This window comes from Anomaloglossus baeobatrachus, chromosome 2 (assembly GCF_048569485.1).
Source record: "Anomaloglossus baeobatrachus isolate aAnoBae1 chromosome 2, aAnoBae1.hap1, whole genome shotgun sequence".
In the NCBI taxonomy this organism is placed as follows: domain Eukaryota; kingdom Metazoa; phylum Chordata; class Amphibia; order Anura; family Aromobatidae; genus Anomaloglossus; species Anomaloglossus baeobatrachus.
Window position 1 is genome coordinate 686,918,043 of NC_134354.1, and position 72,089 is coordinate 686,990,131.

Sequence of the window (72,089 nt, forward strand, 5' to 3'; positions counted from 1 at the left end):
TTTCCTTTCTTGGTCTGCATCTGATTCCTTTTCTGTATCTGTTTCTTTATCTCTGTCTTGTCTTTCTTGTCTTTCTTGTCTTTCTTGTCTTTCTTGTCTTTCTTGTCTTTCTTGTTGCAGGGGATGGCTGTAAGGTTTGTTGGGACATAGCGTTACGCCCAGAGCATACAATCCTCTTTCGCCTTGATGCAGGGTGAACTGAACGGAATCTCCCATCTTTAGATTTCTGCAAGGGTGTCCTCTTGGCAGATGAGCGTTCACATCTCTGCGGTTTACAAATATCCCTTCTTTTATTCCTGGTGCTACAATGAAGCCATAACCACTTTTCAAGTTGAAATCTTCCACTACGCCATAACACAGGGGTCCTCTAGCCTGGGCTTTGGACTCTCTCAACAAACGCTTCTCCTTCAGGTCTCTGGCGGTGACTGCTCTCTGTTCAGGAGACTGTGGTGCTGGAGCAAACTGTGTTCTTCTGCGCCGTGTCTTGCGGGCTGGATCCATGCCTGTGGGCTCCCAGGTGAAGCTCTTAGGCAGCTCTTCTTCTGCAGAGGGGGTCAGGTCCTCCTCGTCCCAGCGGGAGTATGGCAGCATTTCCGGCTCTGAATACACAACTGCTACTGGTGGCACTGGAGTCGGAGTCAACCCTTCTGCTTCCTGGCCTCCTCTCCCCCTTAGTTCTTCCTGGCACTCCAGCTGTGGCAGTGCCGGGGATGGCTGCTCTTCGGCCGGCCCAGGTGAGGGACTCCTTGGTGTAGCTGCTGCAGGAGTTAGCAGGAGACTCTTTGGGGTATGCGGAGGGGGTATGTACTGGCTCACCAACCATTGTGGAAATTTGGCCTCCAGGTCAGCCCTCATCTGCCAATATGCAGGGTCTTCACCCACCGTGGGCTGCCTATCAGGAACCTCTGTGGACCGGGGAGCGGTGTCTGCTCTGGCCTTACAGGCCGGGGTAAATGCTGAGGTAGTCTTTCCTTGGCGGGCCGCGCCTGGCATGGCGGCGGCCTGGTCTTGGCGGGCCGCGCCCTGTATGGCGGCGGCCTGGTCTTGGCGGGCCGCGCCCGGGATGGCGGCGGCCTGGTCTTGGCGGGCCGCGCCTGGCATGGCGGCGGCCTGGTCTTGGCGGGCCGGGCAGGGCATCGCTGCAGGGACTGGGTCTTGGTGGGCCGAGCAGGGCATCGCTGCAGCCGCTGGGGCTTGGAGGGCCGCACCTGGCGTGGCTGCGGCCTGCTTCAGCGTCGCCGCACCGGACGCCTCTTCAGGGACCGCGGACGTGGCAGCAGGGGTCGGGGCACTTGCGCGGGCCGGGGCATCATTCGACTCACCCGTTGTTGGTAGCACTGGGGTCTGCGTCGTCGCCGTCCCGCCTGACACCCGGCGCGCAGCTCTCCCTTCATAGGCCCGAACCGCCGCGGTCATCTCCTGCAGTTCCATCCGTTCCTCCCGAATCTGCTCCACGACCCGGGTCTCCAGCCGGTTGCAAAACTGGGCCAGCTCTCGGTACCACCAGGCAGCGGAGCCTGGTTCTGGGTTCCTGCGGTCAGACGCCATTTCTTCTGCGCCGTCTTCTGCACGGTCTCCCAGCAGTGGACTCTTCGCTGCCTCCTGTAACAAGCTGTCCAGTTTCTGCTCTGTCTCTTTCAGCAGCTCCTCTCCCAGCAGCAGGCTTGTGGCTTCCTTTCCTTCCCGCCGTCTCTCGACGCTTCCACTCTCATAGCTGGCAAGCTCCGAACTCTGCAGGGGATCTCTGGGTAGCCACACCTCTTCGTGGGCGGTAACTTCTTCCAGCGCGGGCTGCTGTTGTTTTTCAGCGCGCTTTTCATGGTGGCAATATGGCGGCGCTTCCAATTTTTCAAGCGGACCGCCCAGGCACATGGTCACCTGTCTGAACAGGTCTAGTCCTTATCCTGTTCGTGACGCCAGATGTGAAGCCCCGCAGGTGTTGTGTCGGTGTCGGTGCGTTACCTTCAGGGACTCCACGTTGCTGGATCTCCGTCACTGGTAGGAAATCTTCTGTTTTTGATCGTGACGCCACTCTCAGTATTGCGGTCAGTGGGGACCGCCACTGCAGGTTAGGGGACGCCTGGGGCTGATGGTATGTGCAGTTAGATGTAGGAGCCTCCTGAGAGTGAGGCAAGCCCCAGGGCCCTGTGTAGGTTTGTAGTACAACAAGTCGCAGAATGACCACACAGGCAGGATGTCTTTCAGGGTTTTTTACTCACTTCAGGTGGCAGGGTGAGTAACCCGGGCGTAGCTGAGATGAACCAGATGGGAACCAGGTATCCTTCAGGCTGACTTTATGAGGGTGACTACTGACTCGCCTTCCTTAGCCCTTGGTGGTTTGGGGTGACCCCGACTTTGAGTCCCTATGGGGGTCACCCAGGGAAGATGCTCCAAGCCTCTCTCCCCTTCTTGTTTGCCGTGTGCTTGTTCCCCGGACCAGGCCACTCCAGCCTCTTGCCTCCTGTGACCTATGGGCCCAATCTTGCGGTTACGTGGCTGCGGCTTTTGTAGTGTTGTGGTGTGGGCTTTAAGAGCCCCACACCGGCAGGTTTAGCAGGGAAAGGTGAATCTATCCTCGCTTCGGGATCTGCCGCCCGGTTGGGCCTGGTGCTCTCTAGAAGTCTCCTTACTTCCCACTCCGTGCACTCTCTAGCTGAAGCTGGCTTTCAGGCAGCACTCCTAGTTGACCGTTCTCCCCCGTCTGTAGTCACTGCGCGGGCGCTGTTAGACAGCATCAGCCCCACAGGTCTGCTCCTCACTGAGCCCTATGGAGTTCTGCTCTAACCGACTCACTGCTCCTCCTCTCCTGTTCTTGCCTACGCCACCTAGCAACCAGACTCTCCACCACACCCCTTGAGAGGAGATGGAGGCTCTACCCCCTCCACTATTCCAGTGAAGGTGAAGGCTTGCCCCCTCCTGGGATCCCCAGGGGTCCTCTCATGGGTACATGTGTGAGACCTGGTCACTATGCGCCTGTGTTCCACACCCCTGTCAGCCTTCTGGATTACCTGTATTGTACTGTCCCCAGCATGGGTGCAGTACTCAGTGGTGCCTGACCAGGTCAGGGGCGCCACACTGACACTCCCCTATAAACCCCGCACATAGTCTCTATACTGTAGACTGACAAGCAAAAAAGTAACCATACTGTATATAGGGGGCTATGTGGGGGCATATCCTGTATATAGGGGGCTGCATGCAGGCTCCTACTGTATAAAGGAGACTCTGCTGGGTCTCATATTCTATATAGGGGACTGTGTCGGGGCTCATAATGTACAGTAGCATGCAAAAGTTTGGGCACCATTGGTCAAAATTACTGTTATTATGAACAGTTAAGCAAGTTGAAGATGAAATGATCTCTAAAAGGCATACAGTTAAAGATAATACATTTCTTTTGTATTTTAGGCAAACGAAGGGAATTTTGTTACTTACCGTAAATTCCTTTTCTTCTAGCTCTTATTGGGAGACCCAGACGATTGGGGTATAGCTACTGCCCTCCGGAGGCCACACAAAGCACTACACTAAAAAGTGCAAGGCCCCTCCCCTTCTGGCTATACCCCCCCGTGGTATCACGGGTTCTCCAGTTTTAGTGCCAAAGCAAGAAGGAGGAAGCCAATAACTGGTTTAAACAAATTAACTCCGAATAACGTCGGAGAACTGAAAAACCGTTCAACATGAACAACATGTGTACCCGCAAACAACAAAAAAAATCCCGAAGGACAACAGGGCGGGTGCTGGGTCTCCCAATAAGAGCTAGAAGAAAAGGAATTTACGGTAAGTAACAAAATTCCCTTCTTCTTCAGCGCTCTATTGGGAGACCCAGACGATTGGGACGTCCAAAAGCTGTCCCTGGGTGGGTAAAGAGATACCTCATGTTAGAGCTGCAAAACAGCCCTCCCCTACGGGGATGTCACTGCCGCCTGCAGGACTCTTCTACCTAAGCTGGCATCCGCCGAAGCATAGGTATGCACCTGATAATGTTTGGTGAAAGTGTGCAGACTCGACCAGGTAGCTGCCTGGCACACCTGTTGAGCCGAAGCCTGGTGTCGTAATGCCCAGGACGCACCCACGGCTCTGGTTGAGTGGGCTTTTAGCCCTGAAGGAACCGGAAGCCCCGCAGAACGGTAGGCCTCTAGAATTGGTTCTTTGATCCATCGAGCCAGGGTGGCTTTAGAAGCCTGCAACCCCTTGCGCGGACCAGCGACAAGGACAAAAAGTGCATCGGAACGGCGCATGGGCGCCGTGCGGGAAATGTAGATTCTGAGTGCTCTCACCAGATCCAGCAAACGTAAGTCCTTTTCATACCGGTGAACCGGATGAGGACAAAAGGAAGGCAAGGATATATCCTGATTAAGATGAAACGAGGAGACGACCTTAGGGAGAAACTCCGGAATGGGGCGCAGCACTACCTTGTCCTGGTGGAACACCAGGAAGGGAGCCTTGGATGACAGAGCTGCCAGCTCCGACACTCGCCGAAGCGATGTGATCGCAACAAGAAACGCCACTTTCTGTGACAGGCGAGAAAAGGAAACTTCCTTCAGAGGCTCGAAAGGCGGCTTCTGGAGAGCAACTAGAACCCTGTTCAGATCCCATGGATCTAACGGCCGCTTGTACGGGGGCACAATATGACAGACCCCCTGCAGGAACGTGCGCACCTTAGGAAGACGTGCTAGACGCTTCTGAAAAAACACGGATAGTGCCGATACTTGCCCTTTAAGGGAGCTGAGCGACAAGCCCTTTTCTAACCCCGATTGCAGGAAAGAAAGAAAAGTGGGCAATGCAAATGGCCAGGGAGACACTCCCTGAGCGGAACACCAGGATAAGAAAATCTTCCACGTTCTGTGGTAGATCTTAGCAGAAGTCGACTTTCTAGCCTGTCTCATTGTGGCTACAACTCCTTGGGATAATCCTGCAGACGCTAGGATCCAGGACTCAATGGCCACACAGTCAGGTTCAGGGCCGCAGAATTCTGATGGAAAAACGGCCCTTGGGACAGTAAGTCTGGTCGGTCTGGCAGTGACCACGGTCGACCGACCGTGAGATGCCACAGATCCGGATACCACGATCTCCTCGGCCAGTCTGGGGCGACGAGTATGACGCGGCTGCAATCGGATCTGATCTTGCGTAACACTCTGGGCAAGAGTGCCAGAGGTGGGAAGACGTATGGGAGCCGGAACTGCGACCAATCTTGAACTAATGCGTCTGCCGCCAGAGCTCTTTGATCGCGCGACCTCGCCATGAATGCCGGGACCTTGTTGTTGTGCCGGGACGCCATTAGGTCGACGTCCGGCACTCCCCATCGGCGACAGATTTCCTGAAACACGTCCGGGTGAAGGGACCACTCCCCTGCGTCCATGCCCTGGCGACTGAGGAAGTCTGCTTCCCAATTTTCTACGCCTGGGATGTGAACCGCGGATATGGTGGATGCTGTGTCCTCCACCCACATTAGAATGCGCCGGACTTCTTGGAATGCTTGCCGACTGCGCGTCCCTCCTTGGTGGTTGATGTATGCCACCGCTGTGGAGTTGTCCGACTGGATTCGGATCTGCTTTCCTTCCAGCCACTGTTGGAAGGCCAGTAGGGCAAGATACACTGCCCTGATTTCCAGAACATTGATCTGAAGGGTGGACTCCTGTGGAGTCCACGTCCCCTGGGCCCTGTGGTGGAGAAACACTGCTCCCCACCCTGACAGACTCGCATCTGTCGTGACCACTGCCCAGGATGGGGGGCAGGAAGGATCTTCCCTGAGACAATGAGGTGGGAAGGAGCCACCATTGTAGAGAGTCCTTGGCCGTCTGGGAAAGAGAGACTTTCCTGTCCAGGGACGTTGACTTCCCGTCCCATTGGCGGAGAATGTCCCATTGAAGTGGGCGCAGATGAAACTGCGCAAAGGGAACTGCTTCCATGGCTGCCACCATCTTCCCGAGGAAGTGCATGAGGCGCCGTAAGGGGTGCGACTGGCCTTGAAGGAGGGATTGCACCCCTGTCTGTAGGGACCGCTGCTTGTTCAGCGGAAGCTTCACTCTCGCTGCTCGAGTATGAAACTCCATGCCAAGATACGTTAGCGACTGTGACGGTGACAGATTCGACTTTGGAAAGTTGATGATCCATCCGAACGTCTGTAGAGTCTCCAGCGTAGCATGTAGACTGAGTTGGCATGCCTCTTGAGAGGGTGCCTTGACAAGTAGATCGTCTAGGTAAGGGATCACCGAGTGTCCCTGAGAGTGCAAGACTGCTACCACCGCCGCCATGACCTTGGTGAAGACCCGGGGGGCTGTCGCCAGACCGAATGGCAGAGCTACGAACTGAAGATGGTCGTTTCCTATCACAAAACGTAGAAAACGTTGATGTTCTGTAGCAATTGGCACGTGGAGATAAGCATCTTTGATGTCTATTGAGGCAAGGAAGTCTCCTTGAGACATTGAGGCAACGACAGAGCGGAGGGTTTCCATCCGGAACCGTCTGGCGTGCACATGTTTGTTGAGCAGCTTTAGATCCAGAACAGGACGGAACGAGCCGTCCTTTTTTGGAACCACAAAGAGATTGGAGTAAAACCCTCGTCCTTGTTCCTGAGGCGGTACAGGAACCACTACTCCTTCCGCTCTTAGGGAGTCCACCGCCTGCAGCAGGGCATCTGCTCGGTCTGGATGTGGGGAGGTTCTGAAGAACCGAGCTGGAGGACGAGAACTGAACTCGATTCTGTACCCGCGAGACAAAATGTTTGTCACCCACCGGTCTTTGACCTGTGACATCCAAATGTCGGAAAAGCGGGAGAGCCTGCCCCCGACCGGAGATGCGGAGGGGGGGGGGCTGGAAGTCATGAGGTAGCCGCTTTGGAAGCGGTTCCTCCATTTGCTTTCTTGGGGCGTGCGTGAGCCCGCCAGGAATCTGAGACTCTTTGCGTCCTCTGAGTCCCTTTGGACGAGGAGAATTGTGTCTTGCCCGAACCTCGAAAGGACTGAAACCTCTGCTGCCATTTTTTCTGCTGAGGTTTGCTTGATCTGGGCGGGGGTAAGGAAGAGTCTTTACCCTTGGACTGTTTAATGATGTCAGCCAATGGCTCGCCAAACAGTCTATCTCTAGATAAAGGCAAGCTGGTTAAACATTTTTTGGAACCAGCATCTGCTTTCCAGTCCTTTAACCACAAGGCTCTGCGCAAAACTACCGAATTGGCGGACGCCATTGAGGTGCGGCTGGTAGATTCTAGGACCGCATTGATAGCGTAAGACGCAAACGCAGACATCTGCGAGGTAAGGTACGCCACTTGCGGCACCGCTGGATGTATGATAGCATCCACTTTTGCCAAACCAGCTGAAATAGCTTGGAGTGCCCATACGGCTGCGAATGCTGGAGCAAACGACGCGCCGATAGCTTCATAGACAGATTTTAACCAAAGGTCCATCTGTCTGTCATTGGCATCCTTAAGTGAAGCGCCATCCTCCACTGCAACTATGGATCTAGCTGCAAGTTTGGAAATCGGGGGGTCTACTTTTGGACACTGGGTCCAGCGCTTGACCACATCAGGGGGGAAAGGAAAACGTGTATCCTTAGAACGTTTAGAGAAACGCCTTTCTGGATGAGCGTCGTGTTTCTGGATTGACTCTCTGAAGTCAGAGTGATCCAAGAAAGCACTCAATTTACGCTTGGGATAGAGGAAACGAAACTTCTCCTGCTCTGCAGCTGCCTCCTCTGCAGAAGGAGCTGGGGGAGAAATATCCAACAGTCTATTGATGGCTGAGATAAGCTCGTTTACCATGGCGTCCCCATCCGGGGTATCCAGATTGAGAGGGGTTCCAGGATAAGACTCCTGATCACTCTCTTCAGACGCATCACAGGGCGACTGATTGCGCTGAGACCCTGAGCAGTGTGATGACGTTGAGGGTCTTTCCCAGCGAGCTCGCTTAGGGTGGCTGGGGCTATCATCTGAGTCATAATACTCAGCCTGGGAAGCCGGGGACCCCCTTGCAGTCTGGATTAATTCCAACTGAGGGGGATTAGAGGACAGAGACCTCGCCGTGTCCATAGACTGAGCCCCAGTCATGGATTGCAAAGTTTCAAGGATTTTTGCCATAGTCACAGACATTCCATCAGCAAAAACTGCAAAGTCTGTCCCTGACACCGGGGCAGGACTTACAAGCGTCTCAGCCTGGGTCACTACCCCTCCGGACTCCGGCTGGCGAAGCAGCACCGGATCTGAGCATTGCACACAATGGGGGTCTTTGGAACCTGCTGGTAGAGCAGCCCCACATGCAGCACACGCAGTGTACACAGCCCTAGCCTTGGCAGCCTTGCGTTTTGTGGATGACATGTTGCTGCCTCCTCAGAGCGATCTGGGTATCCAGCCAGGAAGCGACCTCACAGTGCAAGAAATAAATAAATATATATATCTGGTGACACAGTACACCAATACACATTGAGGCACTAGAGGGGCCAGCTGAAATGCCGCTTACCGCCCGCTTAAGAGCGGGTGTGTGGTCGCCAAACGCCCCCTAGTCCAGGTCTCCCAGAGCCTTGCGTCCTTCCTCCAGCCAGACTGCATGTAATGGCTGCCGGCGTCCTGGGAGAGGAGGGGGGGCGGGCCCTGGGCGTTCCTGGCTAAGAGCGGGAAGCCTGCTTCCCTCTGTGTCTAGTGAGAGGGCTGGAGCATGTAAATCAGGCTCCAGCCCTCGTCGCTGCTGCGAAACAGCGTCTCTCCCCTACCCTGATTGACAGGGTGGGGGCGGGAACGAAGCGGAGCTAGGCCGCAAAAGCCGGGGACTGGATTTATAAACGCCGCCGCCGTAAAAGCGCGGTCGGCGTGTCCCCGGCGCACTACAAGTCACAGCAGCGCCGCCGGTCCAGTGGGGGTCGGCGCTGCGTTCCCTCAACACAAAAGTCCCCCAGTAAACTGCAGGAACACCAACTCAATCGTTACGGTCCCCGGCGCACTACAACACCCAGCCAGCCCGGAGTGTGTCTGTGCCTGCCGAGGACACAGAGTACCTGTATGATGCAGGGCCTTGTCCCTGATTGTACTCCTGCTCCGTATCCATCAGGTGCTATGGGTCTGTGGATGGAGCCCGGCGTCAGAGCTTAGAGGCCGGCAGGATCCCACTTCCACAGAGCCCTACAAGGGGATGTGGAAGGAAAACAGCATGTGGGGCTCCAGCCCCTGTACCAGCAATAGGTACCTCAACCTTACAACACCATCCACGGGTGAGAAGGGAGCATGCTGGGGGCCCTATATGGGCCCTCTTTTCTTCCATCCGAAATAGTCAGCAGCTACTGCTGACTAAAATCTGTGGAGCCATGCGTGGATGTCTGACCTCCTTCGCACAAAGCTTGAAAACTGGAGAACCCGTGATACCACGGGGGGGTATAGCCAGAAGGGGAGGGGCCTTGCACTTTTTAGTGTAGTGCTTTGTGTGGCCTCCGGAGGGCAGTAGCTATACCCCAATCGTCTGGGTCTCCCAATAGAGCGCTGAAGAAAAAATGTTTTTCTTCTTTTCCATTTTTAAATTAACAAAAAACAAAAATGGGCAAATGCAAAAGTTTGGGCACCCTGCATTGTTAGTATCTAATAGCACCTGCTATGGCAAGTATTACAGCTTGTAAATGTAGCCAGCCAAGAGTCTTTCAATTATCGTTTGAGGGATTTTCTTCCATTCGTCCTTGGAAAAGTCTTCCAGTTCTATGAGATTCCTGGCTCGTCTTGCATGCGCAGCTCCTTTGAGGTCTACCCACAGATTTTCAATGATGTTCAGATCAGGGTACTGTGAGGGCCATTGTAAAACCTTCAGTTTGCACCTTCTGAGGTCATCTATTGTGGACTTTGACTTGTGTTTAGGATCACTATCCATTTGTAGAAGCCATTCACTTTTCAACTTCAGCTTTTTTACATCTGATGTTATTTTTGCATCAAGAATTTTTTGCAATTTCATTGAATCCATTCTTCCCTCAACCCGTGAAATGTTCCCCGTGCTATTGGCTGCAACACAACCCCAAAGCATGATTGATCCACCACTATGTTTAATGGTTGGTGAAATGTTCTTGTCCTGAAATTCTGTAACCTTTTTTCTCCACACATACCTTTGATCATTGTGGCCAAAGAGTTCTGTTTTAAACTCATTGATCCACAGGACTTAATTCCAAAATGCATCAGGCTTGTTTAGATGTTGTTTTCCATATTTCTGATGCTGAATTGTATGGTGAGGATTCAGGACAGGTTTTCTTCTGAGGACTCTTCCATGAAGGCCAGATTTGTGCAGGTGTCTCTGACCAGTAGAACAATGTATCACAATCTAGAGTTTGCTAAATCTTCCTGAAGGTCTTTTTCACTCAAGCAGGGGTTCTGATTTGCCTTTCTAGCAATCCTAAAGGCCCTGTCATACACAAAGATAAATCTTTGGCAGATCTGTGGTTGCAGTGAAATCATGGACATATTGTTCCATTTATACACAGTCACAAACCGGGCACTGATTGTCCAAAATTTCACTGCAACCACAGATCTACCACAGATCTACCACAGATCTACCACAGATCTACCACAGATCTACCACAGATCTACCACAGATCTACCACAGATCTACCACAGATCTACCACAGATCTGCCACAGATCTACCACAGATCTGCCACAGATCTACCACAGATCTGCCACAGATCTGCCACAGATCTGCCACAGATCTGCCACAGATCTGCCACAGATCTGCCACAGCTCTGCCACAGATCTGCCACAGATCTGCCACAGATTTATCTCTGTGTGTGACAGGGCCTTAAGAGCAGAGCTCACAGAAATTGTGCCTGGTCTTCCAGACATTATCTTAACCTCCACTGTTCCTCTTAGCTGCCATTTCTTAATTACAAAGGGCAACATGGAAATGCTTTGCTATTTTCTTATAGCCTTCTCCTTCTTTGTGGGCCACCACCATTTTCATTTTCAGAGTGCTAGGCAGCTGCTTAGAAGAACCCATGAATGCTGTTTTCTGGCACAAGGTTAGAGAGGGCTGAGTTTTTATAAAATTATGAAATTTAAAAAAAATGGCCTTTCCTAACAATGATAGTGAACAAGGCATAAACCTAACAGGCTAATTAAGGTTGCAAGTCAACACATCATGATTTGTCCTGATGAAGAAGCCATAAGGCTTTGAAATGCGTAGACAAAATCATTCCTTCTACATGGATCCTCCTTTCTACGGCAGCACGGTTTATTAACATTTGGACTGCATCTCCACGTGAGTTCTGCTGCAGCCGTATTTACGTCATTACAGTGGTTGTAACTGAATAGGATAACTGAAGTGAGCACTAATATATATATTACTAGAAGGTGGCCCGATTCTACGCATCGGGTATTCTAGAATTTACGTATTGTGTAGTTCATGTATGATTTTTGTTATGTATATATATAGATGTTGTTGTGTGTAGTTACCAAGTGTTTGTGTAGGGCACTGTACATGTTCTGGGTGTTGTCTGGGTGTGGCGGGGGGGGTGAGAGCGGTGTTGTATGTGTGTTGTGTGTGTTGCGTTGTTTGTGGAGCGCTGTATGTTTGTACCGTTGTGTGTGTGTGTGTTGTGCGGTTTGTGTGGGTGTGGTGTGTTTTGGGGGGAGGTATGTTTTGTGCAATGTGTGTGTTGTGCGGTATGTGCGTATATTTATGTATGCCGCGGTGTTTGTGTGTTGGGTGTTGTGTGTGTGCGGCGTTGTCTGTGTGTGTCTGTGTATGGCGGTGTTTGTGGTTCCTAGTGTGTGTGTGGTGTTTTGTGTGTGTGTGTTGGGGGGAGGTGTGCACCTCCCATCGTGCTCCATCCCCCATGCTGCGCACCCCCCATTGTGCCCCATCCCCCATGCTGCGCACCCCCCATCATGCTCCATCCCCCATGCTGCCCACCCCCCATCGTGCTCCATCCCCTATGCTGTGCATTCCCCATCGTGCTCCATCCCCGATGCTGCGCACCCCCCATCATGCTCCATCCCCCATGCTGCGCACTCCCTATCGTGCTCCATCCCCCATGCTGCGCACTCCCCATCGTGCTCCATCCTCCATGCTGCGCACTCCCCATCGTGCTCCATCCCCCATGCTGCACACTCCACATCGTGCTACATCCCCCATGCTATAATAGTTCTCCTATTATACTCAGAGAGGAGTATAATAGGAGGACTATAATAGGAGGAGTAGTCCTGGGGGGAGAGGAGTATAATGCCGGCTCCCTGCACATGTGTACCGGGAGCCGGTGTAAGCTGGTAACTATGATACACATCGGGTAACTAAGGGACCTTAGTTACCCGATGTGTATAATGGTTACCAGCGTTCACCGGCTCCGTCACGATCCCAGCATCGCAAGGGTATGTCTGGCGCTGCTGGGATCGTGATGGAGCCGGTGTACACTGGTAACTATGATACGCATCGGGTAACTAAGGGACCTTAGTTACCCAATGTGTATAATGGTTACCAGCGTTCACCGGCTCCGTCAAGATCCCAGCATCGCAAGGTTATGTCTGGCGCTGCTGGGATCCTGACAGAGCCGGTGTACACTGGTAACTATGATACACATCGGGTAACTAAGGGACCTTAGTTACCCGATGTGTATAATGGTTACCAGCGTTCACCGGCTCCGTCACGATCCCAGCAGCGCAAGGTTATGTCTGGCGATGCGTGCAGAGGGCCGGGGCGAGTGACCAATCCATGCGGAGGGCTGGGCCAGGCCGAGGCGAGCGACCAATCCGTGGGGGGGCCGGAGGCGAGGCGAGGCGAGCGGCCAATCCGTGCGGGGGGCGGAGCCATGGCGAGCCCAGCGGCCAATCAGCTTTGTGTCACCGTAAGGACACAATTTTGGAGCAAGACAGACAGACAGACAGACAGACAGATAGACAGACAGACAGACAGACAGACAGAATAAGGCAATTATATATATAGATGAGTGCAAGCCAAAAAATACATACTATATAAGGATAAGGCTGCACATCAAAGTTAGATAATGGTATAATGCCTCAAGCATATGGAAAAATATTGGAAAATACAATGAAAAATGCTACTTGCTAACTTGAACATGTGAATAATGAATTGCATACCTGCCATGAATATTAGGAAAAAGGAGATATTTAGCAATCGCATTGATCAATGTAACTGAGTCCCAAAACCTCATCAAGGTATATCTCTATATTGGGGTCCCTAGCTCTGTGACCCTAACTGTGTGTCATCTCATTGCAATTTCATTGCAATGCTAACTGTGTGTCATCTCATTCCTTTTTCCTAATATTCGTGGCAGGTATGCAATTCATTATTCACATGTTCAAGTTAGCAAGTAGCATTTTTCATTGTATTTTCCAATATTTTTCCATATGCTTGAGGCATTATACCATTATCTAACTTTGATGTGCAGCCTTATCCTTATATAGTATGTATTTTTTGGCTTGCACTCATAATATATATATTAGTGATCACTTCAGTTATCCTATTCAGTTAAATGTAGTTTTTTTCTGAATGTGAACACAGCTCCGCCCCTTTCGGCCATGTTTTTTCCATCTCCTATATAAGAAAGTCCTTGGTTACCCCTCTCCACCCACAGCAGTTTTTAATTGCAATGAGATGACACACAGATAGGGTCACAGAGCTAGGGACCCCAATATAGAGATATACCTTGACGAGGTTTTGGGGCTCAGTTACATTGATCAATGCGATTGCTAAATATCTCCTTTTTCCTAATATTCATGGCAGGTATGCTATTCATTATTCACATGTTCAAGTTAGCAAGTAGCATTTTTCATTGTATTTTCCAATATTTTTCCATATGCTTGAGACATTATACCATTATCTAACTTTGATGTGCAGCCTTATCCTTATTTGTTACAGTGGTTGTGACTCTCACAACCACACCAGGTGAGTCTACCCTTACAGCACCTTTGCTAACAGTGTTTTAGGATAAGACGCTCTTTGTGCTTACTGTCTCTTCCAGCACTTTTAACAATTTTATAGACAGACATCTTGGCTATCTCATACATAAATTTGACTTGCAACTATTTAGCATAACATTAATTATACAGATTCTTGTCATGCCACTGCATTGTTACTGTTTTGCTCCTAAAAAAATCTACATTTTATTATTGTGATAGTATTTTGTAAATCCACCATTAGCTCTTAACGCTGTCAGAATCCTTCTGGGCATGCTCACGATCAGATTCAAGCATGTCGTAACAGAAATCTGAACCCTGGTCTCTTCTACTTGTTCACAATGTTTACTACACATGCTTTAACCTAAAGTGATGTAGGGCCTTTCACCTTCATAAACTAGGCTGCAGACAAAATGATGAAGGATAACCAGACATACAATAACATATTCCAATATTTATTGTACCATTTAAAAGAATAAGATTAAAATAGTAGGCAGTGCACAAACAACAGGTAAATAATGAAATCTGGATAAGGGCATAATGGTGAAATTTACATCATGTAAATAAATAATGGTGTAATAACATTTTATAGAAATAAATGAATAAAATACATCTAAAATAGCAAAATGCAATAATAAATAAAGAACAATAGTAAAAATGTATCACATACCATGTATAATCAAGACTCACCAACTAAAGGCCCACAGACCCTAATGCATATTTTGCACAGAGCCTTTTCACATGAGTCTCACTAGTGTAAAGCCTGCTTTACACCTTACGATTTTGCATACGATATCGTATGCGATCGTACCCGCCCCCATCGTTAGTGCGGCACATTCAATTTGTTGAACGTGTTGCACAAACGATTATTTGCCGTCACTCGTACTTACCCTTTCATACGACCTCGATGTGGGCGGCGAACATCCACTTCCTGGAGTGGGAGGGACGTTCGGCGTCACAGCGACGTCACGTGGCAGTCGACCAATAGAAGCGGAGCGGCGGAGATGAGCGGGACGTAAACATCCCGCCCACCTCCTTCCTTCTGCATTGCTGGCGGGAGCCGCGGGACGCAGGTAAGCTGCTGTTCATCATTCCCGGGGTGTCACACACTGCGATGTGTGCTACCTTGGGAACATTGAACAACCTCACGTTCAATTTTTAGGAATTGAACGACGTGCGTGCGATGAACGTTTTAACGTTCAATCGCACGTAGCTGTCACACGTTACAATATAACTTACGATGCTGGATGTGCGTCACTTACGACGTGACCCCGCCGACACATCGTAAGATATATTGTAGCGTGTAAAGCTCGCTTATGGCATACGATGCAAGGGCATCTGATGCTATATGCTAATGAACCTTGGTTCAGACTCTTCTGTGAGCTTGAGCCAATTGTTATGCAACTGTGGTCTGATCGTAGGTGCAGAGGAGAGAGAGAGAGAGTACTTTTTGCTTCCCCTGCCTGTCTGTGCATATGTCACCATGCACTTGGATAACATCCCATTGCAGTGCGATGTTTCACACACACCCATAGACTTATATTGGTGCGTGTGATGCAAGACTCACTGTCTCATCGTTTAACCCTGTGCAAGTGCTATCCCATGTGGGAGCGAGGCCTTATCATCAAACTAATCTAAGTGTAGTATCCACCATATGCTTCTGTGCACTGTCTGCTCCTTTGCATTATCCTTACTAACCAATTTTATATTTATCAGCACACCTGCCTATGCAATTTTACTTAATTGTCAGCTAGTTTATAGAAAAGGTCAAGTATTCTGCATTTCTTCACAACAGACCTTATGATTTATATGTGTCGGGCGGGGGCACGCAGACCACGGCAGGTGAGGCTACCCGAGGCGCTCGGATCCGGGATCGTGGCTGTGGCTCGAGTGGCAGCCGGATCCGGGGCTTGCGCAGCACAACTGTATAAAAAAGGGGGGTATTTACAGGGGAGGAGTTTGTCAGTGACGCCACCCATCGCTTGCGGTGATTTGTTGGTGACACCGCCGCTGCCTTTGTATGGGACGCACGGGGCTGATGGAGCGGGGCAGCAGGATGGTATCCCCTCCACTGGTAGGGGAGGTGTAATCCCGGGACCCAGGTGTAGGTGGAGTGCAGTGCTGGGGCACAGTCTGCAGGCTGGATTGTATGACACCGGTGTACTCACGGTTTAGAAACAAGTCACACAAAGTCCAAGTGGTAAACTGAGTGCCGGATACCGGTAGCCTCCGGAGAGGTGTGCTCGGGTCCCGCACACCGGTTGACAGGACAGGGGCCCTTCCTCTTGCACTTCTGTGTTTTTGTCTTGTGTGTTGACTAGCCCGCATGAAACGGGAAAAGTGGCCTGCAAGATCTGACCCTTGGGATTTTTGCAGGTGTGCCTCCCCGTGACCCCGTTACCTTCAGGTCATCTCAGGGTCTTCGGGGACGGCGCGTCCTGGGTCCTTCTGGTCACAGGTAGGTTGACTTCTATAGGATTTGTGACACCACTCTCGGTGTTGCAGTCAGGGCGACCACCACTGCAGTTTACGGGGCACCTGGTGATATTGAATGTAGTTAGATATGGTGGCCTCCGAGAGTGAGGCTGGCCGCAGGGCCTGGTGTAGGTGTGTAGTACCACAGGTCGCAGAAGAACTCACACGCACAGCAGGAATGTCTTTCAGGATTTTTACTCACTTCGGATGGCAGGGGTGAGTGACCCGGGCGATGCTGTGATGTCCCAAGAGGGGAACCAGGCTCCTTCAGGCTGACTTAGGGGGTGGCTGCTGACTCACCTTCCTAGCCCTCTTGCTTTTGTGCTGACCCATACTTGTAGTCCTACGGGGTCACCAAGGGAAGTTGCTTCTGCTTGTTCTCCCCTTTTTCGGCCCGTTTGCTTGTAGCCTGGACCAGGTCACTCCGGCTGCTTGCCTCTTGTGATCTATGGGCCCTCTCGTTGCTATGTTGCTGTGGACTCTGTGGTGTTTTGGTGGAGGGTATGAAGTACCCCTCTGTGGTGTTTTGGTGGGTATGAAGTACCCCCCACCTGCAGGTTGAGCAGGCCAACTGAATGGGCCCCTGCTCTGGGGACTTGTAACCCCGTGCATCCTGGTCCTCGCCCGGCAGTCCCCGTACTCAGCCACCTCTCTGCACTCCGGCCTTAGGTGGATTTTGGGCGGCACTACCAGGTGACCGTTCTCCCCCGCCAGCAACCACTGCACCTGCGGTGTCTGACTAGGTTTCCTCCTTGTGACTGCTGTCCCTGAGCTTCACTGAGTGACTGGTGTGGCGCCCCTGACCTGGTCAGGCACCACTGAGTACTGCACCCATGCTGGGGACAGTACAATACAGGTAATCCAGATGGCTGACAGGGGTGTGGAACACAGGCGCATAGTGATCAGGTCTCACACATGTACCCATGAGAGGACCCCTGGGGATCCCAGGAGGGGGCAAGCCTTCTCCTTCACTGGAATAGTGGAGGGGGTAGAGTCTCCATCTCCTCTCAAGGGGTGTGGTAAGAGAATCTGGTTGCTAGGTGGCGTAGGCAAGAACAGGAGAGGAGGAGCAGTGAGTCAGTTAGAGCAGAGAACTCCATAGGGCTCAGTGAGGAGCAGACCTGTGGGGCTGTTGCTGTCTAACAGCGCCCGCGCAGTGGCTACAGACGGGGGAGAACGGTCAACTAGGAGTGCTGCCTGAAAGCCAGCTTCCGCTAGAGAGTGCACGGAGTGGGAAGTAAGGAGACTGCTAGAGAGCACCAGGCCCAACCGGGCGGCAGATCCCGAAGCGAAGATAGATCCAGCTTTCTTCTGCTAAACCTGCCGGTGTGGGGCTCTCAAAGCCCACACCACATCACCACAAAAGCCGCAGCCACGTAACCGCAGTTAGGGCCCATAGGTCATAGGAGGCAAGAGGCTGGAGTGGCCTGGTCCGGGGAACAAGCACACGGCAAACAACAAGGGGAGAGAGGCTGCAGCATCTTCCCTGGGTGACCCCCATAGGGACTCAAAGTCGGGGTCACCCCAAACCACCAAGGGCTAAGGAAGGCGAGTCAGTAGTCACCCTCATAAAGTCAGCCTGAAGGATACCTGGTTCCTACCTGGTTCATCTCAGCTACGCCCGGGTTACTCACCCTGCCATCAAATGTGAGTAAAAACCCTGAAAGACATCCTGCCTGTGTGGTCATTCTGCGACTTGTGGTACTACAAACCTACATCGGGCCCTGGGGCTTGCCTCACTCTCAGGAGGCTACTACATCTAACTGCACACACCATCAGCCCCAGGCGACCCTCAACCTGCAGTGGCGGTCCCTACTGGCCGCAATACTGAGAGTGGCGTCACGATCAAAAAACAAGAAGATTTCCTACCAGTGACGGAGATCCAGCTACGTGGAGTCCCTGAAGGTAATGCACCGACACCGACACAACACCTGTGGGGCTTCACACTGGCTCACTGCTCCCTCCCCTCTGTGCCTGCCTCCGCAACTTAGCAACCAGCCTCTCTACCACACCCCTTGAGTGGAGATGGAGGCCACGCCCCCTCCTGGATTCCCCAGGGGTCCCTTCAAAGGTCAATATGGGAGACCTAGTTACTATTCGCCTGTGTGTCTCACTCTGTCTGGGCTGCTGGTGGGAGAAGACGTGGAATCTTGTCCCCTGCTGGCTATTTGACAAGTTGCTTGAAGCTGTCCTCGCCCTAGGGTCCAGGCTCCCCGACTGTGCACAGCCTCCGGACCGATTCCCGCTGTCGGCATCAACGGGCTACAACCCTGCCCCGGTCCACTTAAGGTGCCCCGCGACCGGATCTCCGTCGCCTGTGGCCCTGCTCTGCCATCTGCCACCTAGTCAGCACAGGTAATCCGGTAGTCCGGGAGCTAAAACCCCCGACTATCACTTCACTCCTCTCAGTTCCAATCCTCAACTCTAGTTCTCTTGTTCCCTCCCCTGACACCTCAGAACCCCTAGGTAGGCGTCACCATCTGCCTGGCACCGCCCACTGGTGTGTCCCTATTGTCCTGGGGAGGTGACTAGGCTTTTGTGGCTGGTATTTGTACCTGTGTGTGGGTGTGTTCGTGGGCAAGGAGGAGAGAGTCCTGCATCTGTAGATGGATGCAGTTTCCTGTGACAACCTGGTTTTGCCAGGGCATCACATATAGGCAGTGCAGAATTAAGCTGTGATGGTTTCTTGTTGCTGAGAGATTAGATGCAACTGCTGCTCTGTTGATGCAAATAGTAGAGGCTTATCCTTTGCAATATGCATCAGAAGAGTAACATTTGCAGTTTCACGTCACTGATATGTCAGCAGAAGGCAACAAACACAGCTCAGCTTTCCACCACTTAGTAATTAATCGTATGTTGTGGAGGAGTGCAGAAGAGCTGAGCTCTGAGAGACAGCAGTTTACAATGATCTAAAAATACAGCGTAAGCTATACTAATTTAAATGATAGAAGATAATAGTCGGTCAGGCAGTGTACTGTTCAAGACCAGACTGCTCCCTTACCATATGGCCACTGCCTTTTACTGTGCTTCTCATTGGGCTTTACAATTTGCAGTGTGTCTCAGTGACATCATCTACTTAGGCCTTCTATGACTCAGAAGGACACACTTCTGCATCTGAGTGTAAGGCTATGCTCACAGGAGCGTGCAAAACAGACGAGTGCAATACGAGAAAATCTCACATTGCACTCTGACCAATCTTAATCAATGAGGGAGAGCAGTTGGTCAGCTTTTCTCGCATCCAGATTCTGGATGCGAGAAAAGTCGCAACATGCTGTGATTCTCTGCGAGAGCTGTATCATTCGCACCCATTCAAGTGAATGGGTGCGAGAGAAACATCGGACTGCACTCGGATGTTATCCCAGTGCAGCGCGATATATGCACAGGCTGACAATGGAGGAGATGGGGAGATTACCCCTCCCTCTCCTCCGCAGCGCCCGCCCTTAGCTTCACAACTGTGACCCGATTGCAAGATCGGATCACAGTTGCATGACACTCAGCTCCGGCTCACAGCAGCGCCTGAGCCGGGGGTCATTAGCATATCACATCCGATGCTCTCGCATCGGATGCCATACGTTCATGTGAGTCCAGCCTTAAAGGGACTCTGTCAGCAGATTTCTGCAATACAATATGAAGACAGAATACTGCAAGTGTTAAAACAGAGACTTCAGCCCTGCATCTATTATCTCACAGGTTTTTTTGTTTACTTGCAATGTTAGTGTTGCGGGCGGGGAGGGCGCTGCGCTCACCCACTGCTCGGGTCCGACCGCTGCTGCTGCTCGCTCGGTCGGTGGCTCGAGCGGTGGGCCGGATCCCGGGGACTCGAGCGACGCTCCGCACCCGTGAGTGAAAGGGGTGGTTTGGTTTAGGGATATTGTCCGTGACGCCACCCACGGTTTGTGGTGAGGTTGGGACACCACCACTGCTCTGTACGGGGATCCTGGGAGCGTTGACAGGGAGCAGCTGAGATGTTTTCTCCCCTCCATGGGTAGGGGGTTTTGGTGGTCCCGGGGCACGGTGGTGGAGGTCGGAAGGTGGGTTGCGGGGCTGGGCCAGGTGCAGGGTCGCGGGGCAGCGCAGTGCCAGACGGCACGATGGTACTCACTCAGCCAGTAACGCACACGGAGTCTCTTGTAAAACAAACGGCTGGATGGACGAGTCCCACAGACGGCTGCGGCGGTCACTCCCGGTAGGTTGGCGGTAACTGTCTCTCCCTACACCGGTGTTCTGTTCTCGGCCCCAATGGCTTCCCACTGATAGCCCGCTGGCCAGCGGTATGTTGGCTAAGGGAGCCCTTCCTTTGCCCGCAGGCTCTGGCCCTGGGAGCTCTAGCTCTGGCGGTAGCTTTATCTCCCTCACGGTTTGGACGGTTGCCTTCAGTCGGGTCTTTACTGCTGGGAAACCCCAGAGGTTCCCATCGCTGACGGATTTGACCAATTTTACGGCGACTCCTAGCCTGGTCGGGGTCCGTAGGCCCTGCCGGATGGTGCTGGCTTCTCTTCGCTCCCCGGTTCGGTACCGGCGGGCCACCTCCCGTCCCCGGTCCTCACGGTTGTGTGTCAATCGGCCTCTCCTGCAGACGGTCACCACCGTCTGCCAACCTTGCTGTCAGGTGCCCGGGCCACGTACCCGGACACGGCCAGTCAGTTCCTCCACTACTACTTCCTCCCTCTACAACTCCTAAACTCAACTGTCTTCCTTTTCCCGCCTCCAGGACTGTGAACTCCTTGGTGGGTGGAGCCAACCCCCTGGCTCCGCCCCACCTGGTGTGGACATCAGCCCCTGGAGGTAGGCAACAAGGATTTGTGTCTGACCTTGATGTTCCTAACCGGGGTGTGGGGTGTGTTGTTGCCGTACCTGTTACGTCCTGGCTTGTCCAGGGCACCACATTCCCCCTTGGTTAAACGCAGACCGTCCGCGGGCTGCTCGTCCATCACCAGTTTTATTTTCCCAACTAGAAAAATAGAAAACGGTAAAATACATATAAAACATAAGCATTCTTTATAAACTTCCCTTTACGGGAGGCACTTTCTTTTAACGTTACTAAACGGTAGTCAATTTTTATTAAACGGTAACGGCTTCAACTCTCCCCCCGCCCAAACAACCTGGCCCTGATGCTGCCCCTAAGAAGTGGGCAGCACCCCTTGCCCCAGTCCAGAACCACATTGCCCGAGCGGGTACGGTCTCTTTCAGGGGATCCATGTCCATGGGGGCCCCTGAACCCCCGGAGGATTGCCACCGGTTACGGTAGTGGCGGGCCTGGGCCATCCCTTTCCTCCAGGCCCACCTCCCAAATCAGCCTCTCTGGAGGCGGTCACGGTATAAGCCAACAAAGATATTTACGTGCAACTAAGTTTGTGGTTGCCCTGCAAGTTCTCGGGCTTGTCCATAATAAGTTCCTTACGCAACGGTTGCAGAAAGTCCCTACGGGGACTAGCTGCCGGCTACGGCCGGTTCAATCACGGTGTCAATCTGATAAACTTCTTCGGTTGATTCAATCTTATCATTCAACAACATTTAACAACATACAAGTACATCACCCCCCTAAATGTTAGTCTCACTGTACCTAAGTGGGGGTCGACCTAGGTTGGGACGTGTGGACCTACGGGGGCCAAGGTTGGTGGTGGTAGGCAGTGGAGTAAAGGGCACAGCTAGTCCCTCCCCCCGGCTATCATGTGGGGCAGGCAGAGGCATAGGGGAGCTGGGTGCAGGCACGTCCCTGGCGCTGGGGCATCAACGGCCACTTCCATCTCTTTTTCCTCCATGGGTTGTGGGAACAGTATTACAGGAAGGATCACTGCGCCGTTCTGTGTTGGCCAATCGGCCGGGAAATCGCCCATCATGGTGTGGATTACCCCTTTCTCCTTCCCCTCAGCCGGTTCGGTGGCCGGGGCTTCAGTTGCCGTCCTCAATGGTGGGGGACACCTCGTCAGGTGATCTCGGGAAACCGTGGCCGAAGTCTTCCCCTGGTCACGGCTGATCTGGTAGGCCTTTCCATTCTCCCAATTGGTGGGTTGTACTACATACGGAGCCTCCTCCCACTGGTCGTCTAGCTTGTGGGTCCTTCGCTTTCGCTTCAAGACGACATCTCCGGGCATGAAGGGACCTGCAGCCGCCTTTTTGTTGAAGCACTGCTCTTGTTGCTTCTGACTCTGGCACAAGTTCTTTTCTACATAGTCCTGGACCTGTGCTCTTCGTTGAATGTCCCATCCTGCGGTCGAAGGGAGCGCTTCTGGGGCCTCCAACCCCATCTCTAGGTCCACTGGCAGTCGACCGGGCCGAGCTCTCATCAGGTACGCCGGTGTGCACTTTGTAGAGCTAGAAGGAATATTGTTGTACATGTCGACCAGGTCAGGTAGTTTCTCTGGCCATAGGTTCCGCTCCTCCAGCAGCAACGTCTTGAGGAGGTTCAGGACCAAGTGGTTCATCTTCTCGCACATGCCATTGGTTTGGGCGTGGTAAGGTGTGGCTCGAATTTTCTTGCAACCGTACAGCTGATAGAATTCTTGGAACACCTCCGCTTCAAAGGCCGGGCCCTGGTCGGTAAGTACCTTCTCCGGGTATCCATGTGGCCGACAGAAATAGGCCTGGAATGCTCTAGCGGCAGTACGGCCGGTCAGGTCCTTGACTGGGACAACCACCATAAATCTTGAATAGTGGTCCACAATGGTCAGGGCATAAGTATACCCACTTCGGCTAGGGGTGAGCTGCACATGGTCGAGGGCCACCAGCTCCAGCGGTTGATGTGTAACGATTGGGCGTAGCGGGGCCTTCTGGCTGGCCTCATCCCTTCTTCTCAGTGTGCAGGGACCGCATTCTCGGCACCAGGCCTCCACAGATTCCCGCATCCCGCTCCAATAGAACCGCTCTCTTAACAGCATTTCCAGCTTTTTCCACCCGAAGTGTCCGGCACCGTCATGCTATGCCTGGAGGACAGTGGGCACGTTAGCTTGAGGAATAACCAGCTGGCGAACCTTCTCGTGGGTCTTCGGATTGATTAACTCCCGATACAGCTTCCCTTGATGCAGGTATAACCGGGTTCATTCCCGCCACAAGCGTTGGGCCTCGGTAGGGGCAGTAGGGTCCATTCCAGCCGAGCCCTGTTCCACCAGGGTTTTGACCAAGCAGACAGCGGGTGCTTGGTCCTGGGCTTCTTGCCACCCCTTACTGGGCAGCGGGTCCAGGCTCACCTGTTGTTGATGGACCCGCAACTTCTCGAGTGGCGGCCGGTGAAACGCAGGCAGCTCGATCTCTTCGAGGTCATCATCGTCCAGCCCCTCTTCCGACAGGTGAGGCATCCGGGAGAGGGCATCGGCGTTGGCAATTGTACGGCCGGCCCGGTATTTGATAGTGAAGTCGTAATTGGCCAGCCTGGCCACCCACCGCTGCTTCAATGCACCCAGATTGGCTGTATCCAGATGGGTTAGTGGGTTATTGTCCGTGTAAGCGGTGAACTTGGCCGATGCCAGGTAATGGCGGAACTGCTCGGTAATAGCCCACACCAGTGCTAGAAGCTCGAGCTTGAAGGAGCTGTAATTCTCAGGGTTCCTTTCGGTGGGTCGGAGTTTTCAGCTGGCATAAGCGATCACCCTTTCTCTTCCGTCTTGATTCTGGGCCAATACCGCTCCCAAGCCCACATTATTGGCATCAGTGTAAAGGATGAAGGGGAAGCCGTAGTCGGGGTACGCTAGGATCTCTTCCCCAGTCAACGCCGCCTTCAGCTGGCGGAAGGACTCATCGTGCTTTTCCTCCCACACTAGCGGAGTCCCGGTAGGCCTACCACCCTTGGTCTGTCCCACGATGAGGTCTTGCATGGGGGCAGCCATCTTCGTTTACCCTTTTATGAAGCGGCAGTAGTAGCCCACTAGGCCCAGGAACTGTCTCACCTCCCTCACCTTAGTTGGCCTCGGCCAGTCCTGTATGGCAGTGATCTTTTCTGGGTCTGGGGTGACGCCTTCCGCGCCCACCACGTGTCCGAGGTACTGTACCCTGGGCTTCAACAGGTGACACTTGGAGGGTTTCAGTTTCATCCCATACTTGGCAAGGGACGCGAACACCTCAGCTAGGTGCTCCAGGTGAGCTTCATATGTCTGTGAGTTCACGATTACATCGTCCAGGTACAGAAAGACAGTCTCAAAATTCAGGTGTCCCAGACAGCATTCCATTAGCCGTTGGAAGGTTCCAGGGGCGTTGCACAGCCCAAACGGCATGCTATTGAACTCACAGAGTCCCATGGGAGTAGCGAAGGCGGTCTTTTCGTGGTCTTCGGGGGCTACGGCCACCTGCCAGTATCCGCTGGTGAGGTCGAGGGTAGAGAAGTAGTTGGCAGTCCTCAGCGCGGCTAGAGATTCTTCAATACGGGGCAGAGGATAGGCATCTTTATGGGTTATTTGGTTGATCTTCCGGTAATCCACACACATCCTCATTGTGCCATCCTTTTTCTTGACCAGCACCAACGGAGCGGCCCAGGGACTGCAGCTATCCCAAATAACCCCTTCCTCTTTCATGTTTTTCAACATATCTTTGGCGCATTGGTAATGTGCGGGCGGAATAGGCCTATACCTTTCTTTAATAGGGGGGGTGCCTGCCGGTGGGTATGTAGTGTTGGACCCCTTTAATCTGCCCAAAGTCCAGCGGGTGTTTGCTGAAAACCTGCTCGTATTCCTGCACTACCCGGTATAACCCGTCCCTGTGATGTGTGGGGTATCGTCAGTGCCTACATGCAGCTCTCGACACCACTCACCCAACTGGGCAGGGGGCTTGTGGAGAGTGGCGGAGGGCGAGGAGGTTGGGGAGACTGTCTCTTGGATGGCGTGGGGGTCCAGGGTTAGTAGTTTGGCGAGGGTGGCGTACCGTGGGAGCCTAACCTCTTCCTCCCCACAATTTAGCACTAACACGGGCACCATTCCCTTCTTAATGTCCACTACCCCCCTGGCGGCAATTACGGTGGGCCAGTGTTCTGAGGGCATGGGCTCTACCATGGCTGGGTAATCACGCCCCTGGGGACCTACCGCTGCCCTACACCAGATCATCATTTTGCTCCGGGGAGGCACAGTTAAAGGGGCCACGTCCATCACTCTCACTCCTCCAATCTCTCCTCCCGCCGAGTTCACTTGCTGCCGGTACATCAAGGCCCGAATCTCTCGCTGCACCGCCCTTTGTCGACCTCCCGCTGCGGTGGCGGCCAGCTGTTGTAGTAGGGTCAACACCTCACACCTTTGGATCATGATCGCTGGGGTTATTCCTTATCACGACCATCCCTTGGTGCTGTAGCTCGGTTCGCCCCACAGTCATAGCCACATGTTTGTACCCCACTTGGGTCAAAGGGAGGCCATCAGCGGCAATCAATGTCATGCTGCTATCTGGAGGGGCAAGTTCATCCTCCCCCCAATAACGTTGATACAGTGTATACGGTATTGTGGTTACCTGAGATCCAGTGTCCAGGAGCGCCATCAGCGGGACGCCGTCCACAGCCAGAGGGATGATGGGGCGGGCCCCGATGAACCGGTCCCGCCAGTCGGGGGGGGCACTGGGTTCTACTCCTGAGGATTGGCCCTTGGCCCCAGGGGTTGTTCGTTTAACGGACACCGTCGGGAGTAGTGACCGGGCTTGCTGCACTTGTAGCAGATCGGAGGTCCATACCGCGGGTCAGTAGCCCTTCTCCGCTGCATCCAGGGAACATCTTCGGGACGATCGGCGAGCTGTAACCCCCCCCAGGGGCCTGGATCTCGTTGGAGGCTGTAGTGCGGCGAGGATCTTGGCGAGGTCCCCATCCATACGACGGACCTGGGCAGCCAGCTCCTCCATCATTCCGCCAGAATTCACAGGCGCTGCCGGTGTTGGGGGAGAAGGAGCTACCACGATGGGAGCCGTCTCAGCCGGCCACGGGGCCGCTTCCGGGACTGCAGCTCCCCCCGCTCCTGCGGCCAGAGCACGGCCGGGCCCATTCCCATCTGCCGGCACGTCTGCGGCTACGTCCACCGCTCCCCCAGCGGCTTTGTTGGACGCCGACATCTTGTTTCCGTCCCCCCTTGGTGTCTTTTTGGCACCTCCTCTTCAGGGGCGGAGCTTCGGCTTTCGCGCCTCCACTGCTCGGGAAGATGCTCGAGCGGGGACTTTTCGCGCCCAATATGGCGGCTTCCGAAAATTTTCGACCGGACACCTCCGGCGGGACACAAGGCGCACCTCTACCAGATGGCAGAGCGGTAAGATCCTGTTCGTGACGCCAAGTTGTCGCGGGCGGGGAGGGCGCTGCGCTCACCCACTGCTCGGGTCCGGCCGCTGCTGCTGCTCGCTCGGTCGGTGGCTTGAGCGGTGGGCCGGATCCCGGGGACTCGAGTGGCGCTCCTCGCCCGTGAGTGAAAGGGGTGGTTTGGTTTTGGGATATTGTCCGTGACGCCACCCACGGTTTGTGGTGAGGTTGGGACACCACCGCTGCTCTGTACGGGGATCCTGGGAGCGTTGACAGGGAGCAGCTGAGATGTTTTCTCCCCTCCATGGGTAGGGGGTTTTGGTGGGCCCGGGGCCCGGTGGTGGAGGTCGGAAGGTGGGTTGCGGGGCTGGGCCAGGTGCAGGGTCGCGGGGCAGCGCAGTGCCAGACGGCACGGTGGTACTCACTCAGCACACGGAGTCTCTGGTAAAACAAATGGCTGGATGGACGAGTCCCACAGACGGCTGCGGCGGTCACTCCCGGTAGGTTGGCGGTAACTGTCTCTCCCTGCACCGGTGTTCTGTTCTCGGCCCCAATGGCTTCCCACTGATAGCCCGCTCCCCAGCGGTATGTTGGCTAAGGGAGCCCTTCCTTTGCCCGCAGGCTCTGGCCCTGGGAGCTCTAGCTCTGGCGGTAGCTTTATCTCCCTCACGGTTTGGACGGTTGCCTTCAGTCGGGTCTTTACTGCTGGGAAACCCCGGAGGTTCCCGTCGCTGACGGATTTGACCAGTTTTACAGCGACTCCTAGCCTGGTCGGGGTCCGTAGGCCCTGCCGAATGGTGCTGGCTTCTCTTCGCTCCCCGGTTCGGTACCGGCGGGCCACCGCCCGTCCCCGGTCCTCACGGTTGTGCGTCAATCGGCCTCTCTGCAGATGGTCACCACCGTCTGCCAACCTTGCTGTCAGGTGCCCAGGCCACGTACCCAGACACGGCCAGTCAGTTCCTCCACTACTACTTCCTCACTCTACAACTCCTAAACTCAACTGTCTTCCTTTTCCCGCCTCCAGGACTGTGAACTCCTCGGTGGGTGGAGCCAACCGCCTGGCTCCGCCCCACCTGGTGTGGACATCAGTCCCTGGAGGTAGGCAACAAGGATTTGTGTCTGACCTTGATGTTCCTAACCGGGGTGTGGGGTGTGTTGTTGCCGTACCTGTGACGTCCTGGCTTGTCCAGGGCACCACATTAGCTTAAGCCTGTTATCTCTTTCATTAGTGAGTCTCAGCAGTGCATTAGTTTTAGGCTGGGGCCACACGGGGATTACTGCGATCCCCTCGCATGACACTCAGCTCACGCTGGCAGTACAGCAGAGCCGCATGTCATGGGAGTGTCCCTGCGACTGAGGTCCGATCGTGCAAGCGGACCTCAGCTGCGGGGGGTGAGCCGGCACTGAGGTGGGGCGGGCCGGCACTGCGGACGAGAGGGATTTATCTCCCTCTATGCTCTGTTGCCGACTATTGACATTCTCGCAGTGCACTCGCAGTACACCAGTGTACCGCGAGTGCAGTGCGATTTTTCTCTCACCCCATAGACTTGAATGGGTACGAGAGAAAACAGGATCGCATTACAGTCGCAGCATGGTGTGATTGTGTTCTCGGTCCGATTAGGGCTGAGAAAATAATCGCACATGGGTGCTGACACACAGGCTAATATTGGTCCGAGTGGAATGCAATTTTTTATCGCACTCCACTGGCACCGATTTTCACGCCGAGTGGCTTAGGCTACTTTCACACATCTGGTTTGAGCAGTGCGGCTCAATCCGGCTGTGAAACCTATGCAACGGATGCGGCGAAAACACTGCATCCTTTGCATAAGTTTTTACATGCGGCCCGTCCATTGTTTTCCAGTTGCGGCATGCTACTGAGCATGCGCAGTGGAAGAAACCGTATGCGGCGGCCAGATGCGTTTTTTTCCGCATTGCGCCGCATCCGGCGTCCATAGGCATGCATTGAAAAATGCGCCGCAGCGGCCGGATGCGGCGCCATGCTTTTTTTTTGCTGGAGCAAAAAACGTTGCAGGCAACGTTCCATCCGGCCGCGGCATCGGCTAAATCTCCCGCATGCGGCAAAAACCGGACCGAATGCAAGCCCATGCAGCACAATACAGTACTAATGTAAGTCTATGCAAAAAAAAAAACGCAACAGGCGGCAAAAAAAAACGGTTGCGGTTTTTCTGCATAGCGCCGTATTGTGCCGCAGAGCAAAAACCGGATGTGTGAAAGTAGCCTAAGACCTTAGTCCGATTCCACCCCCCTTTGGGATTAGCAGCTTCTGTCTTTGTAAATGTACACTGAAAGCCTGGTGTGGGCGGGAGCAGCTCTCCCAGCTCTGCTACTTGCAAAATCTAAAATCTTTCACTGTGTCAGTGTGAAGCCCCACAAGTGCAGTGTCGGTGCATTACCTTCAGGGACTCCACTCGGCTGGATCCTGTCACAGGTAGGAAATCTTCTATTTGTCGTGACGCCACTCTCAGAATTGCGGTCAGTGGGGACCGCCACTGCAGATTAAGGGGACGCCTGGGGCTGATGGTGGGTGCAGTCAGTTGTAATAGCCTCCTGAGAGTGAGGCAAGCCCCAGGGCCCTGTGTGAGTGTGTAGAACCACAAGGCGCAGAATAACTCAGCACAAGCAGAATGTCTTTCAGGGGTTTTACTCACTGAAGATGGCAGAGTGAGTAACCCGGGCGTAGCTGGGATGAACCAGGCTGGAACCAGGTGTCCTTCAGGCTGACTGATGAGGGTGACCACCGACTCGCCTTCCTTAGCCCTTTGCGTTTTGGGGTAACCCCGACTTTTAGTCCCTATGGGGGTCACCCAGGGAAGTTGCTGATGCCTCTCTCCCCTTCGTTTTGTCCGTTTGCTTGTAGCCTGGACCAGGACACTCCGGCTGCTTGCCTCCTGTGAACTATGGGCCCTAACTGTGGCGACGTGGCTGCGGACTTTGTAGTGTGATCTTGGGGGTGTGAAGTGCCCCCTCAAGCAGGTTTGGCAAGGAAAGGTGGATCTATCCCTGCACTGGGACCTACTACCCGTTTGGGCCTGGTAACTCCCTAGCAGTCTCCTTACTTCCCACTCCGTTGCTCTCTCTTTAGCTGAAGATGGATTTCGGGTAGCACTACTAGGTGACCGTTCTCCCCCGTCGGTAGCCACTGCGCGGACGCTGTCAGACTGCAACAGCCCCAGGGGTCTGCTCCTGACGTCTGCTCCCCCTGAACTGCACACTGAACCGGCTCACTGCTCCTCCTCTCCTGTTCTTGCCTACGCCACCTAGCAACCAGGCTCTCCACCACACCCCTTGAGTGGAGATGGAGGCTTTTTACCCCCTCCACTATTCCAGTGGAGGTGAAGGCTTTGCCCCCTCCTGGGATCCCCAGGGGTCCTCTCAAAGGTACATGTGTGAGACCTGATCACTATGCGCCTGTGTAGTCACACCTCGGTCAGCCTTCTGGATTACCTGTTTGTACTGTCCCCAGCATGGGTGCAGTACTCAGTGGTGCCTGACCAGGTCAGGGGCGCCACATTCCCCCTTAGTTATCACCAGCACGTCCTCGGGCTGCAAGAAAACATTTTAAAATGCATAAAACAGTAAAACATGGTAAGACATTTTTAAAACCACCAGGTACCATACATCACCACCCTCCACCCACAAGTCCGTTAACCCACCCAAACCCTTTCAGGAGGCAGGTCACCGGTCCTTTTGGTAACCAGATCTGGGCCATCTACTTCCCCAGACCTTTCCTCCAATCTTCCTCTCCCGTTGGCCGCGCCTTCAGCCACTTCTGGCAAGATGTAGAGGCGGCTTCCAGGGTCTGGTGGTTTTCAGGGTATACCTGGCCTGGTGGATCCGCGCCTTCAGCCTCTTCTGGCAGGATGCAGAGGCGGCCTCCACAGTTGGTGCTGACCAGATACCCTCTTTGTGGTGGAGAGCCAGGCCCCATAAACAGGCATGCTCTCTGGTTGCAGGTAAGCCAAGGCCCCATAATGGACGTGCTCCCTGGTTGCAGGCGAGCCAGGCCCCTAAACAGGCTGGCTCTGGTGGTGGTACCCTCTGGTGTAACTATTTACACTGCGAGAGTTTGTGGCTATAGCCAGTTCATAGCCTTAAGGTTCATTTCTCACATTAGTTTATGTGGGCACATTGCTTAAACTTGTAAACGTTGCAAAAACTTCAAACTGGTCAAAACAGTAACTTGTTGTACTTCTTACTTTACTTTCCTCTACTCCTCCATACCAGGGCTTGGGCCTGTAGGGCTGCGGCACCTGTTGGTTTCTCAATCTCTTTCATCGTCCGTGGTGGTCTCATCAGTGGGTTCTTTATCTTTCCTGTCTCTATCTCCGTCTTCTTCTGTGTCTGTTTCTTTTGCAGGACTGCTGTAAGGCTTTCTGGTACATGGTGTAACATCCAATGCATACCAGCCTCTTTCTCCCTGGTGCATGGTAAATTCCACTGAGTCTCCTGTTCGCAGATTTCTGCCTGGATGTCCTCTGGGCAAATGAGCTCTAACGTCTCTTCTATTCACGAATATGCCTTCTTTCATACCAGGAGCTACTATAAAACCATATCCACTCTTCAAACTGAAGTCTTCGACTACCCCACGACAAAGTGGACCTCTAACCTGGGATTTGGCTCTCCTCAGAAACCGTTTCTCCTCCAGGTCTCTGGCCGTAACTTCATCTTTATTCTCTGGAGACTGCGGTGCAGGGGAAAACTTGGTTCTGCTACGGCGCCGTGTCCTACGGGCTGGATTCTGCTGGGCTGTTACTTCACTGCCGGCAGGCTCCCAGGTGAGGTTGCTGTACAAATCTTCCTCTTCATCCCAGCGAGAATATGGCAACATCTCTGGCTCTGGGCATGGATCCACTGCTGATGGCTCCGGGGTCAGCTCCTCAGCTTCCTGGCCTCCTCTCCCCCTTAGTTCTTCTGAGCACTCCTTTGGTGGCAGCGCTGGGGATGAGTGTTCATCAGCTGGCCCGGGACGTGGACTTTTTGGCGTGAACATCTCCAGAGTCTTCTGAGGGGTATGTGGAGGGAGCAGATACCGGTCCACCATCTCCTTTGGGAACTGGGCCTCTAGGTCAGCCTTCAGCTTCTGGTATTCGGGGTCCTCCCCCAGCGTAGACTTCCTAGCAGGGACCTCCTTGGACTGGGGAGCGGTGTCTGCTCTGGCCTGGCAGGCCGGGGTAAATGGTGATACAACCTTGTCTTGGCGGGCCGCGCAGGGCATCGCTGCGGCGGCCTGGATTGGCGTCGCAGCTGCGATGGGATCTGTGCAGGCTGGGCTGGGCGTCGCTGCAGCGATCTGGGCTTGGCGGGCCGCACCTGGCGTGGCTGCGGCCTGATTCAGCACCTCGCCTGCGGCGCGGACGAGCGTCGCTGCTGCGGTGGGGTCTTGGCGGGCCGGGCCTAGCAAGGCGGCGGCCTGGGTCAGCGTCACGCCTGCGGCATGGATGAGGGTCGCGGTGGCAGCCGGGTCTTTGCGGGCCGGGCAGGGCATCGCTGCGGCGGCCTGGGCGGGCCGCGCCTGGCGTGGCTGCGGCCTGGTTCAGCGTCGCCGCGGCGGGCGCCTCTTCGGGGACTACGGGCGTGGCAGCAGGGGTCGTGGCACTCGTGCTGGCAGGGGCAACACTGGACTCACCCATCGGTAGCAGCATCGGGGTCTGAGTCGTCGCCGCTCGGTCTGGCACTCGTCGCGTGGCCCTCTCCTCGTAGGCCTGTACCGCCGTAGCCATCCCCAGGAGCTCCTTGCGTCCCTCGCTGAGCTGCCGTAGAACCCTGGTTTCTAGTTGGTTGCAGCACTGAGCAAGCTCTCGGGCCCACCAGGCAGCGGAGCCTGGCTCGGGATCTCTGCATCCAGACGCCATTTCCTTTAACAGCAGGCTTCTGGCTCCCTTTCTGTCCCGACGTCTCTGAACGCCTCCGCTCTCTTCTCTTGCGAGGTCAGGACTCTGCAGGGGATCTCTGGGTAGCCACACCTCTTCGTGGGCGGTAACGTCTCCCAGCGCGGGCTGCTGTTGTTTTTCAGCGCGCTTTTCATGGTGGCAATATGGCGGCGCTTCCAATTTTCCAAGCGGACCGCCCAGGCACATGGTCACCTGTCTGAACAGGTCTAGTCCTTATCCTGTTCGTGACGCCAGATGTGAAGCCCCACAAGTGCAGTGTCGGTGCATTACCTTCAGGGACTCCACTCGGCTGGATCCTGTCACAGGTAGGAAATCTTCTATTTGTCGTGACGCCACTCTCAGAATTGCGGTCAGTGGGGACCGCCACTGCAGATTAAGGGGACGCCTGGGGCTGATGGTGGGTGCAGTCAGTTGTAATAGCCTCCTGAGAGTGAGGCAAGCCCCAGGGCCCTGTGTGAGTGTGTAGAACCACAAGGCGCAGAATAACTCAGCACAAGCAGAATGTCTTTCAGGGGTTTTACTCACTGAAGATGGCAGAGTGAGTAACCCGGGCGTAGCTGGGATGAACCAGGCTGGAACCAGGTGTCCTTCAGGCTGACTGATGAGGGTGACCACCGACTCGCCTTCCTTAGCCCTTTGCGTTTTGGGGTAACCCCGACTTTTAGTCCCTATGGGGTCACCCAGGGAAGTTGCTGATGCCTCTCTCCCCTTCGTTTTGTCCGTTTGCTTGTAGCCTGGACCAGGACACTCCGGCTGCTTGCCTCCTGTGAACTATGGGCCCTAACTGTGGCGACGTGGCTGCGGACTTTGTAGTGTGATCTTGGGGGTGTGAAGTGCCCCCTCAAGCAGGTTTGGCAAGGAAAGGTGGATCTATCCCTGCACTGGGACCTACTACCCGTTTGGGCCTGGTAACTCCCTAGCAGTCTCCTTACTTCCCACTCCGTTGCTCTCTCTTTAGCTGAAGATGGATTTCGGGTAGCACTACTAGGTGACCGTTCTCCCCCGTCGGTAGCCACTGCGCGGACGCTGTCAGACTGCAACAGCCCCAGGGGTCTGCTCCTGACGTCTGCTCCCCCTGAACTGCACACTGAACCGGCTCACTGCTCCTCCTCTCCTGTTCTTGCCTACGCCACCTAGCAACCAGGCTCTCCACCACACCCCTTGAGTGGAGATGGAGGCTTTTTACCCCCTCCACTATTCCAGTGGAGGTGAAGGCTTTGCCCCCTCCTGGGATCCCCAGGGGTCCTCTCAAAGGTACATGTGTGAGACCTGATCACTATGCGCCTGTGTAGTCACACCTCGGTCAGCCTTCTGGATTACCTGTTTGTACTGTCCCCAGCATGGGTGCAGTACTCAGTGGTGCCTGACCAGGTCAGGGGCGCCACATCAGAACGGCTGCAGCCACTAATGTAAGTGATACATCATTGAACTCAGGGCCTCTTTGCCAAGATCATGCTGCTCTCAGATGAGGCAGCAAAAACCTTTTGACAAATTCACTTTGAGACAGTATTGTGTTCAGCTGTTTTATGCTTATATTTACACTATTAATACATCTCTGCCTGTAAAATGATTATAAAACCACACTCTAATAAACCCCATTAGTGCTAATGTGAACAGAGTCTTAGGCGGGCTTTGCACACTACGACATCGCAGGCCGATGCTGCGATGCCGAGTGCGATAGTGCCCGCCCCCGTGGCAGCAGCGATATGTGGTGATAGCTGGCGTTGCGAAAGTTATCGCTACGCCAGCTTCACACACACACTCACCTGCCGTGCGACGTCCCTGTGGCCGGCGACCCGCCTCCTTGTTAAGGGGGCGGGTCGTGCGGCGTCACTGCGATGTCACACGGCAGGCGGCCAATCAGAGCGGAGGGGCGGAGATGAGCAGGATGTAAACATCCCGCCCACCTCCTTCCTTCCGCATATCCTACGGAAGCCGCAGTGAGGCCGGTAGGAGACGTTCCTCGCTCCTGCGACTTCACACACAGCGATGTGTGCGGCCACAGGAGCGAGGAACAACATCGGACCATTGCGTCAGTGTAATTATGAATTACGCCGACGCTGTACCGATGATACGATTACGACGCTTTTGCGCTCGTTAATCGTATCATCCAGCCTTTACACACTGCGATGTCGCATGCGATGCCGGAAGTGCGTCATTTTCAATTTGACCCCACCGACATCGCACCTGCGATGTCGCAGTGTGCAAAGTGCCCCTTAATTCCTCTTCAGGTTTTAAATTTGTTGTAAAGGAAGAAAACACTTCCTTTACATGTCAGAGTAAAACACGCCAAGTCCACTTGGCACACTATAAAAGAAATGTCTCATAACAGGGAAAATGACGCATAATACAGAAATGTTGCAATGCTGGTTCCACTGTAGTGTGGAATGTATTGTAGACGGTCAATTGTTTCTTGTTCTATCAATAGTTACTGACATCACAATATGCCATATCTACAATTTAAAAAGCTATGTCATAAGACCACTCCAATATAATGAACGTGCAAAAACATTGGCATGATATACAAGTATTCAGCTCATTTGTTGCAGCTGCTTCCCACATAGCTATTTACCAAGAATGAAAACAGATGTCCCCATCTTCTGAAATTTTTTTTTTTTAAGAAAAATGTTCGTCATGAAAATAAACTGGATTGAAGCAGAACAAAATAAAGCCTGCTTTACACGTTGCAATTAGTTGTACAATCGCATTTGCGATGTGACACGCCCAGGTTGCATACGGGATCTTAAGAGATTGCACGTAGGTCATTCATTTGCTGTCACACGAGCGTTAGTAGTCTATGTTAAATTGATCAATTTTGTGTGCGATCCTTTAGATCATGTGTTCTGTGACGTATGCATCGGGCACCCGTTTATTTTTTTAATTTATTGATTTGCCAAGCGTGTGTAATGTGTAGGGATGCGTTTTTACTATGTCATCTGCCATTCAGCTCTGCTACATGGCCGCTAACAGCAGACAGAGACAGCCATGTAGCAGAGCTGAATGGCCGATGACAGCAGACACAGAAAGAGCCGCACGATCAGAATGAACTCGGGTTAACTTAACCCGACTTCATGGTCATGCTGCGGCTCTGTCTGTGTCGCGTCCTGATTAGCGGTCACCAGTGAAGGGCTCACCGGTGACCGCTAAACTCCTGAATAACTGAATTGAGCAGCCCTCTCTCATATACTCACCGATCCCCGATCACCGGCGCGGCGCTGCACGGCATTCACACTGCTCCGGCGGCTTTTACTATTTTGAAAAAGCCAGCCACCCATTAAACAATCTCGTATTCCCTGCTTTCCCCACCCACCGGCGCCAATGATTGGTTGCAGTGAGACACGCCCCCACGCTGAGTGATAGGTGTCTCACTGCACCCAATCACAGCAGCCGGTGGGCGTGTCTATACTGTGCAGTGAAATAAATAATTAAATAACTTAAAACAAACGGCGTGCGGTCCCCCCCAATTTTAAAACCAGCCAGATAAAGCCATACGGCTGAAGGCTGGTATTCTCAGGATGGGGAGCTCCACATTATGGGGAGCCCCCCAGCCTAACAATATCAGCCAACAGCCACCCAGAATTGCCGCATACATTAGATGCGACAGTTCTGGGACTGTACCCGGCTCTTTCCGATTTGCCCTGGTGCATTGGCAAATCGGGGTTATAAGGAGTTATTGGCAGCCCATAGCTGCCAATAACTCCTAGATTAATCATGTCAGGCGTCTCCCCGAGATACCTTCCATGATTAATTAGTAAGTGACAGTAAAAAAACACACACCGAAAAAGCCCTCCATGTCCGGCGTAATCCACGGACCTCCAGCGTCGCTTCCAGCTCTGCTGCATGGAGGTGACCGGAGCTGCAGCAGACACCGCTGCTCCTGTCAGCTCCACGCAGCAACTGAAGACAGCTGCGCGATCAGCTGAGCTGTCACTGAGGTTACCCGCGGCCACCGCTGTATCCAGTGACAGCGGGTAACCTCAGTGACAGCTCAGCTGATAGCGCGGCTGTCTTTAGTTGCTGTGTGGAGGTGACAGGAGCGGCGGTGTCTGCTGCAGCTCCGGTCACCTCCATGCAGCAGAGCTGGAAGCGACGCTGGACCATCCTGGATTACGCCGGACATGGAGGGCTTTTTCGGGCTTATTAAAGTGCTGAACCAGGGTATATGTTTGTGTTTTTTATTTCTAATAAATGATTTTTTCGGGTGTGTGTGTGTTTATTTACTGTAATTTACAGATTAATCATGGAAGGTATCTCGTGGAGACGCCTGACATGATTAATCTAGGAGTTATTGGCAGCTATGGGCTGCCAATAACTTCTTATTACCCCGATTTGCCAACGCACCAGGGCAAATCGGGAAGAGCCGGGTACAGTCCCAGAACTGTCGCATCTAATGTATGCGGCAATTCTGGGCGGCTGTTGGCTGATATTGTTAGGCTGGGGGGCTCCCCATAATGTGGAGCTCCCCATCCTGAGAATACCAGCCTTCAGCCGTATGGCTTTATCTGGCTGGTTTTAAAATTGGGGGGGACCGCACGCCGTTTTCTTTAATTATTTAATTATTTATTTCACTGCACAGTATAGACACGCCCACCGGCTGCTGTGATTGGGTGCAGTGAGACACCTGTCACTCAGCGTGGGGGCGTGTCTCACTGCAACCAATCATAGGCGCCGGTTGGCGGGGAAAGCAGGGAATACGAGATTGTTTAATGGGCAGCCGGCTTTTTCAAAATAGTAAAAGCCGCCAGAGCAGTGTGAACGCCGTGCAGCGCCGCGCCGGAAATCGGGGATCGGTGAGTATGAGAGAGGGGGTAAGAGGGAGAGACTGACATGGACAGAGAGAGAGGGACAGAGATAGTGACCGACTGACAGAGATTAGTGAATGACAGACATTGTGAAGTGCTTCAGAACGCAGCTTTTCAGCTGCGCTCTGAAGCGGACCTTTTATAAGCTGCGGTGCAGAGCGCACACCTGCGCACATAGCCTCAGACATCAAAATCGTATGAGGGATGTCACACGTTTCAATTGACTAGGTTCGTGCAACAAAACGTTCAATTCTAGACAAAGATACGATGTGTTTGCGATCAACGGTTTTGCGTTCAATCCTGATCGCACATAGGTGTCACACGCAGATACCTCACAAACGATGCCGGATGTGCGTCACTTACAACTTGACCCCAACGACGGATTGTGAGATATATTGAAGCTTGTAAAGTGGACTTAAGGCTACGTTCAGAGGAGCAGATTTTGATGTCTACGCCATTTTTGCACCTATTATGTAAATTTGTCTACGTGAGTTTTTTATTGTGGGTTTGTCTCCATTTTGTTAACATGCATTTTTAATGCTGCGGTTTTTACTTCTTGTTGGTATGTCATTCTTTAAATAAATCTGTTTTATTTTTGATACTTACTGGTATTTGGCTTTGATAAAAATGAGATTTCTATAAATCCCATTCAATTAGCATTTTTGAGGCAGCGAAAACACGCACCGTAAGAAACTCACCAAAAAATCATCGTTGGACTGTAGTCTAAAGAGTAAAAAGTGAGATTGTTTTTTTGCACTTGGAAACATTTGAACACCCTTTTATGCCAGACAATTAAAGCAAAACTTCACAATTGTTTAACTATTTGGTACCAAGAGAAAATTTTGGCAACTGCCCCTATAACTAGTGAATTATAACAAGTTCATTCTACAATTGATAGATTTATTCTTTTCTGTTCAATGTTTTTTATAATGGATTTTTTAACAGACGTTTTAAAAGCAATAAAAGTCATTTGAGTTATTTTAAATATAACCTTCAGTTGAAAAAACTGGTCAATAAGATTGCTCTGATGTAGTGGCATAGATGTACTGTAAGTAATTTTCAACTAACAAATTTAAAAAAATACATTGATGATTTCCTTACAAATCCTTCTAGAGTTAGGTTTTGTTATCTATAAGGTAGCTCTTAAAAATCCGAAAGCAATGCTTCATGTAAGGGGTACTTCTCACACAGCAAGATCACTAGCGAGATCGCTGCTGAGTCACAGGTTTTGTGACGTACCAGTGACTTCATCAGCGATCTCGCTTTGTGTGACACTGAGCAGCGACCTGGCACCTGCTGTGAAATCGCTGATCGTTACACACTGTTCTGGTTCATTTTTTGTTCGTCGGGCTCCCGCAGGGCAGCACTCATCGGTGTGTTTGACACCTTACCCAACGACCTCGTTCGCGACTTAGGCTAGGTTCACACTTCCGTTAAAATATAGCAGTCACAATCCGCTGCTCTGGTAAACAACGGAATCCGTTTAGCGGATTCCGTTGTTCCCATAGACTTGTATGAGCGGCGGATTGTGACTGATGATGCTGAGTTGCACCCTCCGCCCGACTGATCAGTCGTGGAACGACTGACCGCGTGGTGGAAGGAACGCAGCCTGTAACGTTTTTTGAGCAGCGCAATCCATAGGATTTCGCTGCGCATGCTCTCTCTGGCTCCCTGCACCCGTAACCAGGATACACATCGAGTTACTAAGCAATGCGCTTGGTTAGTTACCTGATATTTACACTGGTTACGTGGGCAGGGAGCCAGTGCTAAGCGGTGCACGCTGGTAACCAGTGTCAATATCGGGTAACCAAGCAAAGTGCTTTGCTTTTAGTTACCCGATATTTACCCTGGATACGTGTGCAGGGAGGCCGACACTTCCCCGCTCGGCTCCGCCCCCTCCCGCACTCCGCATGTACGTACACACACACACACTCACCTGTCCCCAGCCCTGCAGTCCCCGCGGCACTGATGTCCTCAGCGCCACGGCCCTGCTCGGCTCCACCCACCTCAAACGCCACCCCCTCGCGCTCCGCCCCCCGCAAACAACGGAGTCCGTCAATGAATTCTGTTTTTTGTCATCCGTTGTACAACGCATCAGTCACATGCGTCAAGCAACGGAAACAAACAACGGAAATGTGAACCTAGCCTTACGCAGGCGTGCATCTTCGTTGTTTTCTTCCCCCTCTCTGTTCCGATTTGTGATTGCTACTGCGTTCGGATTGGCCGCTTCCATCCTCTGTTCTGGCTTGTAGATTGCAGTACATTTCAGAGGGTTGAATTCACTTGTCCCGAACCGCGTGTAGCAGCAGATCGTAATACAGTCCATTCTGCTTGGAACTGTAGGATGGACAAGGATGGAGAAGGATGGAAGCGCTATTATGTTGCCTTCTCTAAAGGCAAGGCCACCCAGTCACAACGCAGTTACGACCACCAATCGGAGCAGAGGGGGCGCGGAAAAGGCAATGTAGATGCACGCCTATGTTACTAATCAAGATTTGAATCGTGCTATGTGACAGGTTCCCAGCGACGGCCGTATTGTTGCTGCGTCGTTGGGAAGATCTGACTGTTTGACAGCTCACTAGCAACCCTGTAGCGACGTATCAGCGATCCTGACCAGGTCGTATCGTGGCCGGAATTGCTGGTACGTCGTTTAGTGAGACGGTACCCTAAAGGTATTCTTATCACATTATGGTAAGTCAATATAACAACGTGTCATAGGGTAAACATGGAACCTTTTGTCTTTTTAACCCTGCTGTTCTGTTCGCATTTATTATACACTTGTACTGTTTTGGGTCAATATGACCCGACCTATTAAAATCTTGATTTTTAGCTACTGTGTTTTATTTGAGTACCTATTTCACTATTAAACTGTATGTGAACATGACTTATCATAAACAAATGAAAAATGAAATTAAAACTTAAATTTTATTTATTTTTTTTCAGAAAAAGGTTACACGGGTTGTTTGTAATTATATTCGCTTTATAGCATTTTGCACACAAATAACAAACATGCTTTAGATTTCTATTACTATAACATGAAATCTAACTAAATCTAACTTTGTCATAACATTTTCTAAAACAACAAATGATAACTAATAAAAACTTCAGTTTTTCTTTTTTTTTCTAAAAAGGTTGAACAGGTTCATGCATTTTTTCATTGACTACAATAATAAAACACATGTCCTTTATATAGATATTTTACACACCCAGCACATGTCAGATTTGTTTTATTATCACAAGAATATGGACAGAAGCTCTATCTCTTCCTTTTTTGGCTGGTAGCTGTGCTGGTGGAGGCCATGGGTATCGTAGCTGTGCTGGTGGAGGCCGTGGGTATCGTAGCTGTGCTGGTGGAGAGCATGGGTATTGTAGCTGTGCTGGTGGAGGCCATGGAGTCTCTTTCTGGTAGCTGTGCAGGTGGAGGTCATGGGTATTGTAGCTGTGCTGGTGGAGGCCATGGAGTCTCTTTCTGGTAGCTGTGCAGGTGGAGGTCATGGGTATTGTAGCTGTGCTGGTGGAGGCCGTGGAGTCTCTTTCTTGAGCATGCTGCTGGACACTATTCACAATGGCTGCTACTCCTTCACTTCTGGGGTTTACTTATCTGGCCCCGATATACGGCCTAACTAGGGATTTTCCTATTTCTTCGAGAAAAAAATCTTTTTTTATGCAGCTTTTTTCTGTTCCTATTGGGGTCGATTTCTCCATAAAACAAATGCATTGTATGCAGAAACATCCAGAATGTTGTAAAATATAATCATTGGCCACTGATTGGTTTTGCATTTGCATGTGTATGTTGATATTGCTTGATCTAGAGCAGGGGTCTCCAAACTTTTTACACAGGGAACCAGTTCACTGTCCCTCAGACCGTTGGAGGGCCGGACTATAAGTAAAACTATGAAAATCCCTATGCACACTACACGAATATCCTACACTCCGAGTCAATTTTTCTCTTTTTTGACGTCATTGTTTCCTAGGGATTCCAAATTGCCATTAGTAAAATACCAATAGATATATATACAGCCCTACAAAAACAATATATGCCAACAATAATACTGTACACACACTGTACCTCAGATTATAACACTTACATACACTGTACTCCCCAAATACAGCACAGTACACCTCTGAAATGTGTTTCTCTCTTCCCGCAAATAGCACTCTGTCCCCATATAAGTCCAGCTCTCTCCCCCATATAGGTCTAGCTGTTTCCCTCATATAGGTCCCATGCTCTCTCCCCCATATAAGTCCCATGCAGTCTCCCTCATAGAGGGCCAGCTCTTTCCCCCATATAGGTCCCATGCAGTCTCCCCCATATAGGTCCAGCTCTTTCCCTCATATAGGTCCCATGCTCTCTCCCCCATATAGGTCCCATGCAGTCTCCCTCATATAGGGCCAGCTCTTTCCCCCATATAGGTCCCATGCAGCTTCCCTCATATAGGGCCAGCTCTTTCCCCTATATAGGTCCCATGCAGTCTCCCCCATATAGGTCCCATACAGTCTCCCCCATATAGGTCCCATGCAGTCTCCCCCATATAGGTCCCATGCAGTCTCCCTCATATAGGGCCAGCTCTTTCCTCCATATAGGTCCCATGCAGTCTCCCTCATATAGGTCCCATGCAGTCTCCCCCATATAGGTCCCATGCAGTCTCCCTCATATAGGGCCCTCTCTTTCCCCCATATAGGTCCCATGCTCTTCCCCCATATAGGTCCCATGCAGTCTCCCTCATATAGGGCCAGCTCTTACCCCATATAGGTCCCATGCAGTCTCCCTCATATAGGTCCCATGCAGTCTCCCTCATATAGGGCCAGCTCTTTCCCCCATATAGGTCCCATGCTCTTCCCCCATGTAGGTCCCATGCATTCTCCCTCATATAGGGCCAGCTCTTTCCCCCATATAGGTCCCATGCTCTTCCCCATATAGGTCCCATGCAGTCTCCCCCATATAGGTCCCATGCAGTCTCCCCCATATAGGTCCCATGCAGTATCCCCCATATAGGTCCCATGTAGTCTCCCTCATATAGGGCCAGGTCTCTCCCCCATATATGTCCAGCTCTCCCCCATATAGGTCCCATCAATCCCCCATATAGATCCAGCTCTCTCATCCTCCTCCATGCCCAGTAAAAAAAAGTGAAAATATGCTTTACCTACCACTGCAGCCGCTCCCGCGCTGTGGTCCTGGCTCCTCTGTCTTTGGCTGTAAGGCCTAGATGAGCACATCGTGCGTCATGACGTAATCATTTTAGGTCCGGACGCCGAGCGTCTACACAGGAACGAGACTTCCCGTGTAGCGCTCGGCGGGTTATTTCAATTGTAAGCGCCTGTGCGCTTACAATTGAAATAACAGAAGGAAATTGTGAGGCGGGCCGGGTAAATGGCCTCCGGGGGCCGGATGCGGCCCGCGGGCCGTAGTTTGGGGACCCCTGATGTAGAGTATCAACTACCCCTTTTATGGCGTTATAATCTAATATCATGTCCGGCTTTCTGTCTTCTTGATTACTTATTTCACTGTCATGGTGCATTTTGTTCATCAGAATGACCTGTTTGTGTTTTTTGGTTACGTAAGACACAACTTTTGTATCTCCAGTAAAATAAAAAGTTGAACTATACACATCTCTTTTACTAAGGATACCTTGCGGCAGTTCTGGCTTTTTTTTCCTTATTACTGTAATGGTAAGTTGTCTTTTTGGCAACATCTGGTTCAGTTGGTAGGATATGAAAAAGTTGTCACATGTGACATTTTGTCCATTTAGTCCATGAGTCAAAGCGAGAACAACTCGCATTCCCTAATTTTTTCAGCTCTTTCTCTTAGGCCTCTGTCACACGTTCGTGCCTCCGGTACGTGTTTGGCAGTTTTTTCATGTTCCAGAGGCACGTACACACGTGGACATATGATTTCATAATTGTTTAGACACACGTAAGTATTTTGGAACGGAACGTGTGTCCGTTCCGTACTTACGTGTGTCCGTGTGTTTCGCACGCTGACATGTTCACGTTTTCTCCGGCAGCACGGGCGTCACACGGCCCGCACCCGTACCACACAGGTGTAGTGTGTATGCGGTCCTGTGTGACACGCGCCGGAGAAACACGTGTCATTATTGTAAAATAAAAAAAAACACATACTCACCTCCACCAGCCCTGCAGAATCTTCCGCTCCAAACACTTGCTGCCGGCCACCGCTCGTTATAAGCGTGTTATGGAGGTGGGCGTGCTGTCACGGGCTCTAATCTCCGCCCCTCCGCTCGGCCGGAAGCAGCATCAGCGGGGAGTGGGTGGGGCTGAAGCCGAAGATCAGAACCCTGGACAGCAGCATCTACCACGTGAGTATGCAAATTACCGGTTCTCCGTGTGTTATCGCGGATAGCACACGGAGAACACACGTGGACCGCACATACCGGAGACACGTACTTACCACACGCAACACGCCGGGAAAATATGTGTCTCGCGGCACGTGCGTGATTTCCACGTGAGTGTGCCAGAAGCCTTACTGACAAGAACAGTGAAACCTCCACCCTTTTGAATAATGAGATGAAGTAAGCAGGAAAATAAATACATTTTGCAGGCGGAGATAATTAGTGACCTGTTGAACAGTATAAAATGTTATCGGGTCATATTGACCTGAACAGTACAAGTGTAACAATCAGCGTGTAGCAAAAAGTGACCAAAAAAATAATAAAAAGACAATACATAGTAAGAACCCCTCAAATAAGGAAAATCAATTAATCATATATTTGAGATTTACATAATACAGTCATATGAAAAAGTTTGGGCACCCCTATTAATGTTAACCTTTTTTCTTTATAACAATTTGGGTTTTTGCAACAGCTATTTCAGTTTCATATATCTAATAACTGATGGACTCAGTAATATTTCTGGATTGAAATGAGGTTTATTGTACTAACAGAAAATGTGCAATCCGCATTTAAACAAAATTTGACCAGTGCAAAAGTATGGGCACCTCAACATAAAAGTGACATTAATATTTTGTAGATCCTCCTTTTGCAAAAATCACAGCCTCAAGTCGCTTCCTATAGCTTTTAATAAGTTCCTGGATCCTGGATGAAGGTATATTTGACCATTCCTGTTTACAAAACAATTCCAGTTCAGTTAAGTTTGATGGTCGCCGAGGATGGACAGCACGCTTCAAATCATCCCACAGATTTTCAATGATATTCAGGTCTGGGGACTGGGATGGCCATTCCAGAACATTGTAATTGTTCCTCTGCATGAATGCCTGAGTAGATTTGGAGCGGTGTTTTGGATCATTGTCTTGCTGAAATATCCATCCCCTGCGTAACATTAACTTCATCACTGATTCTTGCTCATTAGTGTCAAGAATCTGCTGATACTGAGTTGAATCCATGCGACCCTCAACTTTAACAAGATTCCCGGTGCCGGCATTGACCACACAGCCCCAAAGCATGATGGAACCTCCACCAAATTTTACTGTGGGTAGCAAGTGCTTTTCTTGGAATGCCGTGGTTTTTTGCCACCATGCATAACGCCTTTTTGTATGACCAAACAACTCAATCTTTGTTTCATCAGTCCACAGGACCTTCTTCCAAAATGTAACTGGCTTGTCCAAATGTGCTTTTGCATACCTCAGGCGACTCTGTTTGTGGCGTGCTTGTAGAAACGGCTTCTTTCGCATGACTCTCCCATACAGCTTCTCCTTGTGCAAAGTGTGCTGTATTGTTGACCGATGCACATTGACACCATCTGCAGCAAGATGATGCTGCAGGTCTTTGGAGGTGGTCTGTGGATTGTTCTTGACTGTTCTCACCATTCTTCTTCTCTGCCTTTCTGATATTTTTCTTGGCCTGCCACTTCTGGGCTTAACAAGAACTGTACCTGTGTTCTTCCATTTCCTTACTATGTTCCTCACAGTGGAAACTGACAGTTTAAATCTCTGAGACAACTTTTTGTATCCTTCCCCTGAACAACTATATTGAATAATTTTTGTTTTCAGATCATTTGAGAGTTGTTTTGAGGAGCCCATGATGCCACTCTTCATAGGACATTCAAATAGGAGAACAACTTGCAAGCGGCCACCTTAAATACCTTTTCTCATGATTGGATACACCTGCCTATGACGTTCAAAGCTCAATGAGGTTACAAAACCAATTTATTGCTTAAGTAAGTCAGTAAAACGTAGTTAGGAGTGTTCAAATCAAGAAATTGATAAGGGTGCCCATACTTTTGCACCGGTCAAATTTTGTTTAAATGCAGATTGCACATTTTCTGTTAGTACAATAAACCTCATTTCAATCCAGAAATATTACTGAGTCCATCAGTTATTAGATATATGAAACTGAAATAGCTGTTGCAAAAACCCAAATTGTTATAAAGAAAAAAGGTTAACATTAATAGGGGTGCCCAAACTTTTTCATATGACTGTAAATGATCTTCAGGGTCTCAAATTTCATTTCAGGTCATATGGACCAGAACAGAACAGCAGGGTTAAACGGTACACATCGAAAATAGATGAAACATAAATGATATAAAATATGTAATGGGGATAAGAAAGTGGTGTATGTCTCACTTAAAAAAGGGAGAACTTGAGTTGCGAGGTGGGTGGGCGAATATGGTTTGAAGATTGATGTTTCTCTATGTTCCTATGATCAGTATTTGGTGAGACTTATTGTTGCAGAATTTCTGCACCAATTTTGCATCTATTATGTCAATTTTGTTACTTGCATTTTTTATTGATTTTTTGTGTCCTTTTTTTAACATGTGTTTTTACTGCATGTTTTACGCTACTTTTTTGTCTCTGTTTGGTATGTCATGCTTTAAATATAACTGCTTCGTTTTTGAAACATCCTGGTATTTGGCTTTGACCAAACTTTTTTGGCTTCATCAGGAGGCTGGCCCTCGGATTACTAAAGCCTCCGGACCCTGATGAAGCCAGTCATGGTGAAACATGTTGGGCAGGCTAGTAGCTAATGATTTTAGATAGGCAGTGTAGGGTGCAATTGATATAATATACAGTATATTTGGAGATCTGTTCATTCTTAGTGAGCTTCGCTCCGAATGGTTCACTTCCTTTTGAGATGATTTACTCTTTTATCTTTTACCCTATATGCCAATTTTAATTTGGTCATTTAATTTAGTTAATAATAAAAGTTATATTTTAATGTTCTGTAGTTCGGGTATCTCTTGCCTTTGAGCAAATTGTGTTCAATTACAATCACCCTGAGCTGATTGGGGTAATAGATTGAGTGTTTATAGAGGTACAGTATAGACCAAAAGTTTGGACACACCTTCTCATTCAATGAGTTTTCTTTATTTTCAGTACTCTGAAAATTGTAGATTCACATTGAAGGCATCAAAACTATGAATTAAAACATGTGGAATGAAATACTTAAAAAAGTGTGAAACAACTGAAAATATGGCTTATATTCTAGGTTCTTCAAAGTAGCCACCTTTTGCTTTCATTACTACTTTACACACTCTTGGCATTCTCTTGATGAGCTTCAAAAGGTAGTCACCGGAAATGGTTTTCCAACAGTCTTGAAGGTGTTCCCAGAGATGCTTAGCACTTGATGGCCCTTTGGCCTTCACTCTGCGGTCTATCTCACCCCAAACCATCTTGATTGGGTTCAGGTCTGGTGACTGTGGAGACCAGGTCATCTGATGTAGCACCCCATCACTCTCCTTCTTAGTCAAATAGCCCTTACACAGCCTGAAGGTGTGTTTGGGGTCATTGTCTTGTTGAAAAATAAATGATGGTCCAACTAAACGCAAACTGGATGGAATAGCACGCTGCTGCAAGATGCTGTGGTAGGCATGGTGGTTCTGAATGCCTTCAATTTTGAATAAATCCCCAACAGTGTCAAAAGCAAAGCACCCCCACACCATCACACCTCCTCCTCCTACATGCTTCACGGTGGGAACCAGGCATGTAAAGTCAATCCATTCACCTTTTCTACAAAGACATGGTGGTTGGATCCAAAGATCTCAAATTTGGACTCATCAGACCAAAGCACAGATTTCTACTGGTCTAATGTCCATTCCTTGTGTTCTTTAGCCCAAACAAGTCTCTACTGCTTGTTGCCTGTCCTTAGCAGTGGTTTCCTAGCAGCTATTTTACCATGAAGGCCTGCTGCACAAAGTCTCCTTTTAATAGTTGTTCTAGAGATGAGAAGCTGTGTCCAAACTTTTGGTCTGTACTGTATATCACTAAGGACATGCCCCTGCTTATTGGTATGTAAAATTTGGAGTCCATTTAGTTTTCCTATTTGAGAACTTGAAGTTAATCAGACCTTCCATGTTACCATGTGGGATAGGTTTTTTTTTTGTCTGTTAGTAAAACAATATGCTGGTCTAAAGGCTCCGTTACACGCTACGATTTATCTGACGATCTCAGTAGCGATGTGACATGCCCTGATCGTAGTTACGATTTGCCGAGATCACACATGGGTTGTTTAGTAGCGGTCACACGTAAACATCTCTGAATGAGGCAACATCGTTCAGCGATATATTGTTTGACCAAGGCGGTCGTGTGGATGTTGTTCATCGTTGGGAGGGTGTCAAACGTAGCAATATGTCTGCTGCGTTCCAAACGATGAACAATATTTTGAAACTGAACGACGTGTCAACGATTAATGATTTTCAACCTATTTGCGATTGTTCAGAGTCGCACGTAGGTGTCACACGCAACGACGTCGCTAACGATGCCGGATGTGCGTCACGGAAACCGTGACCCCGAAGACATATCGTCAGATAAATTGTAGCGTGTAACGCCGCCTTAAGACCTTATCTTGACTATGGTAAACTTAATATTTGGCAAGGAATCAGTATAGTCTGCCACTCATCTCTTCTTTATAATCATTGGTTTACCATGCTTGACCTTAGGGCGGCTCTTGAACCGATGCGTATAAGAAATGGAGATCAGTGGAACTCCGCCTTTAACACTGAGGATCATTAAGTGTATCATGCAGGGGCGGACATATCATTGGTGCAACCTGTGCAACTGCAGAAGGTCCCAGGTGGTTAGGGGGTACATTTTGACCTCCAAAACAGGTGGAATTGTTAATTGTCATGAGCTATTGGACAGCAAATGGACCATATACTGTTTTTGCACAGGGACTCTTTTCTATCTGTGTCCATCAGTGGAATTTTCTGATGCTTTTTGTTCAAAATAACATCCCAGCTGCTTTTCAAAATATTGTTAATAATATATTCAGAGATATGAGGTCAATATTTGGTTGTCTACCTGGATGACATCTTGGTTATTCAACCTATTATAAGTCTCATAAGTATTTTCCTTGTTCAAGAAGTAAACATCTTGGGGTATATGCTGTCTGCCAAAGGTTTTAGAATGGCTCCCTCAAAGGTGCAAGCAATTAAGGATTGAGTACAACCCAAATCTCAGAAACCTTTGCAGCTTTTACTTGGGTTTGCTAATTACTATCATGAATTTATTACTGTATAACAAAGAGGTCCCCTTGCTGTTGGTTGTGGAGCTCACATAAAACTGGCCATTTATATGTGGTAAGTATCTCAATTTCTGCATGTTTTTTTATAGCAGTATTATTGCATGTCTATATTTCCATATTCATTGTTCAACATGTCTTAAGCCCGCTATACACGCTTCAATATATCTCACAATCCGTCGTTGGGGTCAAGTTGTAAGTGACGCACATCCGGCATCGTTTGTGAGGTATCTGTGTGTGACACCTATGTGCGATCAGGATTGAACGCAAAACCGTTGATCGCAAACACATCGTATCTTTGTCTAGAATTGAGCATTTTGTTGCACGAACCTAGTCAATTGTAACGTGTGACATCCCTCATACGATTTTGGTGTCTGTGGCTATGTGTGCAGGTGTGCGCTCTGCACCGCAGCTTAAAAAAGGTCCGCTTCAGAGCGCAGCTGAAAAGCTGCGTTCTGAAGCACCTCACAATGTCTGTCATTCAGTAATCTCTGTCAGTCGGTCACTATCTCTGTCCCTCACTCTCTGTCCATGTCAGTCTATCCCTCTCCCCCCTCTCTCATACACTCACCGATCCCCGATCCCCGGCACTGCACGGCATTCACACTGCTCCGGCGGCTTTTACTATTTTGAAAAAGCCGGCCGCCCATTAAACAATCTCATATTCCCTGCTTTCCCCGCCCACAGGCGCCTATGATTGGTTGCAGTGAGACACGCCCCCACGCTGAGTGACAGGTGTCACACTGCACCCAATCACAGCAGCCAGTGGGCGTGTCTATACTGTGCAGTGAAATAAATAATTAAATAATTAAAAACAAACGGCGTGCGGTCCCCCCCAATTTTAAAACCAGCCAGATAAAGCCATACGGCTGAAGGCTGGTATTCTCAGGATGGGGAGCTCTACGTTATGGGGAGCCCCCCAGCCTAACAATATCAGCCAACAGCCGCCCAGAATTGCCGCATACATTAGATGCGACAGTTCTGGGACTGTACCCGGCTCTTCCCGATTTGCCCTGGTGTGTTGGCAAATCGGGGTAATAAGGTGTTATTGGCAGCCCATAGCTGCCAATAAGTCCTAGATTAATCATGTCAGGCGTCTATGAGATACCTTCCATGATTAATCTGTAAATTGCAGTAAATAAACACACACACACGAAAAAATCCTTTATTAGAAATAAAAAACACAAACATATACCCTGGTTCACCACTTTAATCAGCCCAAAAAAGCCCTCCATGTCCGACGGAATCCAGGATGGTCCAGCGTCGCATCCAGCTCTGCTGCATGGAAGTGACAGGAGCTGCAGAAGACACCGCCGCTCCTGTCACCTCCACGCGGCAAATGACGACAGCCGCGCGATCAGCTGAGCTGTCACTGCAACCAATCATAGGCGCCTGTGGGCGGGGAAAGCAGGGAATATGGGATTGTTTAATGGGCGGCCGGCTTTTTCAAAATAGTAAAAGCCGCCGGAGCAGTGTGAATGCCGTGCAGTGCCGGGGATCGGGGATCGGTGAGTGTATGAGAGAGGGCTGCTCAATTCAGTTACTCAGGAGTTTAGTGGTCACCGGTGAGCCCTTCACAGGTGACCGCTAATCAGGACGCGACACAGATAGAGCCGCAGCATGACCATGAAGTCGGGTGAGGTTCACCCGAGTTCATTCTGACAGTGCGGCTCTGTCTGTGTTTGCTGTCATCTGCCATTCAGCTCTGCTACATGGCTGTCTGTGTCTGCTGTTAGCGGCCATGTAGCAGAGCTGAATGGCAGATGACATAGTAAAAACGCATCCCTACACATTACACACGCTTGGCAAGTCAATAAATAAAAAAAAAAAAGGGTGCCCAATGCATACGTCACAGAACACATGATCTAAAGGATCGCACACAAAATTGATCAATTTAACTTAGACTACTAACGCACGTGTGACAGCAAATGAACGATCTACGTGCAATCTCATAAGATCCCGTATGCAACCTGGGCGTGTCACATCGCAAATGCGATTGTACAACTAATTGCAACGTGTAAAGCAGGCTTTAGTGCTACAAAGTGCAACTGCCTCTTTTTTGTAGCTGTGTAGTGTCAGCTGGTGTTAGTAATGGAGAGGAATTTATCAGACAGCCCCTTTACTAACCCAGTAAGTGAAAAGAAAGTAACACACACAAATATTTTATTTGAAAAAACATTCCCCCCACTTTCCATGGTTCACCATTTTATTAAAAAACCCCAACCCATAAAGGTCCTCGTAGTTCAGGGATTCCAATGTATTTCACAAATGGAAATCTGAGAACAATAGAGGAAAATAGGGTTTATTTGAGCCGCGCCAATGATCACTTCTCAGGTATTCAGATTAATGAATCTTTATTTTGCACAGGTCTACGCGTTTCTGGAGTCTCAGCTCCCTTCCTCAGGACCATCAGGCATAAGAACACATCAAATCTACCATAATGGAGACTAACACAGTATAAATACATTTGATGGCATCACAGGACCGCCCCTGACAAAAAAAAAAAAAAAAAAAAAAAAAAAAGGCGGGAAAGGGTGCATTGCAGTGAAGCATGATGCAATACAAGTAACTTCATGAAGGATGTGAAAAATAAAATCAATTATAGTGGCGATAACACATATCTCAGATCGTGAAATAATGAAATTACTCAAAACATAAAAACACCAAAAATAATAGATCTATGTGTGATCATGATTATCTCTCAAAAAATATACATATGTATGTGCAGGGAGGACATGAAATGAGCCTAGAACTCACTTAGACATGTCAGTGCTGGAAAACCCGGGAATATAGGATAGATCAGTGAGAGCATGAGACCACGCAGCCAACAAGGCAATTACTGTTGCTGGGTGATGGAAGAAAAGAAACAGTCAAAATGCCCTGAATCCGTGAAAAAAATATATAAGAGAAAAAAATCCATAGCCTAGGTTCCAGATGGAAAAAAGTCCAGGATCAAGGAACCGCTTAGGAACATGATGTAGTGAGTGAGTTCAAGAAAGTTCAGGAGTGTGGGGGAAAAAAAAAACAAAAAAAAAAAAAAAAAAAACCCAAAAACAAAAAAACAACCTTCCACATGCGCAAAAAGCAAGTGCCAGAACCAGAAGGTGAAATGAGTGCAGGACCGTGAGAAGAAAAATTACGGCGCTAGCGCTGAGAGTCAGGGAGCAAGTGGATAGCATTTGAATTAGAGTGAATGGAGTAAGACATGTAGCAAAACAACAATAAATGTGCACTAATCAGATCTGAATAGACTAGATCATGTATAATAGCCGGAGGAAATAAATGTATATATATAGAGAGGACACCTAAAGAAAGAACAAGGAAGCTCCTGCAGAGCGTCAGATCAAATAATGTATATTAAAATATAGGATCAGTGTGGATAGAAAAGCGAGACTAGGAACCAGAAAAACCATATGTCCCAAGTGCAAGACTGCAAACCATCGTGGTGAGCTACCAGTGATGCCGGGGATCAAAGAGATGTACCTCTACTACAAAAAATTGTAGGAGAGAAAATAACGGAGTGTAAAAAATGTGATAATAAAGGGTGGGTGATGCAATCACCGTATAGTATATCTGCTAATGATACAATCAAAGTGAAAATATATAAATATATACATACATATTAAATTTTAGAAGAGCGCCCCCAAGTAGGAAGGGGAAAAAAAAAATATATATATATATATATATATATTGTGTGCTCGAGGCAATTATTGCTAATAAAAAAACAGATATGAATCTGTGTCCCAAAAAAAACTTATAGATATGATGCATGATGATAGTAAAAGCATAAAATAGACCTGGCATAAAACATAGCTAAAAACCTATAAAGGATGCACAAAATGAAACTATACACCATGTTACAAGAATTAATAAAAACATAAAAATTAAAAAATATATAATGTAAAAAGCACTAGGGCGCTAAAAACATATATGAATATAAATATAAAATGAATATATAAACAAACTATAGGGGTGACCTTTAGTTTGATTTTTTTGTCATGATATAGAGTAGTATGTCGGGATAGTCCATGAAGCATAAAACCCACTTTAATGTTGTGTCTGTGGGAGTTAATTCTATTATGTAGTGCCTGAGTAGTTTTTACTCATCAACAAATGGAAATCTGAAAGACATAAAAAGAGACAAATATAAACAAGACACTTTATACCCCATTCACCAATTTATTAGAAAGCAAAGTTCCCAGCTCCGACGCAGTCTAGTGGATCCCACGATGTTCCTCGATTACCTGGATCAAAGACAATGGAGCATCAGAATGAGGTCTCAGAATGAGGCTCCATAGACTTTGAGCAGCAGCAACTCCCGACTCTTGCTGCACTCCGCGAGACGGATGAGCTATGACATCAGGAATGATGAGGGAGGACATGCTGCAGGCTATTTTCTGCACCAAATCTGCAAGTCACAAATAAGGAACATGTGCATGACACTTCAGGATTCTCATTGACTTTGCTGGCATCAGGGTTCCCTTTAGGTTTTGTGACAATTCTGCATTCAAAAATGCATAAAAAAAATAAGATAACAATGCAACGTGTTCACACAGCCTGAGTTTATGTGAAACTACAAGATTGTTTATTTTTTTTCATGGATCTTGGATAAAATAAGTGATTGATACCGTTAAAAAAAATCTACCATTAATGTACACTTTCTGGATGGTGCAAAGTCTTTCTCAATGGAGGTGCCAGCATGGCCTACAAGCTTAGACCTTCTAAGAATGCTTATTTTTAGCGTTTCATCAATGCACACTATTATTATATGGCTTCAGAGAAGAATATAATGAAAACTGTACAACAACAAAAAGGAGACAATACTTTGTCACCGCCAGTAACTGAAATCCCACAACAGCAATGAGATTTTGTCTCTGACACCTAGCACATTATCCTAATGCATCCAGCGTCAGTAATTTGGAGGTTATGTGTATCCAGGGTGTACCTGCCTTGTAGGGGAGGTGATTAGAGTTGAGCGCGGTTCGCGGTTCGAGGTTCTCCAGTTCTAGGCTCGAGTGATTTTGGGGCCTGTTCTAGATCGAACTAGAACTCGAGCTTTTTGCAAAAGCTCGATAGTTCTAGAAACGTTTGAGAACGGTTCTAGCAGCAAAAAAACAGCTAATTCCTAGCTTGGTTTCCGCTGTAATAGTGTAAGTCACTCTGTGACTCACACTATTATGACATTTCAGTGTATAGTGTGCGGGAACAGCGCCTTCAGATCACTGCTGTTTGTATAATGGCGATCGCCATTTTTTTTTTTTTTTTCCTTGTCTTCCTTCCCTAAGCGCGCGCGTCTTGTGGGGCGGGCCAGCATGTCAGCCAATCCCAGACACACACACAGCTAAGTGGACTTTTAGCCAGAGAAGCAACGGCATGTGTGATAGGATGTCCATGTCACATGTCCCTGCATTATAAAACCGGACATTTTCCTCCAGGACGCCATTATCTCTTCTGCGTCTTTGGTGTCAGACATCACTGTCGCAGCTCCGTCCTTTGTCCTATCGCTGATACAGCTGTATGCGCTCCATACACAGCGCTGGACAGCTTAGGGAGAGCACTTTCTATCAGTCCTTTTAAGGGCTCAAACCGGCAGGGTCAGAGCCATAGGTGACAGGTCCTGAAAACAGCGACAGCGTCTGTGTAGCAAAGGTCAGGGATTTCCTCCCTGCATTTCCCTATTAGGAGGGAGAGAAAGGCAGGCTTCCTTTCCTCTACCCAGAGCCCCACAATCCTGGCACTGTACCCTCCTGTCCTCTGCACACTCCAACTCATTATAACTAAGCCATTATACTAGCAAACACTCAGTGTACCTAGTGGCATCCTAAACGTGGCTATTGGACATTTGTCTAGTCACACTAGTGCAAAGACATTTGCAGCACCTCTGCCTGCATTGCACACTCCAACTCATTATAACTAAGCCATTATACTAGCAAACAGTCAGTGTACCTAGTGGCATCCTAAACGTGGCTATTGGACATTTGTCTAGTCAAACTAGTGCAAAGACATTTGCAGCACCTCTGCCTGCATTGCACACTCCAACTCATTATAACTAAGCCATTATACTAGCAAACACTCAGTGTACCTAGTGGCATCCTAAATGTGGCAATTGGACTTTGCTATAGTCCCACTAGTGTAAAGACATTTGCAGCACCTCTGCCTGCATTGCACACTCCAACTCATTATAACTAAGCCATTATACTAGCAAACACTCAGTGTACCTAGTGGCATCCTAAACGTGGCAATTGGACTTTGCTATAGTCCCACTAGTGCAAAGACATTTGCAGCACCTCTGCCTGCATTGCACACTCCAACTCATTATAACTAAGCCATTATACTAGCAAACACTCAGTGTACCTAGTGGCATCCTAAACGTGGCAATTGGACTTTGCTATAGTCCCACTAGTGCAAAGACATTTGCAGCACCTCTGCCTGCATTGCACACTCCAACTCATTATAACTAAGCCATTATACTAGCAAACACTCAGTGTACCTAGTGGCATCCTAAACGTGGCTATTGGACATTTGTCTAGTCACACTAGTGCAAAGACATTTGCAGCACCTCTGCCTGCATTGCACACTCCAACTCATTATAACTAAGCCATTATACTAGCAAACACTCAGTGTACCTAGTGGCATCCTAAACGTGGCTATTGGACATTTGTCTAGTCACACTAGTGCAAAGACATTTGCAGCACCTCTGCCTGCATTGCACACTCCAACTCATTATAACTAAGCCATTATACTAGCAAACACTCAGTGTACCTAGTGGCATCCTAAACGTGGCAATTGGACTTTGCTATAGTCCCACTAGTGCAAAGACATTTGCAGCACCTCTGCCTGCATTGCACACTCCAACTCATTATAACTAAGCCATTATACTAGCAAACACTCAGTGTACCTAGTGGCATCCTAAACGTGGCAATTGGACTTTGCTATAGTCCCACTAGTGCAAAGACATTTGCAGCACCTCTGCCTGCATTGCACACTCCAACTCATTATAACTAATCCATTATACTAGCAAACACTCAGTGTACCTAGTGGCATCCTAAACGTGGCAATTGGACTTTGCTATAGTCCCACTAGTGCAAAGACATTTGCAGCACCTCTGCCTGCATTGCACACTCCAACTCATTATAACTAAGCCATTATACTAGCAAACACTCAGTGTACCTAGTGTCATCCTAAACGTGGCTATTGGACATTTGTCTAGTCACACTAGTGCAAAGACATTTGCAGCACCTCTGCCTGCATTGCACACTCCAACTCATTATAACTAAGCCATTATACTAGCAAACACTCAGTGTACCTAGTGGCATCCTAAACGTGGCTATTGGACATTTGTCTAGTCACACTAGTGCAAAGACATTTGCAGCACCTCTGCCTGCATTGCACACTCCAACTCATTATAACTAAGCCATTATACTAGCAAACACTCAGTGTACCTAGTGGCATCCTAAACGTGGCAATTGGACTTTGCTATAGTCCCACTAGTGCAAAGACATTTGCAGCACCTCTGCCTGCATTGCACACTCCAACTCATTATAACTAAGCCATTATACTAGCAAACACTCAGTGTACCTAGTGGCATCCTAAACGTGGCTATTGGACATTTGTCTAGTCACACTAGTGCAAAGACATTTGCAGCACCTCTGCCTGCATTGCACACTCCAACTCATTATAACTAAGCCATTATACTAGCAAACACTCAGTGTACCTAGTGGCATCCTAAACGTGGCTATTGGACATTTGTCTAGTCACACTAGTGCAAAGACATTTGCAGCACCTCTGCCTGCATTGCACACTACAACTCATTATAACTAAGCCATTATACTAGCAAACACTCAGTGTACCTAGTGGCATCCTAAACGTGGCAATTGGACTTTGCTATAGTCCCACTAGTGCAAAGACATTTGCAGCACCTCTGCCTGCATTGCACACTCCAACTCATTATAACTAAGCCATTATACTAGCAAACACTCAGTGTACCTAGTGGCATCCTAAACGTGGCAATTGGACTTTGCTATAGTCCCACTAGTGCAAAGACATTTGCAGCACCTCTGCCTGCATTGCACACTCCAACTCATAACTAAGCCATTATACTAGCAAACACTCAGTGTACCTAGTGGCATCCTAAACGTGGCAATTGGACTTTGCTATAGTCCCACTAGTGCAAAGACATTTGCAGCACCTCTGCCTGCATTGCACACTCCAACTCATTATAACTAAGCCATTATACTAGCAAACACTCAGTGTACCTAGTGGCATCCTAAACGTGGCAATTGGACTTTGCTATAGTCCCACTAGTGCAAAGACATTTGCAGCACCTCTGCCTGCATTGCACACTCCAACTCATTATAACTAAGCCATTATATAGGAAACACTCAGTGTACCTAGTGGCATCCTAAACGTGGCTATTGGACATTTGTCTAGTCCCACTAGTGCAAAGACATTTGCAGCACCTCTGCCTGCATTGCACACTCCAACTCATTATAACTAAGCCATTATACTAGCAAACACTCAGTGTACCTAGTGGCATCCTAAACGTGGCAATTGGACTTTGCTATAGTCCCACTAGTGCAAAGACATCTGCAGCACCTCTGCCTCCATTGCACACTCCAACTCATTATAACTAAGCCATTATACTAGCAAACACTCAGTGTACCTAGTGGCATCCTAAACGTGGCTATTGGACATTTGTCTAGTCACACTAGTGCAAAGACATTTGCAGCACCTCTGCCTGCATTGCACACTCCAACTCATTATAACTAAGCCATTATACTAGCAAACACTCAGTGTACCTAGTGGCATCCTAAACGTGGCTATTGGACATTTGTCTAGTCACACTAGTGCAAAGACATTTGCAGCACCTCTGCCTGCATTGCACACTCCAACTCATTATAACTAAGCCATTATACTAGCAAACACTCAGTGTACCTAGTGGCATCCTAAACGTGGCAATTGGACTTTGCTATAGTCCCACTAGTGCAAAGACATTTGCAGCACCTCTGCCTGCATTGCACACTCCAACTCATTATAACTAAGCCATTATACTAGCAATTTTTGCTGCCAGTTTAAGGGCCGTAGTTGCATTGTCAGGGATATTTATTCTTTATTATTCTGCTGTTAATAAAGCTAGACCACCACTGCAATCTACACCACCTCTCAATTTTTACTACCACATTTTCAGTGCACAATCTTGTCGCAATCAACATGAGTGGCAAAATGACAGATGCTGGTGGAAAGGGGAAGAGGCGTGGTGGAAAAGGCAAAAAAGGTTTTGTCCGTGGGGAAGGTGGCGAAGCTCCATTATCATCTGCTGAAGATAGACCATCTACCAGCAAAAGTAAGATGTCTACTACTTACCATGGACAATCCGATGTGCTCCCTTTTTTACGGACACGAACAACAGGAACAAAGGTAGATGATGGCCAAAAAAGGAAAATGCTTGAATGGATCTCAAGTGGTCCAACAAGTGCCCTCTCAGCCACTTCAAGTACTGCATCCAAAAAACACCAGTCCTCTGAGTTGTCATCCCAATCAAACTTGCTTTCTCCCAGCTCTGAAGTCTCCATCAGCCCTGCACAGTATGGTGGAACTGAGATGGCTGAGTCTGCAGAGCTGGTCAGTCACACTATAGCCTGGGAATCAGAGGTCTGCTCCCAAGCTACAGTGAGTACAGAACAGGAAATGGTCTGCAGTGATGCCCAGAACCTTTGTGACTCTGATTCAGGCCGTGAGGACCAAGTTTCTGAGCATAATGTTGACCCTTTGTCACAAACTGTAACACCTGTGGTTATAGACAATGGGGAACATACTGATGAAGATGAGACGCAGATACCCGATTGGGATGACAACTTAAATATTCGGTCAGGGCAAGAAGAGGCTCGGTCTGAGGGGGAGGGGAGTGCAAACACAACAATTGATGATGAAGTTCTAGATCCCACCTACTGTCAACCCACAGTCAGGCACTCGAGGAGGTCAACAGAGGTGGTGGAGGAGGATGCAACTGATGACGAAGTTACCTTGCGCCTTCCTGGACACAGTCGGAGTACTGGTAGCACGTCTACAACTGCATCCTCAGCCACCACTCTGCCTTTGAGCATTATTCGGGGTGGATCAACAGGTCGCATGGCCTCTAAGCCTTGCCTAGCCTGGTCCTTTTTTGACATAGAAAAAGATCACCCAAATTATGTGATCTGTAAAATTTGTCATGGTTCTCTTAGTAGAGGTCAAAACCTCAGCAGTTTGACAACTTCTTCCATGAATCGTCACATGAATAAATATCATATGGCCCGGTGGGAAGCTCACCGTGCTGCAATGCGGCCTAGCGGAGCGAACCATCCACCGCCTGCCCCTTCCAGTGCATCCGCGCGCTCGTCATCTTCTAGGACTGTGGGGACAGCTGTCACACCTGTTTTTTCACCCACAACTTCCACCACTGTAACCGCAACAGGCAGTTTGCTTGGTAGGTCGTCAGTTGGTTTGGAAGGGGAAACAAGTGAGTGTGTACAGCTCTCTCAGACATCGATAGCACCAACGTTGGATGAAGGCAACATCATGTCTCCGCCTGCACTTTCCTCACAAACCTGCATTTTTCCAGGGACACCCTACTCAACATCATCTACACACAGCAGCCAGATCTCTGTCCCTCAGATGTGGTCAAATAAAAGGCCACTTCCTGCGACCCATGACAAAGCTAAGAGGTTGACTCTATCCCTCTGTAAGCTGTTGGCTACCGAAATGCTGCCTTTCCGCCTAGTGGACACACAGGATTTTAGAGACCTTATGTCTGTCGCTGTGCCCCAGTACCAGATGCCTAGTCGCCACTACTTCTCTAAGAAAGGTGTGCCCGCGCTACACCAGCATGTCGCACACAACATCACCGCTTCATTGAGAAACTCTGTGTGTGAACGGGTGCATTTCACCACCGATACTTGGACCAGTAAGCATGGACAGGGACGTTACATGTCGCTCACTGGGCACTGGGTAACTATGGTGATAGATGGTGAAGGGTCTGCTGCACAAGTCTTGCCGTCCCCACGACTTGTGTGTCAATCCTCTGTCTGTCCAAGTTCCGCCACTGCTTCTGCCTCCTCCACCTCATCTGGGTCCTCCACCTCCGCCCCAAGCCTGCCTGGTCAGGCCACCAGCGTTCTCACTGCGCAGAATGAATCACGCACCCCTCATTACTATGCTGGCAGCAGAGCGCAACGGCATCAGGCGGTCTTTAGCTTGACATGTCTTGGGAATAAGAGTCACACAGCTGAGGAGTTGTGGTCAGCTCTGCGGTCCGAGTTTAATAAATGGTTGTCTCCACTCAACCTGCAGCCTGGTAAGGCCGTGTGCGACAATGCTGCAAACCTGGGTGCGGCCCTTCGCCTGGGCAAGGTGACACACGTACCTTGTATGGCTCACGTGTTGAACCTTGTCGTGCAGCAATTTTTAACACACTATCCCGGCCTAGATGGCCTTCTGAACAGGGCACGAAAACTGTCTGCTCACTTCCGCCGTTCAAGCGCCGCAGCTGAGCGACTTGCATCGCTCCAGAAGTCTTTCGGCCTGCCGGTTTATCGCCTGAAATGCGATGTGGTGACACGCTGGAATTCAACTCTCCACATGTTACAGCGACTGTGGCAGCACCGCCGTGCCCTGGTGCAATACGTCATGACGTATAGCCTGGGCCAACGAGATGCAGAGGTGGGGCAGATCACCCTGATGGAGTGGTCTCAGATCAAGGACCTATGCACCCTTCTGCACAGTTTCGACATGGCGACGAATATGTTTAGCGCTGACAATGCCATTATCAGCATGACGATTCCAGTCATTTACATGCTGGAGCACACGCTAAACACTATTCGGAGTCAGGGGGTGGGACAACAGGAAGGGGATGAACTACAGGAGGATTCATATGCGCAAGACACAACAACATCACCAAGGTCCAGACGTTCATCATCACCAAGGCGCCAGGCATGGGACCATGGGGGACAGGGATCAACAAGGGCGCATGGTAGCAGGCGAGATGTTGAGGAAGGTGCAGGAGTACATGAAGAAATGGAGGACGAACTGTCCATGGACATGGAAGACTCAGCAGATGAGGGAGACCTTGGTCAAATTTCAGTTGAAAGAGGTTGGGGGGAGATGTCAGAGGAAGAAAGAACGGTTAGCACCTCTATGCCACAAACACAGCGTGGACTTGGTCTGCATGGCTGCACAAGACACATGAGTTCCTTCTTGTTGCACTACCTCCAACATGACCCTCGTATTGTCAAAATTAGAAGTGATGATGACTACTGGCTTGCCACACTATTAGATCCCCGGTACAAGTCCAAATTTTGTGACATAATTCCAGCCATAGAAAGGGACGCACGTATGCAGGAGTATCAGCAAAAGCTGTTACTCGATCTTAGCTCGGCTTTTCCACCAAACAACCATGCAGGTGCAGGGAGTGAATCTCCCAGTTGTAACTTGACAAACATGGGACGGTCTCGTCATCTTCAACAGTCTACACGTACCAGTAGGACCGTATCTGGTGCTGGTAACAGCAATTTTATGGAATCTTTTCATAATTTTTTTAGACCCTCCTTTGCAAGGCCACCAGAGACAACAAGTCTGACACATAGTCAACGGCTGGAGAGGATGATACAGGAGTATCTACAAATGAACATCGATGCCATGACTTTGCAAATGGAGCCTTGCTCATTTTGGGCTTCAAATCTAGAAAAATGGCCAGAGCTATCCAGTTACGCCTTGGAGATTTTGTCGTGTCCAGCTGCCAGCGTTGTCTCTGAACGTGTCTTCAGTGCTGCTGGGTGTGTGCTGACAGATAAGCGCACGCGTCTGTCCAGTGACAATGTGGACAGACTGACGTTCATCAAAATGAACAAGTCATGGATCCAGAAGGAATTTACAACCCCTGTGTCATCCTGGGGAGAGTAAATGCTTGTGAATTTGGAATGTGCTTGATGCAAATCTAGCTGTGAAGTGTACAACTAGGGCACAAGTGCTGCCACTGAATGGGTGGGTGTGTGTGGGGCACAATTTTTGGAAAAAAGGGAGGCTCCGCTTGGAGTAACCCTTGCTTGATGTGTTTTTAAAAGAAGCCAAGATGAACAGAGCTGGGATCAGGAAAGACTTTGCTACCTACCCCGGTGTCATCCTGGGGACGGATAAGAATGGCGTATTTTGGAATGTGCTTGATGCAAATCTAGCTGTGAAGTGTACAACTAGGGCACAAGTGCTGCCACTGAATGGGTGGGTGTGTGTGGGGCACAATTTTTGGAAAAAAGGGAGGCTCCGCTTGGAGTAACCCTTGCTTGATGTGTTTTTAAAAGAAGCCAAGATGAACAGAGCTGGGATCAGGAAAGACTTTGCTACCTACCCCGGTGTCATCCTGTGGACGGTTAAGTATGGCGCATTTTTGAATGTGCTTGATGCAAATCTAGCTGTGAAGTGTACAACTAGGGCACAAGTGCTGCCACTGAATGGGTGGGTGTGTGTGGGGCAGAATTTTTGGAAAAAAGGGAGACTCCACTTGGAGTAACCCTTGCTTGATGTGTTTTTAAAAGAAGCCAAGATGAACAGAGCTGGGATCAGGAAAGACTTTGCTACCTAACCCGGTGTCATCCTGGGGACGGTTAAGTATGGCGCATTTTTGAATGTGCTTGATGCAAATCTAGCTGTGAAGTGTACAACTAGGGCACAAGTGCTGCCACTGAATGGGTGGGTGTGTGTGGGGCCCAATTTTTGGAAAAAAAGGGAGACTACGCTTGGAGTCACCTTGCGGTGTTTTACATGATTTTAGAAGGGCGTGCCATGCCTATATCTGTGTGTCCTCCTCTTTTTCCTTGTCCAGCTGTTTTGTTTTCGCATGAGTATATGTCCTTGTCACTTTCCCATGTGTTTGTGTTGTGTTGTGAGTTGTTTGTCACCTTTTGGACACCTTTGAGGGTGTTTTCTAGGTGTTTTTATGTGTTTGTGATTGCCTGCCATTGTTTCCTATGCAGTTCGAGTTCGGTTCGTCGAACGTTCGACGAGCCGAATTCGAACGGGACCTCCGTTCGGCGAACCGACCTCGAGCCGAACCGGGACCGGTTCGCTCATCTCTAGAGGTGATGGACGTTTCACAGAATGCATTAATTGAGATTTGAGAATGACTTTGATGTGCTCCTCAGTCACAGATTTCACTGAGCCATTGGTTCAGGTGTATTCGCTGGTAATTTCTAACTGTCAAAAAAGTAATCTTTAGACACATCAAAATGGCTTTGAACATATATGCTGTAAAGTAAAGTCTTGGAAAGGGGTTTACATATCAGACATCCTTATGTAGAAGTATACAGGGTTGTTTTTTTCTGTGCAAAAATATTACTAATAACGCAACATTTAATATGACTCCAGATCTGCTCTATAAATTGTAAATTGTTTTCTTAACTTTTTTTTTTTAATAATATGTTACATTTATTTTACATGACAATATATTTGTAATGCATTTAAAGTATATGTTTTTTGTATCATTACCATAAAATGTCTATCAATTGTTATTTTTAATAGAGCTATTTATTCTTTTATATATTTATATATTTGATTTTTCTGTTATTATTTTATCTGTACTTTTTGTTGATTATTTTACCTACTTATTGTGCTAGTTTTCTTCTTGCCTGTCACGAACCACCGGGGGGGTCACTCAGAAATCCCCCGCGCTGGCTACCAGTACGTCACAATCGGGGGGTAACAAGTGGGGGTCACCCCTCCTTTATACCTCCCGACCGACAGACAGAGCACGTGACGCGCTCTCTAGCTCCCCTCTTATAGTCAGGCCAATTATGGAATTGCCCGACAATAAGCAAGGAGGCCGCTATACTACTTATGCCGATTATTGAAGGGTCCCCGGTGAGAGTAGGGTATATATTCCCCCGACCTCCGCGGGCGGAATATATAAAACCTCCCCGAATCTCACTGGCCTCCCCACAATAATCCTTGGCACAACTCGCTGCCACCAACCGCTTCACGGTAACTATTAGCCGAGCACACAGACGTGGGATTCAAGATCGAGATAACAGAACAGCCCAAGATTAATTATATAATTTAATCAGCCTAAAGCACACTAGAAACTACAATATATACAATAGGAGATCTACAGAATATACATATGTCAGAGTACAGTTACAGATAAAGCATGGTTTACAAACAGGCATACACAGTTCCAGCAGTTACCTTGTGCATCTGGCCACAGGGGGGCGCCGTGGACCAGGTTTCTAGGATCCTTCCCACAGATGTTTCCTACACGTGACCCCTGGCGAAAGAACACTGGAAAAATGGCCGAAGTAGGGTTATCAACCTGGGCAAATCCAGGTCCCCTCCTACCTTAGTGACCTCACAGGGAAGCACTGCCACTCCCCCCACTTTGAGTCAGAATTATCCAGAAAGGGGATATTGGCCATAACTTTGCCTGGGAGCGCCGTAGACGGACGCCAATGCTCTCATTGTGACAGTTATGAATTTAGCTACAGAACGAGAGGACTCATGACTTGTCTACTAGTTCCCCATTGGCTGATATCACGCCTGGGGTACTTCCCAAGCTCCCACTTCCATAAAAAAGGTGTGCCAGCATCGTCCGCATGCGCAAACACCATTTTTAGGGTTGCCATATTTATCGGAAATATGGCTTGCGAGATATGAACCATATTTTACTGGAGTCGTCCTGTCTGGATACTTCCATAGCCTTGCTAATTAGATAGCAGCCCCTACCACAGGGTCACGGCAGGGAGTCACCCTGTGTCCATTGTTCCCACATCATCTAATCTCCATATCACAGGAGATGGCCATGGGATGTGTTGCTAGGATGTGACACCTTCCAAGATGTTGGACATTGAGAACAAGAAGGGAGGGGGCACGGCCATGGAGTGATGAGAGCGATTATGACTGGAAATCATAATTCCTCTTCATATCCCAGGATTTGCCTCACACCTCCCCCCTTTTGAGGGCGCTAGGGGGCAGCACACTCCGGTGTTCCCCCGTGCGCCCGTCCGCGACCTCTCCTTGTCGGGACAGCCCGTCTGCGTTACCGTGGTCCCGGCCCCTTTTGTGGCGAATGGTGAAGTTGTATTACTGGAGCGCAAGGCTCCATCGCAACAACCGTCCATTCGTCCCAGAGACGGTGTGCAACCAGCTGAGGGGATTGTGGTCCGTCTCCACGATGAAGTGGCGCCCGTATAGATATGGTTGCAGACGCTGCAGGGCCCACACTATGGCCAGGCATTCCTTTTCCATCGTGGAATAGGCCACTTCCCTCGGTAACAGCTTCCTGCTCAGGTACAAGACTGGGTGCTCTTGGCTCGCAGAGTCCACCTGGCTGAGCACCGCACCGAGGCCGAAGTCACTGGCGTCGGTCTGTACTACAAACGGCCGCGTGAAGTCGGCTGCCTGTAGCACGGGCGGGCTGGACAGGGCGTCCTTTAGGGCCCGGAAGGCTGTCTCGCAGTCCATTGTCCAATCGACTGCAGAGGGCAGCTTCTTCTTGGTGAGGCCCGTCAAGGGCTTTGCCAGGCTACTATAGCATGGAACAAACCTCCTATAGTACCCAGCGGTCCCCAAGAAGGACATCACCTGCTTCTTGGTCCTGGGGGTGGGCCAGGATGCGATGGCCTCCACTTTCTCAGGCTCGGGCTTCAGTGTTCTCCCGCCTACCCGGTGACCGAGGTACTGGACCTCGCTCATGGCCAGCTGACACTTTCCCGGCTTGATGGTCAAACCTGCCTTGTGGACCCGCCTGAGCACCTGTGCTAGATGCTCTAGGTGATCTTCCCAGGTGGGACTGAAGACGGCAATGTCATCCAGGTACGCGGCCGCGTACCCTTCAAGTCCCTTGAGCAGGGTGTTGACCATCCGCTGGAAAGTGGCAGGGGCATTCCTCATCCCGAATGGCATCACCGTGGACTCGTACAGTCCAAATGGGGTAATAAAGGCAGAGCGTTCCCTGGCCTTGCGAGTCAGGGGGATCTGCCAATATCCCCGGCTCAGATCCATGATGGTCAGGTACTGAGCCCCGGCCAACTGATCGAGCAGGTCATCGATGCGTGGCATTGGGTACGCATCGGCGACCGTGACAGCATTGAGCCCCCTGTAGTCCACGCAGAACCGAGTGGTTCGGTCCTTCTTAGGGACGAGGACTACAGGCGAGGCCCAAGCGCTGTTGGATGCCTGGATCACCCCCAGCTTCAGCATCTCGTCAATCTCCTGGCGCATGTGTTGCTGCACCTCCAGGGAGACCCGATATGCTGAACGCCGGATCGGGGGATGATCCCCAGTGTCCACGTGATGGACAGCCAAGTCAGTCCTTCCGGGCTGGTTGGTAAACAACCCCCGGAAGGGGTGTAGGGTGGCCCACAGCTGGGACCGTTGGTCCTCCAAGAGCTGGTGGCCAACCTCCACATCCTCAATGGATCCGCCTGCCCTAACCTGGGCTAGCATATCCAAGAGGGTTTCCGCTTCTCCCTCCTCGGGCAGGTTGCACACGGGGAGCGCACATGCCTCCCGCTCATGATGTGCCTTCATCATGTTCACATGGAAGGGCTTCCGCCTTCCACGGGCAGGGTCCAGGGTGACCAGGTACGTCACAGGGTTGAGCTGCTGGTACACGAGGTATGGGTCTTCCCAGGCTGCCTGAAGCTTGTCCTGTGGTACGGGGACCAGTACCCACACCTTTTGACCCACTTGGTAGGTCCTCTCACAAGCGTTCTGGTCGTACCAACGCTTCTGATCGGCCTGGGCTTGAGCCATATTGTCGTGTACCAGTTGCGTCAAGGCCTGCATTTTGTCCCGGAAGCGCATGACATACTCGATAACCGACACTCCAGGGGTGGCCAAATCCCCTTCCCAAGCCTCTTTCACCAGAGCCAGGGGGCCCCGCACACGTCGCCCGTACAGGAGCTCAAACGGTGAGAATCCTGTTGAGGCCTGTGGAACCTCCCGGTAAGCAAATAACAGGTGTGGGAGATACCGCTCCCAGTCACGCCCATGGGAGTCGACCAACATCTTAAGCATCTGCTTTAAGGTGCCATTAAACCGCTCGCACAGGCCATTAGTCTGTGGATGGTACGGGCTGGCCACCAGATGTCGCACCTGGACTTGCTTACAGAGGGCCTCCATCAGCTGGGACATGAATTGGGTCCCCCGGTCAGTGAGCATTTCCTGGGGAAAACCCACTCGGGAGAAAATCTCCAGCAATGCGGTGGCCAGCTTGTCAGCCCGAATGGACGACAAGGCCACTGCTTCTGGGTACCGGGTGGCATAGTCCACTACCGTCAGTATGAAGCGTTTCCCGGAGCTGCTGGGGATGGCCAGCGGGCCGACCAGATCCACAGCCACCCTCCTGAAAGGATCATCGATGATGGGCAGAGATACCAGTGGGGCTTTGGGGTGTGGCCCCGCCTTCCCCACTCTCTGACAGGTTTCACACGAACGGCAGTAGGCAGCCACATCGGCCCCCATTTTTGGCCAGTAGAAATGCTGGTTTAACCTGGCCTTGGTCTTAGTGATCCCTAGGTGTCCGGCCATCGGAATCTCATGTGCGATCCGCAACAACTCCGTCCGGAACGGATAGGGTACCACTAACTGTCGGTCCCTGGGCCACGCCTCCGGTGAACCCTGCTGGACCGTGACCCGGTACAGCCGTCCTTGGTCCCAGACCACTCGCTCCGGGTCCGAGTCCGAGGGAGGCTGTGCCGCCTGCACCTTTAGAGCTTTCAGGCTGTCGTCAGCTTCTAACGCTGCCTGAAACCCCTGACTAGATGTGGCCAGAATCGACGAGACTGTCACATCTTCGGTCAGTACCCCGGGACCTGTGTCCTGGCCTTCACCTGACTCGGCTGCCACTTGGTCAGAAGGGGAAGAGCTATCGGACCTCCGGGAGGCCCCTTGGCTTCCAGCACTCCCACTGCGGGTGACAGCGGCCACAGCCGCTGCGACCGTGGGTCGTGCCTGCTCCTCCTCCGTTCCTGACCAAGTCACCGGTTCAGGCAGACCTACCTGGCTTCCTGACACCCCGGTTGTGGGGGAACCATGTACCGAGATCTTACCTGGGAGCACTTCCGCTCCTGGACCGGCCCCAATCTCACCTGCCTGTTCCCCCCCTGCAGCAACAGAACCCCGCTGTGAAATCTCTGGGGACCCCACATTGGCTGTGGTAGCCCCCACCCCACACACTGGTCCTCCCCCTGCAGCACCCTGCTCTCTGCTTATCCCTGCAGAGGGCAGCAGATCCCAGCTCACTGGCTGATCACTTGTAGAGGCATGGTCACACCTTTCTCTGACCCCCTCCCCTGTCACAGCTGCAGCTGTGTGTGTGTCTATGGTGTCTATGCAAGCAGAAGTATCAGAGTTCACTCCCTCCTCCCTTACATCATTCATAGATAACACATTAACATTGTCTGGAGGCCTGTCAGTACTGGCTGAAGGTTCAGCCCTTGGGGGGGGCCCAAACTGGGAGGTTATCTGCCCCAAATCTGTCCCAAGTAGCACGTTTGCAGGGATCCGATCAGTTACCCCCACCTCTCTCACCCCTCGCCCTGCGCCCCAGTCCACATAAATGCCAGCAACAGGCAGCGCCGGGTCAATGCCTCCAATCCCGGAGACAGCGAGGGTTTTTCCAGGGATCAAGTCTTGGGGGGACACCATCTCAGGCCGCACCAGAGTCACCTCCGAGGCGCTGTCTCGCAGTCCTATGGTCACAGACCGGCCGACGGTGACAGGTTGGAAGCTGTCCAGGGACCTACCACCACCCCCACCCACACAATACACCTTGGGCGGCCCTTGGGACGGGGACGGAGCCGGGGCCTTGGGACGCTGAGGGCACATGGCCTTGAAGTGTCCAGGTAGGTTGCACTGGTGGCACCGTCTTGGTTCTGCCATGGGCCTGGAGAGGGGAGTTGAGGGGGACACCCCCTGCAGTCTAGGGGCAGGTGGGGCAGTCGCAGAGTTCATCTTACCCCCTCTCCAGGTGCTGCTGGTGGCTGCTCTCCTGGCCTCAGGAGCCCGATTGTTGGTGTAGTCATCGGCCAGGGCAGCTGTAGCCGTGGACCCCTTTGGCTTCTGGTCTCGGATGAACTGGCGGAGATCCTCAGGGCAGTTCCACAAGAGTTGCTCCGTGATGAACAAGTCCAGGATCTCCGGTCCGGTGGAAAGCTGCAGGCCTTGGGTCCAGTGGTCGGCAGCTCGGGCAAGTGCCCGCCGGTGGTCAGCCCAGGAGTCCTTTGGTCCCTTTTGCAGGGTCCGGAACTTCTTGCGGTAGGACTCCGGAGTGAGGTTGTACTGTTGGATCAGGGCCCGCTTGATGGTGTCGTAGCCCTGATCTGCCTCAGCAGGCAAGTCCCCAAGGATATCCAGGGCCTTACCCCTTAGACGGGGGGTCAGGTATTTGGCCCACTGATCCTTGTCCAGATGGTGCTGCAGGCAAGTCCGTTCAAAAGCAGTCAGGAAAGAGTCCAAGTCTCCATCCTTCTCCAGCACTGGGAAGTCCTCAACACGGACCTTTGGAAGTTTGGTGTCTTGAAGGTCACGTGTGGCTGATGAGGGCTGGAGCTTGGCTAGATGCAGCTGGTGGTCACGGTCTGCCTGTCGCTCTCGCTCTCGCTCTTCACGCGCTGCCTGCCGCTCTCGCTCCGCAGCCTCACGCTCTGCCTGCCGCTCCGCAGCCTCAGCCTCACACGCTGCCCTGCGCTCTGCCATGAGTTCCTTGTAGCCCTCCCGGTCTCCAGCCTGGAGTAGGGCCATAGCCATTTGAAGAAGGCTATCCGAGCCTCCCAGGCTCGGTGGAATGGCCCGTGGTAATCTGCGGCACGCTGCAGAGCTAGGCGATTCACTGTCCCTTTCAGAGCGGAGGACTGGCATCTGGCTCGTTGAGGACCCTTGGGCGAGCTCCTCCTCATCTGGTCCATAATTGCCAGGTTGTGCGCTGTCCTCTGCAGAACGGTTCTCTGGTGTCGGGCTCCTGGAGGACTCGTGGTCAACCTCCTCATTGCTGTCCACAGCACCGTCCTCCCTCTCTTCGGCTCCTGCCTTAGCATTGGCCAGTTGCATAGCTCTGCTCCTGGTGCCATCAGCCATTCTTGCAGACTTTTGGTCACTGACACAGAACTGACACCTGATGCGCCCACACACCTTACAGTATCTGCACTCTGACACTCTAGTGTTGAGCTAGTCTGAAGACCCCAGCAGCCACAGCTGCTGCAGGCAGTCTTTAGTGTCTGGGAGTATGGGTCTCACACTCACACACACTATTATCTCGATCCCACCGCTGCCACCAATATGTCACGAACCACCGGGGGGGTCACTCAGAAATCCCCCGCGCTGGCTACCAGTACGTCACAATCGGGGGGTAACAAGTGGGGGTCACCCCTCCTTTATACCTCCCGACCGACAGACAGAGCACGTGACGCGCTCTCTAGCGCCCCTCTTATAGTCAGGCCAATTATGGAATTGCCCGACAATAAGCAAGGAGGCCGCTATACTACTTATGCCGATTATTGAAGGGTCCCCGGTGAGAGTAGGGTATATATTCCCCCGACCTCCGCGGGCAGAATATATAAAACCTCCCCGAATCTCACTGGCCTCCCCACAATAATCCTTGGCACAACTCGCTGCCACCAACCGCTTCACGGTAACTATTAGCCGAGCACACAGACGTGGGATTCAAGATCGAGATAACAGAACAGCCCAAGATTAATTATATAATTTAATCAGCCTAAAGCACACTAGAAACTACAATATATACAATTGGAGATCTACAGAATATACATATGTCAGAGTACAGTTACAGATAAAGCATGGTTTACAAACAGGCATACACAGTTCCAGCAGTTACCTTGTGCGTCTGGCCACAGGGGGGCGCCGTGGACCAGGTTTCTAGGATCCTTCCCACAGATGTTTCCTACACGTGACCCCTGGCGAAAGAACACTGGAAAAATGGCCGAAGTAGGGTTATCAACCTGGGCAAATCCAGGTCCCCTCCTACCTTAGTGACCTCACAGGGAAGCACTGCCACTCCCCTCGCTTTGAGTCAGAATTATCCAGAAAGGGGATATTGGCCATAACTTTGCCTGGGAGCGTCGTAGACGGACGCCAACGCTCTCATTGTGACAGTTATGAATTTAGCTACAGAACGAGAGGACTCATGACTTGTCTACTAGTTCCGCATTGGCTGATATCACGCCTGGGGTACTTCCCAAGCTCCCACTTCCATAAAAAAGGTGTGCCAGCATCGTCCGCATGCGCAAACACCATTTTTAGGGTTGCCATATTTATCGGAAATATGGCTTGCGAGATATGAACCATATTTTACTGGAGTCGTCCTGTCTGGATACTTCCATAGCCTTGCTAATTAGATAGCAGCCCCTACCACAGGGTCACGGCAGGGAGTCACCCTGTGTCCATTGTTCCCACATCATCTAATCTCCATATCACAGGAGATGGCCATGGGATGTGTTGCTAGGATGTGACACCTTCCAAGATGTTGGACATTGAGAACAAGAAGGGAGGGGGCACGGCCATGGAGTGATGAGAGCGATTATGACTGGAAATCATAATTCCTCTTCATATCCCAGGATTTGCCTCACATTGCCATATCAGGAAAACTAAAGATTTTAGGAACTTGGTTTGTATAAAAGCTGCTTTACACGGTACGACCGATTGTGCAATTTCACAATCGATTGTACCCGCCCCCGTCCTTTTTGCGTCACGGGCAAATCGCTGCCCGTGGCGCACAAAGTCGGTAACCCCCCATCACACGTACTTACCTCCCGTCCGACCTCGCTGTGGGCGGCGAATGTCCACTTCCTGGAGTGGGAGGGACGTTCGGCGTCACAGCGACGTCACACGGCCGCCGGCCAATAGAAGCAGAGGGGCGGAGATGAGCGGGATGTAAACATCCCGCTCACCTCCTTCCTTCCACATAGCCGGCGAGAGCCGCGGGTCGCAGGTAAGCGATGTTCATTGTTCCCGGGGTGTCACACGGAGCGGCGTGTGCTACCCCGGGAACGATGAACAATTAAATTAAACGATATTATGGAACCTAGCGAGCAGTACACGACTCACGATTTGTGAGCGATACTGCGTCGCTAGGAGGTGTCAAACAGGCCGGCATCGCAAGCGATACCGGATGTGCGTCACAAAAACCGTGACCCCGACGATCTATCGCACGATAGATCTTCTGGTGTAAAGCAGCCTTAAGAGATATAAATATAATATAATGCATTATTGGAACTAGCTGGTACATCTGGTTTTGGCAGTAATATAGTCACAGCTATTATTTAGTGTAATTTAGCATTGTGCCTCCTCCGGGTTTCTTCAAGATCAAAATGAAAAATTAACAATAGTTATAGTTTAAATGCATTAAAAAACAATCAATTAGAGTGAAGAGTTACAGA